Source organism: Hypanus sabinus, unplaced genomic scaffold, assembly GCF_030144855.1.
Source record: "Hypanus sabinus isolate sHypSab1 unplaced genomic scaffold, sHypSab1.hap1 scaffold_220, whole genome shotgun sequence".
In the NCBI taxonomy this organism is placed as follows: Eukaryota; Metazoa; Chordata; class Chondrichthyes; order Myliobatiformes; family Dasyatidae; genus Hypanus; species Hypanus sabinus.
Window position 1 is genome coordinate 453,876 of NW_026780309.1, and position 72,089 is coordinate 525,964.

The following is a 72,089-nucleotide window of genomic DNA, read 5'->3' on the forward strand; positions in this document are numbered from 1 at the left end:
CATGCTTGGTGAAAGGGTATTGTACTCGGTACTGGAAGAGGAGTAACGTTTGGGAAGGAACATTTTCAATTGATCGTCGAGGGCATTTGGAGAATTCAATTTAAATCTTCCAGCATTGGTTTGTTTGTTTTTTTTTCCCCCCATGTGTAGTCTGGGCACTTTAGCAACTTTCTTAGCGATGCTGACTGCCGCGTTCCCGTTACCAATCTTCTGGCACTATCCCCATACGGCGAAGCCCTGCTCCCTCCGGCTCTGCCCATTCACAGAACGGAAAGTTGAAGGCAAATTAATTGCCCCAGTTCGCATGTCTTTGTCTCCGCCTCGACTCCCGGCTTGTCCCGCGCCCACAGGAGACCCGTTTGCCTCGCTTATTTTAAATTCTGCAACTACTGGTGATCGGGGTTCTTTCACGGAATGTTTTCGTATCCGATCAGAAATTTCTAATTTTCACTTTTAATCGTTTTTCTGACCCGCTGAATGTTTCAGGAATCTTGTGCGTCCTTGCTTATTCCACCCAACGTCCAAAGAAAAGATAATGTAGGTACTTGTAAACATCTGATTTTTTAGCGTTTGCTGCAAATTACCGCAGCATTATTCCAAATGCTTCGACGTTCATGGACCCAGAGCGGCGTTTTGCATGAGCCTTACCCCGTCTGGCTCTAACGGGCACTGATGGGTTTCCTCCTAACCCATGGACGTACGTAGCAAGCTATCTAGCCTTCTGGTTGAGAGCACTACCTGAGAGAATTCCAGATCTAAACGAGACAGTTATTTCGATTCACTATAAAGAAGACTTTGGAGAGCATTACTGGGCCGAAAGGGGTGTTAATGTCAAAACGTTCTAATATTCTCTTCAATATCACTGACGAGTCGATTCCCGTCATGATTCCTCTTCAGATTTGCAGCAATATCTTAAAATCTGAATGTAAAGCCTGTCGCGTTATTGGTGCAACTCCAAGTAGCCCGTAAAGGTGACGAGTGCGCTGGATTATTGGCGTTTACTTCGACAAGCGACCGGGCATTGATAAATCACAAATGCCTGCCATGAGTCCATCTCCCCGATCTTCTACTCTTCATCACTTTCACCTGCCGGGATATTTTCAGCCAACTCGGTTTTGTCACGGTAAACATGTGGAAATCTGCAGCTGCGGAAAATTCAAGCAAGACACTCAAAATTCTGGTGGAGCGCAGAGGGCCAGGCAGCATCTATCGGAAGAAGCACTGCCGACGTTTCGGGCCGAGACCCTTCGTCAGTTATAGATGCTGCCCGCTGCATTCCACCGGCATTTTGTGTGTGTTGCTCCGTTTTATCACAATGTCGGCTCGTCTCTCACTGATGCAACCCCATCATAACACTGTTGGTAACTGAATGAATCCAAATACCGCTCACACAGAAAAGCAGTTGTTAGTTTGCCTCTGTTCGTACCAGGAAACCAATAATGGCAATGATCAAATAATATATCTTTCCCACAAGGTACAATGCTTCAAATATTCTGTGTGAGATCCAGCCTGTCTTCCGGCTACCTATAATCCAGACGAAGGAACTCTGATCTGATAAATCTCGACGGTCATTCATTTATACTTGACCCACCATGCTGAATATCTAATACTGCACAAGGCCTTTAAATAACTTTATATAAGAGATCTCTAATAAAGTTTGGAGCCAAATTTTTAAAGAATATTTAATCAAAGGGCATAAATTTAAATTAGCAACTTTAGCTAATTGTATAGGTAAAGCAGCTCCCAATAAAGAGGTTAAATAAAACTGTTTCACAACTTTCAATTCCAAATCTACCCAAATTGGCCATTTGTTCTTGTCAACCCCGTGTAACTAAAAGGACATATATTGGACATTAACAGCCCAGGAATACATTCTTAAGTTAGGCGAAGTAAGACCTCCATCATTTTCAATTTTTGTAAGTGACGTTTACTAATTCTTGGTCTTTTATCATTCCAAATAAAAGATGAGATAATAGAATCAATCAGATCAAAAAAAAAAAAAACTGGGATATTCTGAAATAAATATAACAATTTTGGTAAAATCATCATTTTGACTATATGGATGTGACCAACAAGTGAAGATGTAAGTGGGTTCCATCCACTAAATAAATACTTCATAGAATCTACTCAGGGAACAAAATTAGCTTTGTAAAGATCCTTCTTTTTTAAACAGATTATAACGCATAAATATCTAAAAGAATCCATAATGTTGAATGGAGTATTACATATATGGAAACAGATTAATTTAAAGGAAACAGTTAATTTTTATTAAAATTTATTTTATATCCTGAAAAATCTCCAAATTCATTAAATAATTTTAGAAAGGCAGGGAGATTCTTTGGGATTAGATATATAAACCAGAAAATCGTCAGCGTAGAGAAATCTCATTCACAAGAATCCCATGAATATCTTTAGCTTCACGAAGAGTGATACCAAGGGATTCTAGTTTTAAGTTAAATAACAAAGGACTTAATAGACAACCTTGTCTTGTCCTCCGTGAAAGCTGAAAAGAGATCTACAATTATTAGTAATAGCAGAGGCAATAGGAGTTTTATATATCATTCTAATCCAATTTTTTTACATTAACACCAAAACCAAATTTCTCCAAAACATTAAACAAATACTTCCACGCAAATTGATCAAATGCTTTTTCAGCATCGAGAGACGACACGTTGTGGGGTTTTAAAAGAAGACGGGTAAAAATTTTCCAACCACTTGGCCATTATCTTTGACAGGATCTTAGCATCATCATTCAGTAATGAAATATGTCTATATGAGGCACGATCAGAATGACTTTTATCCTTTTTAAGAATTAAAGCATTAGAAGCGTCATAAAAAGTAAAGTTTAAATTGCCTTTCACAAAAGAGTCCTTAAGCATTTCCTACATATACCAAGAGAGAAATTTTCCATTTTTTTTATATAATTCTACAGGGTAGCCATCAAGTCCAGGGGCCTTACCAGATGCCATTGAAACATTAGCTTTATGAATGTTGGCTTCAGTAATTTGGGCATCAAGAGTTTTTTGATCCTTAACTGAAATTCGAGGAAAAACAATCTTCCATAAGAAAAAAAAATCATTTTAAAAGAATCGACTGGAAATTTAGATTTATAAAGATCATTATAAAATCCTTGAAAAATCTTATCAATGTCTTCATATTCCCAAGCCAGGGTACCATCTTTCCTACAGATTTTTAAAATTTGCTCAGGCCGTTTTTTATTGAGATACAAGCAGTTTGTTGTTTTTATCTCAAAACATACAAAATTGATGTTTTAGCTGAAGCTAATAGCCTTCAATAGGATGAGTTAATAATAAATTATATTGTGATTGAAGTTCCATCCTTTGTTAAAATAAGTCAATATTAGGGGAAATAGCATAAATATTATCCAAGTCTTTAACTTGTTTTGAAATCTTATTAATTCTACTTTATCCTGGTTTTTCAGGTTAGCAGATTAAGAAATGATCTGACCACCTTAAAATGCTTTAAATATATCCCATATGATTAATTTAGATGTACCCCATATAACATTAAAAAGAAAAAAATATATTTTACCTGGTTTTCAATGAAGCTAACAAAGTCTGAATTCTGCAATGATGTCTGAGACAGGCGCCAAGGTGGGTGGGCAAGGATGGCATCATCGAATTCGAAAGACAAACTGAAAGCTGCATGAGCAGATAGAGCGATAGTGTCATATCCACAATTCTTAACACTAGGCAAGAAGCAAAGGTCAACTATAATAGAATCGATCCTTGAATAATTTTCTATAAACATGCGACAAAAAAAAAATCTCTATCATCGGGGTGTAAATATCTGCATAATTCAATCAATCCAAAAATCAGTCAAAAAGGAATTAATAAGTAATGCAGAGTGATTTGGAAATTACTGGTTGGTTGAGCTCATGTCAATCAAAGGATTTAAACAACAGTTAAAATCCCTGCCCATTATCTACATATATTCATTTAAATGAGACAGTAAAGTAAATACATTTTTTTAAAAAAATCATCTAAGTTAGGACCGGACAAATTGACCAAAACAGCTTTTCTGTTACAAATTACCCCATTAACAATTAAAAATCTAGTAAAGAATCTGACTTAATATCCTCTTGAATGAACAAAATACTGGATTTAATAAAAATAGACACTCCTTTAGTTTTACTAAGAGAAGTGAAGTGAAATTGCAAACTCTTCCACGATCCAAAAAACCTATTTTGATCTCCCGCCTTGATATGTGTCTCCTGGGCAAAAATTGTATCAGGTTGAAATTGATTGATGATTTTAAAAGTCTTTTTACATTTGATAGGATGATTCCAACCACGTACATTCTAACTTATTACATTAATCTGTTTAGATTCCATACTATAATTTTATTCTACTTTACACATGTGCCGAGCACAGACCAATACGGGATGATCAAAAATGGTGGCGATGGAGAATACAACCACACAGAAAACACACATGCTCCGGAACCAACCAATGGGAAAAAAAAAACCCTAATTCTAACCCCATCCCACTCCCCCCACAGCCCAGAAAAAGCAGGCATCCTATGATAGGAAACACAGCCAAGACTGCTCTGTCTGTCCAAAAGATTAAAAAAGTTTCTCTATCCCTCCCCGTTAAAAAATGGAACCCACTGACCTTGTAAGAGGAACGACAAAGTCTCAACAAAGGAAAATGTTTACATTCCAGCATCTACAAACTTTCCCATGTTTATATTTAATCTTTTTTTAAACAGAGGAAACCAAAAAATTGTTATCTCTTAGAAAGTGAAAAACAGTTCCATCTTAACATTAACATTAAATCCCCTAAAAAAGCTTTAAATTCAGTTATAAGATGCAATAATATTCATTATATAAAAAATACTAATATATTGAAAAGAATTTTAAAAATAAGCAGTTATTAAAATGTGAAACATATTACCTAGAGAAACCAAGCATAGTGTTTAATAACAGAATAACAGATCAACACAAACTTTAAAACTAAATATTATACAAATAATTGAAACCTCCACTAAGTATATATAAGAAAAGGAAACATCCCCATTAGTAGGAAAAACTACCAGTTAGTTAATTAAAAAAAAAACACAAAAAGTATCAAACCAGATATTAGGTTAAAGGACTAAGTCCTTTTATGTGCTTTTTCTTCGTCGAATGTCCAAATAACCATTTAAACAGTCATACTTGAACCATAAATCTTCTTACCGAAAAAAACAATGATCTGCAGTAATAAACAAGTCCCCTAATCTTCTTTTAATAATCTCTCAATGAAGTGTCCAAGTAGCCTTCATAAATCTTCTTTCCGAAATGCTATTATGCAGATAATGTGCCAGACAGTTCAATCGGCAGTCGCAGCAGGTATAGTTTAAACAAATGCCAGTGCAACTTTAGGATCACAAAATGTACGAGGAGGAGAATTAGGAGGAAGAACTTTAATCCTCATTGGGTTACGCAAGGAAGGAAACAATTTCTTATCATATCCCTGTTTCATTACCAGAGTAAATTTTAATCTTTGTTCCATTACCTCCTTAGAAAAATCTTCATAAAAACCGAGCTCAGATGTCTCAAATCTAAAAACTCTGTTTTCTTGCCTGTCACATTATTTGACCTTAAATCTTAAAATATTGAGAACAAACCAGAACAGCCCTTGGTTTATTTGGATCTTGAGATCTCGAAGTGTTCTGTGTGTTTTTTCTGTAGTTGGCGGCTGTGATAATATAGAAGGAAATAAGGTATGAAAAAGCTTACCAATGTAAGCAGTTAAATCTCCTTCTTGCAGCCCAGCAATTTGTATATTCCTTCAGCGAGACCTAGTTTCCAGGTCTATAATCTTATTTCGATATCTTTCCAAACGAGTTTTACTTTATTTTACTTCCAAGCAATTTTTGCTTAATTATCTTCAATTCCTCTTTGTGTGTAGTGACTTGTGCTTCCAGATCCTTAAGTTTTCCCAGAAATGACATCATTTCATTACTATTCTTTTCAAGTTTGTCTTTAAAAGAACTGTTTCCAAGCCATATCTTCAGCCCACAATGGCATTTCATCAGATCCTTCCTTTTGCATCTTTCCTTTCCCGTTGCCTTTATCACTAGGTTCAGACAAGTACTTCCCACTCCTCAAAGACATATTGTTCCCCTTCAAGAATCTGCAAATGAAGATATTAAATTCGGTTTAAACTAGGGGGAAAGGGACAAAAGTTGGAGCAGCTCAGAAACTGATGTTACTCCATTCACAGACAAGCGCAGCCTCCAGGAGCTATTCAAATCTTGATTGACTTGATTGCACAATCCATCTGCCAAAACTACTTGAGCCAAAGCTTCAAAGCTCCAGTTCTTCACTGGCCACACTCCACCCCAGTCAATATTAAACTCCAGTCCCATTGAAGGTGAATATGCAGTAGAAGAAACTCTTCCCATGCCCAGAACTGGATGCGGTGAGCAGCAGCAATAATTGTAGAGTTCAGCACTGATAGTCACTCTCAAAATAGCTTTAGCAACAGTGATGGACAAATATCCAGCATGCAGCTTATTGAAACTTTCTCCCCTGTGTGAACCCGGTAGTGTGTCACAAGTGTAAAATGCTGTGAGATTTCATTGCTAATGTAATGGTCTCTCTGTTATGTTTCACTGCAGAGCTAATGGTTTCTCTGCAGCAGCGATGTTTAGCTTATGACTAGAAATAACAGGGTTTTGGAGTGCCTAGCTATCCAATGAGAGAGATATTGTTCTTTCCTGTGAGTCTGGAAGGTAGATTTTCACGGTCTTTTGCCAGGGAGAGATGAGAAGACACGAATGGAGAGAAAGGGCAATTTTACTTTTATTGTTTCCTTTACTAATCCTATACTCAAAGTAAGAATTCAATAGCTCAATAGTTTAATCGCATATTGTGTAGCACTTGTTATTTTTGGGGTACTGATTTGTAACAGGGGACACATCATGCAGCATTCACACAAACAAGATTTCTTAGGTTTGGTCAAGCTCAGGGGCTATCACCCCCTATATTAAGTTGCTAGCTGAAGCAAGAGTTACATAAGGTTAAATGACCTGAGTGATTACATAATGCTCCCCACATTCACAGAAGGTGAATGGCCTCTCCCCACTGTGAACTCAATGATACACATTTGGTTGATTTTGCTGACAGAATTACTTCCCAAAGTCTCAGCAGCTGATCAGCCTCTCTCCTGTGTGAACTTGCCTGTGTGTCTGTAGATGAGATGACTGAGTCAATCCCTTTCCACACACTGAGCAGGTAAACGGCCTCTCCCAGTGTGAACTCGCTGATGTACCTTCAGTTTAGATGAGCAAGTGAATCCCTACCCACAGTCTGAGCAGGTAAATGGCCTCTCCCAGTGTGAACTCGCTGATGTACCTTCAGGTCGGATGAGCAAGTGAATCCCTTCCCACAGTCTGAGCAGGTGAACGGCCGCTCACCAGTATGAACTGACTGGTGTCTCAGTAGGTGAGATGATTTAATGAATCCCTTCCCACAGTCAGAGCAGGTGAACGGCCTCTCCCCATTGTGAACTCGCTGATGTACCCTCAGGTCGGATGAGCAAGTGAATCCCTTCCCACAGTCTGAGCAAGTGAACGGCCGCTCGCCAGTGTGAACTGACTGGTGGCTCAGTAGGTGAGATGATTTAGTGAATCCCTTCCCACACACTGAGCAGGTGAATGGCCTCTCTCCAGTGTGAACTCGCTGATGTACTTTCAGTTGAGATGACTGTGTGAATCCCTTCCCACAGTCCGAGCAGGTGAACGGCCTCTCCCCAGTGTGAACTCGCTGATGTACCTTCAGTTGGGATGAAGAAGTGAATCCCTTCCCACAGTCTGAGCAGGTGAACGGCTTCTCCCCAGTGTGAACTCTCTGATGTTCCTTCAATTTAGATGAGCAAGTGAATCCCTTCCCACAGTCTGAGCAGGTGAATGGCCTCTCTCCAGTGTGAACTCGCTGATGTACCTTCAGTTGGGATGACTGAGTGAATCCCTTCCCAGACACTGAGCAGGTGAATGTCCTCTCCTCAGTGTGAACTTGCTGATGTACCTTCAGTTGAGATGAGCAAGTGAATCCCCTCCCACAGTCTGAGCAGGTGAACGGCCGCTCGCCAGTATGAACTGACTGGTGTCTCAGTACGTGAGATGATTTAATGAATCTCTTCCCACAGTCTGAGCAGGTGAATGGCCTCTCCCCAGTGTGAACTCGCCGATGTACCTTCAGTTCAGATGACTGAGTGAACCCCTTCCCACACACTGAGCAGGTGAATGGCCTCTCCCCAGTGTGAACTCGCTGATGTATCTTCAGTTTAGATGAGCAAGTGAATCCCTTCCCACAGTCTGAGCAGGTGAACGGCCTCGCCCCGGTGTGAACAGACCTGTGCAACTGTAGGTGAGATGATTTAATGAATCCCTTCCCACATTCTGAGCAGGTGAATGGCCACTCCCCAGTGTGAACTCTCTGATGTTCCTTCAGTTTAGATGACTGAGTGAATCCCTTCCCACAGTCTGAGCAGGCGAACGGCCACTCGCCAGTGTGAACTGACTGGTGGCTAAGTAGGTGAGATGATTTAGTGAATCCCTTCCCACACACTGAGCAGGTGAATGGCCTCTGTCCAGTGTGAACACGCTGATGTATCTTCAGTTGGGACGAAGAAGTGAATCCCTTCCCACAGTCTGAGCAGGTGAATGGCCTCTCCCCAGTGTGAACTCGCTGGTGTTCCTTCAGTTTAGATGAGCAAGTGAATCCCTTCCCACAGTCTGAGCAGGTGAACGGCCGCTCCCCAGTGTGAACAGACCTGTGCAGCTGTAGGTGGGATGGTCGAGTGAATCCCTTCCCACAGTCCGAGCAGGTGAACGGCCTCTCCCCAGTGTGAACTCGCTGATGTCCCTTCAATTCAGATGAGCAAGTGAATCCCTTCCCACAGTCTAGGCAGGTGAACGGCCTCTCTCCAGTGTGAACTCTCTGATGTTCCTTTAGTTTAGATGAGCAAGTGAATCCCTTCCCACAGTCTGAGCAGGAGAATGGCCTCTCCCCGGTGTGAACTCGCTGATGTACCTTCAGTTGGGACAAAGAAGTGAATCCCTTCCCACAGTCTGAGCAGGTGAACGGCCTCTCTCCAGTGTGAACTCTCTGATGTTCCTTCAGGTTAGATGAGCAAGTGAATCCCTTCCCACAGTCTGAGCAGGTGAACGGCCATTCGCCAGTGTGAACTGACTGGTGTGCCATTCGGTTAGATGATCGAGTGATTCATTCCCCACAAACTCAGCAAATGACCAGCCTCTGCCCAGTGTGAACTGACTGGTGTGTCCACAAGTGGGATAACTGACTAGATCCCTTCTCACACTTACAACAGGTGAATGGCCTTGTCCGGTGTGAACTTGCTGATGTACCTTCAGTTGAAATGGCCGAGTGAATCCGTTCCCACTGTCTGAGCAGATGAATGCATTCCCCCCGTGTAAAATGACCGGCACGCCAGTTGTTCTGATGATCGAGTGAATCCCTTGCTCCTCTTCCTAAATATCTGGACAGAGACAGCAAAACTGGCGTGTTGTGTTCGAGATTCCCGTAGACAAATTCCTTGTCATATTTAACCTGTAAAAACATATACAAAATCGATCAATGGGTGTGGACCAACATCTCAGATGAGATCACTTGAGTTGGCAAGGTGTGAGCTGACATCACACTTTTACAGTAAAGTTCAATCCAAGTTGGAGAGAGAAATCATCTTCTAACTGGGCACAGTGCTGGTATCTGGAATGACCATCAAACTCTCTGATGCTCTTCCAGAATCTATAACATAGGGGCAGTTCTGTCATTTCCAACCTGTGATCTGGCTCAGTTGTCTCTCTCCATTGGTTTTATTCCCTGTTCCCAATGAGCCGCATCGGTGCTCATTGCCTGGTCCCACAGGAACTGAAACACTCTCTACGCACCCACCATTTTCTGTGTAAAAAAACTTACCCCTGACATCCCCTCGGTATCTACTTCAAAGCACCTTAAAACTATGCCCCCTTGTGTTAGTCATTTCAACCCTGGGAAAGAAACCTCTGACTATCCACACGATCAATGCCCCTCATCATCTTATCCACCTAAAAAAAGTCTCTAAACATAAACAAGGAAATTATACATTGCTTTGAGGATTTATTAGAAGTCTACAAAACTATGAGGAAAACGATAGGTTAAATGCCAGCAGCTCTTTCCACTGAGGTTGGGTGGGATGACAACCAGAGTTCATGGGTCAGTGGGGAAGGTGAAAATTTGACAGGAATATGTGGAAAAGCCCTTCACTGAAATGGTCGCGAGAGTGTGGAATGCGATGCCAGCACAAGTGATGAATGTGAGCTCGGTTTCACCATTTAAAAGAGGTTTGGATGGGAGCCTGGATGGTAGGGGTATGGAGGGCAATGGTCCCGGTGCAGGTAGATGTATTAGACAGCTTAAATGTTTTTTTGGCATTGACTATATGGGCCAAATAGCCTGTTTCTGTGCTGAACTTTTCCATGTTTCTGTGATGGAGAAGCAGGGCTAACTTGCTTCAAAGGGAAAACAAGTTGGAGTGACAATGGAACAGCAATGGCTGAAGTTTCTGGCAGCAACTCGGGAGTTGAATGATCGATACTTACGAAAGAAGTGGAAGCATTGGAAAGGCAGGAGGACACAACAATGGCTGAAATGAGAAGCCAACCAGAAGGCAAACAAAAGAGCAAAAACTATTGGGAAGCTTTTAGGAACCAACAGAAGACGACTAAAAAAAATGTCAGATGAGCTCAGGAATTGGAATGATGATTAATGAGTCATCGTTAATGAGTCTTGGCAGCACCCAACAGTCTGAGGCATTTAGAGGAACAAAATATCCGGGGCCTCAATATCTCTTGAGAACCAAGGTTCCCTGCACCAGTTACCTTTCAGCTTTTATTTTGACAGGCACATAAAAACCCCACACCCTTAAAATTTCACTTCTGAAGGCCTCCCACTTACAACTACTCCTTTGCCAGAACACAGGCTGTCCCAAACCACAGATCATTTCTGATACCATCAAAATTGACCTTTCCCCAGTTTAGATTCTCAACCCATGGTCCAGAACTCTTTTTCCATATTTACTTTCAATTTCATGGCATTATGATCACTAATTCCTGTTAACAGCCCTGGGTCATTTCCTAACAGCTTATTGCACAATTTACGTCAGGAATTCTACGTCCTGATTAAGGGCACATTTGACAAACTCTGCCCCTTCTAGTCCTTTCACAGTATGGGAATCCCAGTCAATATCTGGGAAGTTAAAATCACCAACTGAATCAACCTTTGTTTCTTGGCATGGTCTGTGATCTCTCTACAAATTTGTTGCTCCAAATCTCTCAGACTGTTGGGTGTAACCAAGTCCCAGTAATGGCTACAATATCATATTTCCCTGTCCTGAGCTCATCTGGCTTTCCTACGATGCTTCTTGCATTGTGATATACACAGCTCAGCACATTCATCGCACCATGCTCAACCATTTGATTGCTGACTCTGTCTTTGGTCTGAACAACATCTGACTGGTGTCAAGAAAACAACCTCTCAATCATTGTCACAAACCCAAAGGAGCTAATTGTGGATGACAAAAGGAATGGAGACAGGCTAACCCCTATTGGCATCAATGGATCTGGGGTTGAGAGGGTCACCAAGGATCTGACATGGTCTGTATATACTAGCTGTGTTGTGATAAAAATACAACAGTACCTCTTTCACCTCAGACGGTTGAAGTTTGGGATGGGGACCCAAATCCTAAGGAATTTCTACAAGAACACAAATGAGAGCATCCTGACTGGCTGAATGACTGCCTGGTCAACTGCACTTTCTTTAATTGCAAGAACCTACAGAGAGGGGTGCACATAGCCTAGCACATCTCTAGATGTGAACTTCCCACTATTCAGGACATTTGCAGAGTCAGGTGTGTTAAAAGGGCCTGAAGGATAATGAGGACCCAATTCACCACAACCACAAACTGATCCTGCTGCTACCATCCCGGAAACGGTACCACAATAAAAGGACCAACGGGCTCCGGGAGAACATCTTCCACCAGGACATCAGACTGATTAATTGATTTCTATGTCATATTGACTGCCCTATCTACATACTATTTGTTATATATTACTATAAATGACACATTTAGACAGAAACGTAAATTGAAGATTTTTACTACTCATGTAGATGCAGAATGTATGTAATAAATTCAATTCAATTAACCCTCTCCACTATCTGTTCTGTCATTCTGGTTACCGTTCCCCCGACAACTTACTTTAATCACATCACCCCTCCCCCCACACTATCATTAGAAAGCCTTACCACGAGGATATTCATTCCTTCCTGATCTGTTCCCCTAACTAACGAATCCCATATCACCCCTTTGACTTTCCTCTGCTAATAATCCCCAACAGTTTCTAAAGTGGTCCACCTGTTGTTGTGTGGGATGGTCACAGGAGTATTATGTGAGGGATGTTTAACCTCATCCCTTTCCTCACTTTCACCCAGTTTCTGGTGTCCTGTACCTTGGGTATAACTCACCTCACTTCATGTCATAGCTATCACCCCCTCTAACTCCTGGATGATCCACAATTCATCCATTTCAAGTTCCAACTCCTTAAAGTGCATGGTTACAAGCTGCAGCAGGATGCACATCTTGTAGGTGAGGGCATCAAGGACACTGGAGGACTCCCCACCTTCCCACCAATGTCCCCTCTAACTTGTAATGACCAGTGGACACATAAATCTCGTAATGTGCATTTTTTTAACCCAGTGACAACATGTGCACAGTGCATTTCATATAGAGAGGTATTCATTTTAACAGCTTGCAAAGCATTGTCCATAAACACTTTGATCTCTGAGTTAGATCAAGTTCATCTGCACTCTCACACAACCTATGTAGTAGACTTGTAACGGGTATTGAAAACTTTTCTCACCAGGGCTTTTGCACTTTGTCCATATGCGATTTGCTTGCTAAATTACACTTTAAAATGTCAGATTTCCAAATATCACTACACTTCTTCGCACTTGTAAATTCTCCAGCAACTACTGCATCGCCACAATAACTACAGGTAACATGGGTATTTCCCCTGAGCACTCCTGAGGAATTGAGGATATATAACAAAATCATTTTGATCCTTTGTAACCTCTGGCTAAAAGAATAATTGGGACTGAATAGGAATTTTTGAACTTAAGAGAACTCTGTCTTCAGCGGTTAACTAAGGCAGACACATTCCCATTTTCTCTCTGGCTTACAGAGAGACACACTGAGAGCTGATAACATTATACATTATACCCTCGTTAGTTGATAACATTATACATTGTACCCTTATTTGAGTAAAGGGAGGAGGACTCACTGAAAAGGACAGGAATGAACATCTGTCTGTAACTAAGTCAGGGCCTTGCAAAGGGAATAACTGATAAGGACAGAACAGCACGTGCATCTGCAATTAAAACCTTCATTTAATGAACTCTCTTATCTAAGTAATTAAGTTTTGCACCAACAGACTTGATGAGCATACCAGTTCAAATAACATCTTGCAAATAGTAATGTATGGGGCTTAGTATGTATAAATACACGACTGTAACCTGACTGCTTACGTGCCCTCCCTTTGACAACTGGGTCTCCAACTCCTACAGGAGAATGCGCAATAAACTGTGGTGATGATAGCTGGTCTCTCATGTTTTATTCAGATTCAACTTTAACATTTGGTGTCACGAACAGGATCCCAATATAGGGAGTGCCAAGCAGACGGGCTGAGTAAGTGGCTGGACCACTCTGGGGACTGCGGAGACTGACCGGGCGCCCAATAGGTATTTTGTCATTCTCCGTTAGTTCCTTTCGAGGTACGGTCCCTCGCCCAAGCTGATCGCATACCTTGACGGGATCGGGAAAGAATCTGTTGGGAGACTTGTATAAGGTGGGCAAAATTTTCCTGAGGAGGCAGATGGGCCGGGTAAATTTTAGTAAGTGGGCAGGAGGTGGTCCCAGGAAATTTATCAATTTAACAGGAGGTGCCAGCCATGTAAATTTATCTGCTTGTTAATTGAACAGAAGGCTTTGTGCTGGGTAAAGAACATGGGTCAATTGCAGTCGAGTGATATGGGTGGGACAACAGCAGCCCAACACAATATGTGTGAGAGTTTTCCAGACAAGGGAAAAGATTTGCGAATGTTGAGTGCAGCACTGAATAAGAAATTGGGGAACAAAATCTGGCCACTGGGGGGGAGCCTGGGATATTACCTCGTGAGAACAAGCAGTAAATTTGATATGGAAAAAGAACTGTGGAAAGAAGTGGAAATTACTGAAAAGGGAATGGAAGGATAAGGCAGATGAAAAGTGGAACAGTACATTATTAGCAAGTTTGAGGAATAATGCATGTGACAGAGGGATCGAGGTATGCACTGCAGAAGGAACACCAAAGGTTGGGAGAGGCTGAAAGCGGAGCATGAATGGGTGGATGGGCACCGAAAACGAGAGTAGGGAAAACAACGTAAGCAAATCAAGGCCGGCCTGGATAGGAACATCAGTATGAAGTTCTAACTGATAAGTGAAACAAGGGATACCAAACATATGACTGGCATACCGACCCTGTTTGAGGACAGTGACTTTGATGCTGAGTGCATAATGCGACTCCGCAAGATTTATTCGCTCTGCTGCATGATTCTCTCAGCTGATGAGGGGCGGAAACGGAAGGCAGAACTGAGATACCAAAGCTACCTGGAGTTACAGTTGGGAAACCATAATGAGAATGAACAGACAGACCAGATTATTCAACCCTTGGAAAGGGCTCTCCAGCAACCTGCATACATCACTAAAGTACATCAAAGCAAACCTAAGCCTGCAGAATCTATGACCCTCCAGGGTGCTCAACTGAGGAAAGCCAATATTATGCACCCCTCAAGGGACAGAAGTTCCCAGTCACGGTGATTGGAGAGGTTAAAGGAAAAGAGGTCAGCGCATTTCTCCCTATAGTTCTGGATTTCCTTTGGCGACAGACAGAACTGATGCTTCCCTATATCACTGTCTGGGTTTGCCCTGGGTGAAAGCCAAAGAGCCCAGAGTTCAATTCAGAAGCTTCAAAGAACATCTAAACAAGTCTGATGCATTTTGGAAACAAGTCCTGTGGACTGATGAAGTTAAAATAGAACTCTTTAATGGCAATGAGCAAAGATATCTTTGGGGAAAAAAGGGTGCAGAATTTCATGAGAAGAATACCTCTCCATCTGTTGAGCATGGGGGTGGATCGATCATGCTTTTAGCTTGTGTTGCAGCCAGTGACACAGGGAACATTTCCTGGTAGAGGAAAGAATTTATTCAATTAAATACCAGCAAATTCTGGAAGCAAACATCACACTGTCTGTAAAAAAGCCAAAGATGAAAAGAGGATGGCTTCTACAACAGGATAATGATCCTACACATAACTCAAAATCCACAATGGACGACCTCAAGAGGTGCAAGCTGAAGGTTTTGCCAAGGCCCTCACAGTTCCCCAACCTAAACATCATTGAGAATCGGGGGATAGACCTCAAAAGAGCAGTGCATGCAAGATGGCTCAAGAGTCTCACAGAACTAGAAGCTTTTTACAAGGAAGAATGGGCGAAACTCCCCCAAACAAGAATTGAAAGACCATTAGCTGGCTACAAAAAGCATTTACAAGCTGTGATACTTGCCAAAAGGGGGTGTTACTAGGTGTTGACCATGCAGGGTGCCCAAACTTTTGCTTCAGGCCCTTTGCCTTTTTTGTTATTTTGGAACTGTAAAAGATGGAAATTAAAAAAAAAAAAATTCCTTGCTTAAAATGTGTGATCTTTAACTTACGTCTTTTGGAAATCAGTTCAACTTTTACTCGTTTAACAGTAACAGAAATTTTGACCGGGGTAACCAAGCTTTTGCATGCCATTGTAATTGAGCAGGCCTCTTTTGAATCAGCTGTCTCTGCCCAGAAGGCTGAGCTGTTTGCTCTGACTCCTGCCTGTGTCCTAGCAACAGACTGAAGTGCGGACTTTTACATGGACTCCCGTTAGGAACTGACTACGGGGCTTTAGGGATTCCTGACATCCTCTGACCACCCCATTAGTAATGCTACCTTTGTAAACAACTACAGCTACCTCGAGTTTTCACTATTATTAAATGTGCAGCCCATACTGGGGAGTTTGATGAGATGTTCCAGGGTAATGTTCGGGCTGATGCAGCGGCCAAACATACAGCCTTGAATCTCACACTTTTAGTCCCCTGGGGAACCCAGCAAGCTCCTATTAGTCAAAATCTAAGCACGGGTATGCCAGACATGGGGGAAATACGTAACTAACAGGGGGACCCCCCTGAAGGAGAGCGCAAACTATGGTCCCAAATGGGTTTCCACCTGGAACCTCAGACCAATTTATGGGTGACCCCTGCGGGACAGCTCTGTGTTCCCTCTGTGTTCTTACCTATTTTGATAGATTATATACATAATTGTACACACTTGTGCAAGGAGGGAATGGTTAATACATTATTACAATCTTGACTTCCAGAGAGCAGCTGAAAAACCAGCCAAAGCATGCTTAAATTGTAAAAAAAAACAGATGCTGGGAAGGGGATGCCTTGTGGTTCGGGAACTACCCCTTGCCTGGTGGACCTTTTCCTTGCTTGTAACTTCAGTTTATAGAATCACCTGAGTACATTGTTATAGGTGTTGCTCAGTGATAGTAGATGCATTTAGCAGATGGATTGAAGCTGTTCCTACAACTAATGATACCACTATGACTGTTGTGAACATATTGCTAAAAGAAATAACTCCTCGCTATTGTTATATACTTGTGCCATGACAGTGGTACCCTTGTCACGTGACTGGGGTTGAAGCTATACTGGAGGTAATGGTCTTGTGACGGTGGAGTGATGTCATTTTCCCGCCAGTAGAGATCATGTGACAGGTTTTTTTTATTAACAGGTTATAAAAGGAAGACCCCACCCTGTGAGGAGGGGCAGTTCGTGGCTGGATTTGCCAAGTTGACTTCATGCCACTGCGTGATTTAATGTGATGACGCAGTTTAGTTGAAGGATGAAGTTTTTATCTAATGCCTAAAGTTTAAAAGGTCATTGCCAGCTGTTTCTTTACAATACTACTAGTTGAGAATCAGTGGAGAGTGAGGATCGGAGTTCGGGAGTTAAAGATCGAGGAGAATCTATTTCGACGGTGAAACAGGTTCGACCTTATTTAATCCTTATTTGGAAGGAATTCATTGACTGTTCTCATGTTAATCTCTGCGAGATAGCAGAAGATTGTGTTAAAGGAAAGGTCAGTGCCTTTAAGCCGTTTCATTTCGTAAACTCTTTGTGGGAAAAGTTTGACGTCGGGGATCGAAGCAGAACAACGTGAAAGAGAATTTAAATCGTCTTATAAAGTCTCTCCTTTTAATTGGACTGTGAGCATTTCTGAACTTTTGGCAATACTACTTTAAAGAACTGTTTTTGCAACATCGCTTTAAGAACTGTTTAAGCTGCCGCACAGCAGCTGTTTCCGGTTACGTTAGTGTTTGTTTACTTTTGGGGGGTTTGTTTACAGTGTTTAATAAAAGTGTTGTTTGTTATATAATCCGTTGCCTAACTCATATATTTATTGTTGCCTGAATACGTAACATAAATATGGGGGCTGCGTCCGAATTGGATCGTTCGAGTTTAGATTGTTGCTAACTTTTGAATCGGTGTTTTGGAAAAGGAGAATACTAGATTCTTTTGTTTGATTGGCTTGTGAGTGGTATTTGGCAACAATGAATATTGATGAGTTTCTGGTTTCGCCAGTCGCGGGGTTCTTAGTGAAGGCAAAAAAAACTGAGGTCTCTGAGATAGCTTGTAGATTGCAACTTAAAAGTATTTTGACGACTACATCTATGGCTGTCATACAGAGAAAAATCGCGTCACACTATGTGGATTCGGGTGTTTTTAATGTATCTATTTTAGAGTCGTTTCCAATAAGTGCTCTGGAGATGCAGTTACAAATCGAACAAATGATGTTAGAGCGTTGTAAATTAGAGGCTGAACAAAAGCAGAGAGCATTTGCATATGCAATGGAGGAATTAAGGTCTGGGAAACAGTCTTCTGCTTCTAGAAAACCATTTGTTGCTAGTCAAGAAATTAAATTGGTCCCTCCATTTAGTGAAACAGAAGTGGAAAGATATTTTCAACATTTTGAAACTATTGCTCGGATGTCAGAGTGGCCGAGAGATAAATGGTCAGTGTTGTTACAGAGTGTAATTAAAGGCAAAGCACAACAAGTTTACACAGCTTTAACTGCTGCACAAGAACTTGATTATGATATTGTGAAAATGCATATTCTAAAAGCATATGAATTAGTCCCAGAAGCTTATAGGGAAAGATTCAGAACTCTGAAAAAGTCTGGGGATAAAACCTATGTGGAATTTGCCTACGATAAAGCTATGTGTTTTGAGAGATGGGTTTCTTCTATAAATGTAAATGGGGACTATGATAAATTGAGAGAGCTGTTTTTAATGGAGGAATTTAAAAGAAGCATTCCCGTTGAAGTAAGGACCTACTTAAATGAGAGGGATACTGATAAATTGCAAGACTGTACTAGATTAGCTGATGAGTATGTTTTAATCCATACGAATAAATTTCCTCAGGGCTTAATTTTTAAGAGGAAAAATAACATGGAGACTCAAGGTAAATCAGAAATTAAATCAGAAGTTAATGAGAAAGGTAAGGAGGAAGGAAAACCAGTTTGTTTCTGGAACACCAGAAAGTCAGTTTGGTTTTAATTGTAACTAGTGTAAGAAGCCTGGCCATGTCATAGCTAACTGTTTCAGCTTGAAAAAGAAAGAGAAGGAAGCAGTTCCAGATGCTTGTGTGCAACATACTGAAGCACCTGTAAAGTTACAGGGTTTGATAAACACAAATGAGGTTTTGTTACAGGCTGACCAAGTTAGGAAGGGATATGATCATTTTATAACTGAAGCTTTTGTATCTTTGAAAGAAGGATCTACTCTGGTGCCAATAAGAATCCTTAGGGATACTGGAGCTTCTCAATCACTGATGTTAGACAGTGTGTTTAAGTTTAAAGAGTCTGATACTCGTGAGGTAAATTACATAAAGTAAATTTAAAGTCAGGGTTCGTTACAGGATTTGTTAAAGTACGATTACAGCATAGCTTACCTGTGAAGGGTATTTCTTTATTGTTAGGTAATGACTTGGCAGGTGGACAAGTTTTTCCTGAAGTGCATTTGACAATGGAGTCAGAGGAACCAGAGTTGAATTCCAACACAGATTCTTCCTGTATTGTGACTAGAGCTATGGCTAAAAAGATTGACGTGCAAAATGAGGTTGTTACTCAGGACTGTTCAACTTAGGATTCGAGTTTTGCGGATGTGTCAGAGACTTTCTTATCTTCGTTGATTGATCAAGATTCTTGGGGGAAATCTGACTATGAAGATTTATCTCTGTCTCGGAAGGAGATGATAGCAGAGCAGAATAGACACTCGGAGATTATAAAATTAAGAGAGCAAGCTTTACTAGGTAGTGAAATTGAGAAGGTGCCATTAGGATATTACTTGGAAAAAGGGGGGTTGATGAGGAAGTGGAGATCGCCTACAATTCCTGCAAGTGAGGATTGGAATGTTGTTTACCAGGTAGTTGTACCCAAAGATTATTGAAATGAGATTTTGACTTTAGCTCATAGTGTGCCTTTCGGTGGACATCAAGGGGTAAGGAAAACTGTGGACAACATTTTAAAACATTTTTACTGGCCTGGTCTAAGAAAAGATGTGGCGATGTTTTGCAAAATGTGCCATACTTGTCAAATTGTGGGTAAACCAAATCAGGTTACACCAGTAGCTCCATTACAACCTATTCCAGCACTTGGTGAACCATTTTCTTAAGTTATTATAGATTGTGTTGGTCCATTACCAAAGACAAAAACTGGTTATCAGTATTTGTTGACTATTATGTGTACTTTGTCTAGGTTTCCAGAGGCAGTACCACTTAGCCAATATAAGCCACTTAGCCAGTACCACTTAAGTTAGTACCACTTACCAATATAAAAGCTAAAACAATGACAAATTGAAAAATATAAATTATAAGAATTATAAAATTCTTCACTTATTTTGGATTACCTAAGGAGATACAAACTCATCAAGTTTGTTTACTTTTGGGGGGTTTGTTTTCAGTGTTTAATAAAAGTTTTGTTTGTTATATAATCCCTTGCTGCACTCACATATATATTGTTGCCTGAATACGTAACACTATGGACTTTCAGAAATGATAAGTTCGGACAATGGGCCAAAATAAATGAGGAAATCTGTAAAGAACTTGCTATAAAACAGCAGTTCCACTGCACCCATCATCTGAACGCAGCGACATTGGAACGAACCAATGGTACTTTGAAAGATAAGTTGGCAAAACTTACACAAGAAACTGGATTGACCTGATTGAAGGTTTTACCCTTAGTCCTATTCCAGATGAGAATCACGCCATCAAGTTAGACAGGGCTATCACTGGCAGAAATTATCTACAGGAAGCCCATGAGAACCCCATGGGGACCCCGACCTTGTCTGCCGCTCCTCCCTGAGCGCTTACCTGCAACATTGGATATTCATACCTTGGGGGAGGAGATGGGAAAATACTTATGGAAATTAACTAACACTCTCCAAAGCTTGCATTCACAGGTACGACAAGCCTATCGAGAGGATGAACCCCAAACTACAGGTGACTACTCCACCATCCAGCCTAGAGAATTGTCCTGCTCAAGAACTGGGATGATAAGAAGTTGGGACCGAGGAGGAGAGGACTGTACCAAGTGCTACTGACAACACCTCCTGCAGTGATGGTGGAAGGGCAGCTCCGGCGGATACATCGAACGGACTGTAAACAAGTTACTGGCAGAACTGATAAGACTGAATAATGTACTGGTTAATGCTGATTTTAATGACCCTAAGGGAACCTGCCCCTGTCTTGGGAGGCCCCCAGTTTAACAGTTTCCTGTCCCTCTACCACATCTATGCTAAGCAAGTTGAGCGGGGAGCATGTTGGGTATGTGCCAGAATTCTCCAACAGGGTAAGACTATGTCAGTGGTGCCCCTGAATACTAGCACAGTCAATTCAGTTCTGGTGTTTTCTGATAGCCGTAATGGTAGCATTGTCAATTGCACCATATCCAGGTCTGGAAGGCGAGACTGGGGATGGTGTTGCTTTGAGTGTTGGAGTCGTAGACCTCCTCCACAAGACCCCTCCAAGCTATGGCCGGGGGTAGGAGTTATGTCTCCAGCAGTGGCTAGTGTTAAGTGCTCGTGACACATGACAGTGGTACACTTGTCACATGACTGGGGTTGAAGCTATACTGGACTTGAGGTATGGTCTTGTGATGGTGGAATGACATAATTTTCCCGCCAGTAGAGATCATGTGACAGGTTTTTTTTTACAGGTTATAAAAGGAAGACCCCACCCTGTGAGGAGGGGCAGTTCGTGGCTGGATTTGCCAAGTTGACTTCATGCCACTGCGTGTTTTAGGTGATGACGCAGTTTAGTTGATGAAGCTTTTATCTAATGCCTAAAGTTTAAAAGGTCATTGCCAACAGGTTCTTTACGATTCTGCTAGAGACAGTGGAGAGTGAAGATCGAAGTTCGAGAGTTAAAGGTCGAGGAGAATCGCTTTCTACGGTGAAACGGGTTTCAACGTTTGTTTGATCCTTATACGGAAGGATTTTGTTGACTATCTTTGTGTTAATCCCTGGGTTTTACCAGAAAGGATTGAAGGTAGTGAAGAAGGAAAGGTCAGTGCCTTTAAGCCGTTTCGTTTCGTAAATTCTTCATGGGAAGTTCGACGTCGGGGATCGAAGCCAAGCGACGTGAAAGAGAATTTAAATCGTCTTATAAAGTCTCTCCTTTTAAATGGACTGTGAGCATATCGAACTTTTGGCAATACCACTTTAAAGAACTGTTTTTGCAATATCACTTTAAGAACTGTTTGGGCTGCCGCACAGCAGCTGTTTCCGGTTACGGTAGTGTTTGTTTACTTTTGGGGGGGTTTGTTTTCTGTGCTTAATAAACGAGTTGTTTGTTATAAGAAACCCTTGCCAAACTCATATATTTATTGTTGCCTGAATACGTAACACTAGTACAACTTGCTGGTGTAACCAGAATGAGAGTTCACCCTATCAAGTGGGAAGTAGTAACTGTACCAAGAGTCAAACTAATGATACCCCTGAACCACTAAATGGAGCTTATTGGCTTTGTGGGAATAGGGCCTACCCCTGGCTGCCGGGAGAAAGAACAGGGCAGCGGCATGGAACCACACCCAAATTCGCCAAACAGTGCGACAGAATCGGGTGGTCCATGACTTTATATTAGCAGAAAAAGGAGGGACCTGTGCTATCACAGGTAATGAATGCTGTACTTAAATCCATGATAGATCTTCCAATATTACTGACTTGTCTAAACACATAACCCAAGAGATTCAGAAAATTCAAGATGTTGGCAGTAAGCTACATAATTTTGGGACCAGTAAGGCAGGGGGGTGGCCCTGGCCCTTCAACATATTCGAGGGCTTCTGGAGGTTGTTTTTGCATTTCGGAAGTCTGATTGTATTAATTTTGATTATTGCCTGTGTCCTACAGTGCCTTTGGCCATGTTTTGTATCATGTTGTAGAAGCAGAACCCCATAACCATATGCCCTCTGCTTTGCTTTTACTTTGGCTTTGACTTCTCTTGTCAGCCACTGACGCATCCTTTTTCCATTCAAAAATGTCTTCTTCTTTGCAAAATATCTGTCTTGCACCTTCCTCACTTCTCGCATAAACTCCAACCACTGCTGCACTGCCGTCCTTCCCGCTAGTGTCTCTTTCCAGTCAACCTTGGCCTGTTCCTGTCCAATGCCACTGTAATTTCCCTTACTCCACTGAAATACCGACACATCGGATTTTGGCTTCTCCTTCTCAAATTTCACAGTGAACTCAATCATGTTGTTATCACTACCTTCACTTCCATCTCTCAAATCACCTCTGGTTCATTACACAATACCCAATCCGGTACAGCCGATTTCTGTTGTAATTTGCAGTCCACATCACTGCAGCTGTTTAGAGGCCTGTAGATAACTGCCATCATGGTCCTTTTACCCCTGCGATTTCTTAGCTCAACCCATAAAGATTTCAGAAATGTCACTCCACTCTTCAAGAAGGGAGAGAGGCAGAAGAAAGGAAACTATAGGCTACTTAGTCTGAGAGTGGTATGAAAGATGTTGGAGTCGATTGTTAAAGATGTGAGTTTGGGACACTTGGAGGCACAAGATAAAATAGGCTGGACTGAACATTGTTTCTGCAAGGGAAAATCTTGCCTGATGAATTTGTTGGAATGCTTTGAGAAATAATAAGCAGAGTAGACAAAGGAGAATTGGTTGATGTTGTGTACTTGGATTTTCAGACCTTTGACAAGGTGCCACACATGAGGCTCCTTAACAAGTTCTGAGCCTGGTTGGGCAGCGATGAGGAAGGATCTGATTTCAAGTTTGTATAAATCGAAAGGCGATTGCAGTGGGAAAGGGCCGGGACCCACCCAGACGGCTGGACAGTCTGGGCCAGGAATGTAGGATCAGTTAGTTCTGGTTCCCCAAGCAGTGAGAGTGGATGTCGGTAACGAGGATCTGTTTACGTGTATGGGTGTGGGGTAAATGGTGGGAAAGTTGTGGGGTAAATGGTGGGAAAGTTGTGGGGTTACTGGCAGGGTGGAGGGAGGTTGGGGATGTGGGTTATCGGACACAGTGTGACCCGGGAGGAAGAGTCCTAGGGCAGATCATGTTGTGAGCAAAGGAGGATCAGGTCCATTGCATCAGACAGCTTTCAGGAAGCAACAAATATCTCTTTATATTACTCACAGTCTAATCTTTCTACTAACATTGTGTTTGTCACAGAGCCCAGAGTCTGGGAACAGCTCGATGGTAGGAAGCAGATGGTGATGATGGGAGGCTATTTATTGGAGTCAAGGCCCGTGCCTCCTGGAGCTCCCCAGGGTGACACCCATTGCTACTTGTCATCTATGTCAATAATCTGGTTGAGAATGTACAGGGTATGGGTAGTGAGTCTGCAGCAGGTAATTGTAAACAATTACCTCCTTTTGCAGGATAGTAAATATAAACACCCCTCTTTCCCTCCCCACACTCAGAACCGACCAAAAGCTACTTCAGAAGATACAAGTTCTTCAAATGAGCAAACACTGAGGGAATGTGAGAGACTTTAAAGAGCTGGGATACTGACAGCACATTACCAGACCTGGAATGATTGCAACTGGTCTGATAGTATTTCTGGTCACATTCAGCTCACTCCAACTATTCCCTACCTTCCTTTTATAAGTATGTAATGTCTAAAGGACCAGTGTTTGAGTAAATGAGACTCACCAGACTTGCTCCTGACTGAATCAATGGAAATCCTGAGTCAGAAGGGTTTCTCTCCAGTCGGTGCTCTCAGTCCTCGGGCTGGTTCACTTGCTGCTGTTCCCTCGTCTTCAGTCGTGGTTTGCTTCAGTTGTGGGCTTTTCTTCAAATAAATCTCTCACCGCAGGTCTAACTTTAACATGAAAGATAATGAAGCATGTTAACAATACAAAGGACAACAAAATATTTCTGCTCACTGAAATCTAAATATTGAAGACAAATATAATGAACTCAGTGAACAAATCTGTAATTGTCCCTGACACGTCACAAAACCTGATGTGGGATAGGAAGGAGTCATCGTTCTGTCATGGTAAGATGTAAGATGCAGGAACAGAATTAGGTGATTCCATCCATCAAATCTGCTCCACCACTCAACCATGGCTGAGATTTATTCCAACACCATATCCCTGCCTTCCTGCTGTAACCCTGAAGCTACTTAGCAATCATGAGTATATTAATCTCTGCCATAAATATACCCAAATGGCAGCCTCAACCAACCTCTGCGGCAACAAATTCCACAGTTCACTCATCTTTTGGATGAAGAAATTTTTGTCAACTCAGTTTTAAAGGTAAGCATCTTTATTCTGAGCCTGTGCTGTCAGATCACAGTCTCTCCATCTTATGGAAACATCGTCTCCATGTCCACTGTATCCAGGCTTTCCAGCATTTGGTATGTTTACATAACCATACATCCCTCCACCAACCCCACTGTCCCTCTGAACCCCATTGAGCACAGGTCCAGAACCATCAAATGCTCCTCACACATAAAGCCCATCATCCCTGAGATTATTCAGGTGAAACTTGTTAGTAACAACTGCATTGAACACATTCCCAAGTATAACAGACCATCAGGAAATTTAAACCATTCCAGAGTGAATGGAATAAAAAGAAACTGGATTCACCAGAATCGTTCAAAAGGTAAGGAACTGCTGTGGGGAGAGCAACAAATTTAACGATTCAGGTTCACAATCTTTTGTCAGAATGGATTAAGAACTTTTTATTTTTAGTGCAGATTTCCAGCAACATGAGTTTCTGTTTGATTCCTACTGTCTGACAGGTAACAGCGAGGAGGAATTCCGAAACACAGTTCGAACACTGAACCCCCCAGGTCTATTTCTACTGGTTCAAACACAGATCAGCTCATTTACTCACAGCCTGTCCTTGTGAGGGATGGAATACAAACTCATTCTCTCCTCAGATTAGCAGCATTGCTTCCAAAGGAACTCCAGAAGCAAACATTTGATCCCAGACCAGAAATACTCGCTCAACACCTCATGAACCCGGGCAGCTTGATCTCTGGGTCCATTTTACTTGGGTCTAAACAGGGGTGCAGAGCACCTCCGGAGCTCACCGGAGCACCACTCCAGCACCTCTGTAAAAAACACTAGATCCCAGACCAGAAATACTCGCTCAACACCTCATAAACCGGGGCAGCTTGATCCCCGGGTCCAGTTTACTTGGATCTAAACAGGGGTGCAGAGCACCTCCGGACCTCACCGGAGCACCACTCCAGCACCTCTGTAAAAAACACTAGATCCCAGACCAGAAATACTCGCTCAACAGCTCATAAACCCGGGCAGCTTGATCCCCGGGTCCATGTTACTTGGATCTAAACAGGGGTGCAGAGCACCTCTGGACCTCACCGGAGCACCACTCCAGCACTTCCGTTAGAAAATAAGTAAAAAAATAAACAAGCAGGGAATTTAACAGCGGCCGCATATTAAATAGAGGGAATTTTAAGGAAACTGGGGTTAGGGAGAGGGGTTGGTGGCTGGTGAGGAAAATACTACCAATAACATTAAGATAAGATATTTGATAGCTTTTGGTGAACTCCTGGAGCTGTGACTGTGGTGGTCCGTGGATTACTCACTAATACAAAAGTAAATTTTTCTCACTAACAACCTTATGGCTTCTAAGCAAACAACCTTATTTCACTTGGTTGATCATTATATTTTATGATAATTAGTGAATGCAACTGTGCAATATTTGATTTATTATTAAATTAAGTGTTATATGCTTTATTGTACCAGTTACATACTGAAATGCAGTGATTGGTTATAAGCATGTTAATGTTTTATTTATCACTGTATTTCTGTGGAGCTCTGGAAATCATATATATTTCTTTCACCTTGGTTTAGTGTTTGACATTATAAAAAGCTCTATTCATATACACACACACACACACACAAGCACCCCCCCCCCCCCAATTTGTGTAACTGCTCATCACATGAATGGGACAGGGAAGTTGCCCAGTATATGAAATGAGCAGGTACACAAATTGGGTGTGACATAGAGGGGTGACTGACAGGTTCGTGGCCTAAGGTGGAACGAGTCGATTTTAGAAAACCTTGCAATTTTCAATTATCTGAAACAGAAATATGGCAAAAGTGATTAATTTCAAACTTTCATAATCACTCAAATAGTTGAACATCACATACATGTACCGAGATCTGTATAACTTTAGACCTCCTAACATAGGCCATAAACTTATCAATCACCCCTCGTACAGCTCCGGCAGCTTTCCACACGCACACACACACACATACACACATACATATACACACCCCCAATTTGGGTACCTGCTCATCAAATGAATGGGACAAGGAAGTTGCCCAGTACACGAAAGGAGCAGGTACACAAATTGGGTGTGACATACTAGGGGTGACTGATAAGTTCATGGCCTAAGATGAAAGGAGTCAATTTTACAAAACCTAGCAATTTTCAGTTATCTGCAACGGAAACAGCACAAAACTGATTAACTTCAAACTTTCTGCAAAATGACTCAAAGAGTGCAGGTACCAAGAGCTGTATAACATTAGGCCACGAACTTATCAATCACCCCTCGTACAGCTCTGGTAGCTAAAAGACTGGCACTGCACCCCTGCTCCAGCCGTCCAGCAGAGCTCGGGCCCGGCCCTTTCCCAATGCAACCGGCCCGGATTTACACAAACCCGCCGGGATCAAACTCCACTCACCCCCGCTCGAGTCGGTGAACCGCCAACGACAGCTGCTTTCGGCAGTGCGCATGCGTTTATCAGGATGTTCTCCGCAGCACCACCAGCGGTCGGAGGTACACATGACCACCAGTGGTCGGAGGTCCATACAGCGCCCCCAGTGCTCGGAGGCGTGTGGGACACGGAGAGGCAAATCACAAACGTGACAAAGTCTGCACATGCAGGAAATCCAGCTCAGCACAAACAAAAGGCTGGTGGAACTCAGCAGACCCGGCAGCATCGATCGAAAAGGGTCGACAGTCGACGTTTCCAGCTGAACCCTCCTTCAAGATTGAGATGGAATGGGGGAAATATCTAAATAAAATCGGGGCGGGCGAGAAAATGCCTGCCGGGATGGTGACAGGTTGAAGCCAGGTGGATGGGAAAGCTCAAGAGCTGAAGAAAATAGAATCCAGAGGGAAGTGATAAGCACGTGAGAGGACGTGAAAAATCAGAGAGGAAGAGGGGGAGTGTTCACTGGAAGGAGAAATTGATATTCATGCCATCAGGTTAGGGGGAGGAGCTACCCAGACGGAATATAAGGTGCAGATCCTGGACCCTGAGGGTGGCCTTAACTTGGCACAAGAGGAGGCAATGGGTTGACACGTCGGAACGGGAATGGGAATGGGAATCAGAATGAAAATGTTTGGACACTGGGAAGTCCCGCCGGGAGCGGATAGTTCAAAGGTCAGTTTATTATCAAAGCAGGTATCCATAAACAACTCTTGCGTTTTTTTTTTCTCCAGAGAACCACAAAACAAAGAAAGAGCATGAAAGTCTTTCAGAGAGAAAAATCAAACTCCCACCCCACCCCCCACATCAACAAGAACGGCATCCCGATCATCAACCCCCAAAACCCACCCCTCCTGCACAAAACGGAACAATAACATCGATCCGCCCCCCAAAAAAACAACCCTACCCCGCACAACTGCGGAGGAGCTGGTGTCACCAGTGTAGAGGCGGCCGCATCGGGAGCAGCGGACACAACGGGCGTCCCCGGAAGATTCACAGGTGAAGTGTCGCCTCACCTGGAAAGATGTTTGTACAACGGAGAGAGATCGGCCGTCCGGCCCTTTCACTGTGACACCCCGAACTCCACATCAAATCCGTCCAAACGAATCTGGGCGAACTTTAATGACCAATAAATATAATTCCTCCCAGCGATCAGCTCTCTGAATGATTCCCTGACTCTGAGAGGAAGGGGTGTCTATGGTCCACAGTGTCAGGGTGTTGAGTTTACCAGGAGACAAAGACTGCAGGGACGAGAGGTTTTCTGTTGACTAATACACTGTGTGTGGACCCCGCTGGCAATTCTGGTGTTGTGACCCGAATCGAGACAAACACCACGCTGCCCACTCCACCAACAACACGGCACAGCCGGACACATATCAGGGGACTTTATATCTCACAACACTGGATTCAGTGATGAAACCCGAGATTAATGTTGTTGTCCCACTGGAATGATCAGAAACGTCCATTCAGGTGTTTTAATTACAAGCGCTCCCACACAGGTGACGTCACACACGCGAATTCACGCGCCTGACGTCACACATGGGCTGCCCTCATGTGCGTGGTGTCTTACATCACCGACACGCTGGTGAGCTCGAGCTTTATCGGTTTAACGGCTGAGCCACCAATCGCGTGACCGTCCCCACCTCGACCGCTGTAAACCAAAGCTTCAGGGGCTGCGCTACTCCCATTGATGCGAAGCAATGTCAATCACTGGTTACAACCAGTAATGGAGGCAGACAAGCCAAGTGGACATTGCCTCGCGGAAACTTTCCCACTAAAGTGTCAATCTCCCGTCAGGGCGGAACAAATCCCAAAGTAAATGTCCGCTTTCTGATTTATTTCCATTTCCGTCCAAGGGAAGTTGCGGAGTTTGTGAAGCATCTCCTGAGGCCGGAGTCTGATGTATCACTGAGAGGTAGGAGGAGACCGCTCGGCCCATCGGCGATTCCGGGAGAGAGGAGGATGATTTTACTGAAAGGATGAAGATGGTGTGAGGGGGGCGGACAGGATGTTTGTCCCGGTGGGGACAGGAGGGGCTCATCTCTGGAAATGACTGAAACCCATGGTGGTGGCGAGCAGAGGGATTCACCACATTGGGGGGCAAACACCGGCACACTGTTACCCTGCAATTGGAGCCAATGGTCCGCGCAAAGTGACAATTATTTGGGTTTTGTTGACACTGTACCTAGAATATGGTGTAAAATCCCGCTCCCCATACTAACACGGGTTATACAGACGAAAGAACAAACTGCCGGAGGAACTCAGTGGGTCAGGCAGCATCTGTGGAGGGAAATGGACCCTTTTGGGCTGAGACCCTCCCTCTGGACTGAGAGTGGACGGGAAATAGTCAGAGAAAGGAGGTGAGGGGTGGGGATGGGGCAAGAGCTGGGGAGTGAGAGGTGGATCCAGGTGAGGGGCGAGGTGGGAAGGTGGAAATAGTGACGGGGGTGGGAGATGAGTGGTTGGGGCAACACGGGGCTGCAGAAGATGGAAATTAATTCCGTAGAGGATTAACAAAGAGGTTAGAGAGTATTTGTGATAGAGAGTGCAATGAAGATTCACCAGACTGATCCCTGGAGTGGTGGGGTCATCATATGGAGAAAGATCAAATGCGATAACCCTTTCACTTAAGACTGAGAGGTGAACATATTGATATGCACAACATCATTACCAGTTGAACCAGGGATCCCAGTCTCTGAAAAAGGGGATGGACTGTCCCGGACTGAGATGAGGGGAAATGTCTCCACTCTGAGGGTGGGGAATGTCCCTAAAAACACACGACAGAGGGCAGTGAAGACTCGGTGATCGTCCTCACATAAAACAGAGGCCGGCAGAAATGTGCAGACCAAAGGGATCGAGGAAATGAGCATTGTGCAGAAACAGGTGAGATGAGAGAGCAGCCGCCATTTTGTTGATGGTTAGAGGGGCTGAATGGCCTCCTCTTGCTGTCTCTCACTTGTTGTTTCAGTGTTCCTGTCCAGTGAGGCCGGAGGAATATGAATAGAAATTAGTGTTTATAAACATGGACTGATTTAAATGAATCCTCCACATTTCTGGTTTGGTTATTGTTATGAGTTAGGTTCTACCGCTGCCGCAGAGACAACAAATTTCATGACATATGCTGGTGCAATTAAACTTGATTCTGATATTGATATGGGAGACCCATCACCGGTCACCTGATCCCAGTTACCGTAATGTGAGATTGAAGCATTTTCTATTTATTGGTATTCCTCAGAAAAGGCAACAGTTAAGTTTCCTTCTGTGGTTCCAAAGCAGAAGCTCTGTCTGTCTAATATTTCCACACAATTAAAATGGGGATATTGTTTATTATCATCGTGTACTGAGCTACAGTGAAAATCTTGCCTGATGTACCATCCACACAGATCAATACATTACGACAGTACATTGAGTTGATATACGACAAGACAATAACTGTAACAAAGCATTATGGCTGCAGAGAAAGTGCAGTGCAGATAGACATCTGGTGCAGGGTCACGTCGAGTTACATTGTGAGGCCGAGTCCATTTTATCATTCATTTGGCTTATAACCGCAGACAGGAAGCCGACCTTGAGCCAGGTGGTACGCGCGTTAAGGCTTTTGTATCGCTTACTTGAAGGGAGAGCGGTTTTGCAGCAAGAATGTCCAGGTTGTGAGGAGCTTTGAGTACATTGCCTGCTTTTCCGAGGCAGGGGAAGTGTAGGAAGAGTCCATGGAGGGGAGGCTTGTTTCTCTGATGTTCTCGGCTCTCCTAAGTTCTCTGCAGTTCCTTGCGGTCATGGGCAGAGCAGTTGCCATACGAAGGCGTGACGTATCGACAAGAAGCTCACAGACCTCGGCCTTCACCCTGTCTTGTGCAGCTGGATCCTGGACTTCCTGTCAGATCGCGAGAATGGGCTCCCTCACCTCTGTCTCTCTGACCGTCAGCACGCATACCCCACAGGGGTGTCTCCTTGCCCCCTCCTTTACTCTCTGTGCACCCACGACTTGTGTCGCCACTCACAGCTCAAATCTGTGAATTCAATTTGTTGACGACATTACATTGATTGGCCTAATCTCAAATAATAATTTTCAATCAATCTCCTGACAAGACTTGGTCCAAACAAACTTGTCACCCTTCTTCAGGAGATTAGTCAGCGGAAGAGCGATGCCAGCAAAGCTTTTACAAAGTTCTTACGATAATATCCAACCATTCCCAGAAACCTTCCAAGAGCCTTGTTACCAGTCGGAATAGAAACTTCAGAAAATTACCTGGACTTTTGCCTGAACAGAAGCCAACTTGACTTGACCTACAACATAGCCATCATAGGTCACAGTGGCATGGCCAAGTTCACTCTTAGCTAAGTTAACTGTAATGCTGGCCTGGGAAAGCCTGTCAAACAGCTTTTCTACTGCAGAGATATGCTCTTCCCAAGTGTCACTCCCAGTGACTACGTCAGTAGAACAGGTATCTGTGTGTTCCAACTCTCGAATTACAGAATCAATCATTCTCTGGAATGTTCCTGGGGCATTTTTCATTCCAAACAGCAAAACATTGTTTTCGTACAACCCAGATGGTGTCACAAACACAGAAATTTCTCTACCTCCGTCCGTCAACGGAACACATCGATAATCTCTCAACAGATCAATCTTTGTTAGAAATATAGCTTTTCCAACCTTACGATGCAATCATTCAACTGAGGGATAGGATAGACATCTGTTATTGTTACTGCATTTACCTTTCCATAATCAGTGCAAAATCTAGCAGTGTTATGCATATATAGTTTTAAATATATATGTCCCAAACTTAGGCGGTAAATGATACAGTCTTACGCTGGTGTGGTAAGGATATTCAGTTCAGTTCACAGGATTGAAGTGAGTGAGAAATTTGGCATTCAAGTAAACAGGTGTCGATGTTCTCCGAATCTTCCAATTTAGTCAAATGCAACCAACTAAAGAGCTTCATCTTCAAGTGAAATCTACCAACCCAGGCAAGGGTTTTCAGCAGATTTCACAGGGTTGCTCTCACATGCACTAATAGTCACAGACCGATTCATCATAACCGATCCTCAACCCCACACGCGAGGGCATTTAAAACTTCAGTGACAACTCTTCCCACTAGCCTTTGTGTGTCTGCCTGTCCTATGAAACAAACAGCAACGCTCCTTTAAATACCATTGTGCTGAACACCAGCTGTCCATCATGCAGGCCCTCCGCTCTATCTGTCTCTGTAACAAGCTGCTTGTGCTCGTCTCTCTCTCTCTCTCTCTTTTACAGACATGGTTCTTAGAGGCACAGTCCATAATCACAGGCCTAATAATACCATTGTTCAGCATATGTTCAATTTCTTGCTCAGCCAATTTACACTTTTCTACATTCATGCAATATGTGTGTTGTTTAATTGGGTTGGATTGACCAATATCTACGTCATATACTGTGACCGTAGTTTGCTTGGGAACGATAGGAAATAAATCTTTATACTTCAGAATTAATTCCTTCAGCAGTTGTTGTTGCTTTGGCTGCAGATGAGCCAATTTGTTATCAATGATTTCTTGAACAACCGAGTTCATTAGCTTAACTGGGACAGTGTTTGGCTTGTGAAAAGTCTCGGACGAGTCAACTGTTTCATTCTCAGGGTTGCCAGGTTCATATGTTTTGACAACACTCACAGATGGTGCCTGCTTGTCAACATAAGGGTTTATCTTATTGATGTGTACTACCTGTGTTAATTTACGTTGGTCTGGTCTTTTAATAACATAATTCACATAGTTAACGAGAGATTATTTCTTGCGGTCCATTGAGTTTCGCCTTAAGTGGATTCACCCACATTGGAAATAAAGCAAGCACCTTATCCCCCACCTGGTATTTTCTTTCACAAGCCCGCTAATCAAACCAAAACTTCATTGTGTTTTGAGAAATCTTTAAATTTTGTCTTGCTAGACTACAGGACTGGTGTAGTTTGATTTTGAATTTCAAAACATAGTCTGACAGGTTAACATGTACATCTCCATCAATCCACTGTTCCTGTAACAAGGTCAAAGGTCCCTCACTCTCTGACCAAATACAAGTTCAAATAGACTAAAGCCCAGTGATTCCTGTACTAACTCTCTTTCTGCAAACAAAAGCAAATGTATTCCTTCATCGCAGTCTTTTCCATTTTCAACACAGTATGTCTTAATCATTGTTTTGAGGGTAGAATGAAATCCTTCTAAACCCCTTGTGATTCTGGATGGTACACAGACGATGTAATTCGTTTAGCTCCCAGTTCACAAACTACCTGCTGGAATAATCCAGATGTAAAATTACTTCCTTGATCAGATTGGATTTCTTTGGGCAAACCAAATAAAGTAAAAAACTTGGTAAGAGCCTTTGTCACAGTTTGAGCTTTAATATTCCTGAGAGGTAGTGCCTCTGGGAATCTGGAAGAGGTACTCATAATAGTTAGCAAATACCGATGGCTTCCTTTAGTCTTTGGCAATAGGCCAAAACAACCCACTATAACTTTGGAAAAGGGTTCACCGAATGCAGGTATAGGCTGGAGTGGGCCCATTGGTATGACCTGATCAGGTTTACCCACAACTTGACAAGTGTGACAGGTTCTGCAAAAGATCACAACATCTTTCCTCAAATTAGGCCAGTAAAATTCCTTCATAATCCTTTTTACAGTATAATTCACTCCAAAATGGCCACCAAAGTACATACTGTGGGCCAAAGTTAAATTTTCAGTCCTGTAAACTTTAGGAACTAAAACTTGGTGAACAATTGGCCATTCCTCACTTGCAGGTATAGCAGGCGGCATCCACTTCCTCATTAACAGTCCATCCTTGAGATAATACCCTACTGGCACTTTCTTAATCTCATCATCAGAAAGAGCTGTTTCTTTTAAAGATTCAATCTCAGGGTCCCGGTTCTGTTCTGCTATAAACTCCTTCCTAGACAGGGATAAATCTTTCTCATCAGACTATCTACATGAATACTGTTTAAACACTGAAGGCAGAAAAGTCCCTGACAAGTCAGCATAATCTGAATCCCGATTTTGGCTATCATGGGTATCAGAATCATGCTGCACAGAACTGTCTGCGTCGGCAGACTTTTTAGCCATACTGTGAGTTACTGCGCAGGAAGGATAAATGTTAAAATCCATCTGTGGGTCGACAGAGGTTGGCTTAGTTGTCAACTGCACTGTAGGAACAACTTTACCATCTGCCAGGTCATTCTCTAACAGCAAAGTAACATCTTCCACTAGTAAACTGGAGCATAATCTGATCTTAGCAGGTCCCGAAATCAACCCTGACTGTAAAGGTCCCTTGTGCAATGGCACAGAAACCACGCCGCCCCCAATGCCTTTAATAAGATTTACCTCACCAGTGTCAGTCTCATCACCAAACTTTAGAACGCTGTCTCATATAAGTGACGGAGAAGCCACAGCATCTTGAAGAATTTTCACTGGTACCTTCGCAGACCCTTCCTTTACTAATACAAACCCATCAGATATATAATAATCAAATCCCTTCTTAACTCAGTCAGACCTCTCAGTCCTTAACTGAGTCTCAACAGAATGTTCAGAACCCTGTGGGGTTATCGGTGCTTCAACATACTGAACACAGGCATTCGGGACTGGTTCCTTTTTCTTTTTCTTCTTCAGATGTCTTGCTAGACTACAGGACTGCTGTAGTTTGTTTTTGAACTTCAAAACATAGTCTCACAAGTTAACATGTACATCCCCATCAATCCACTGTTCCTGTAACAAGGTCAAAGCTCCCTCACTCTCTGACCAAATGCAAGTTCAAATTGAACAATTGGTCATCATATGAGCAGCTTTCTTACAATAGTAACAAGTAAGACCAGAATATTTCTCCTTCAGCTGCTTCCCTTCATCCTTACTCGTGTCACTAGTCCCAGCTTTAATTTCTGGTTTACCCTGGTGATCCCTGCTACTCTTTTGGAAACTCGTATTCTGGGTAACTTTAACATTATGAGTTAAAGCAAACTCATCTGCTGATCTAGCAGACTCCTGCAAAGTGGCAGCATCCTTTTCATCTAAATATGCCTTTATGTCATCAGAGACGCATCTTTCAAATTGTTCAATTAAAACCAACTCTTTCAAGCTGTTAAGATCATCACTTATATTCTTATATGTGCACCAGTGGTCAAAACACACATACTTCTCATAAGCAAATTCCATATAAGTCTGCCTCACAGATTTCAAAATGTCTAAACTTTTGCCTGTATGCTTCAGGGACCAACCCATAAGCTTAGAGCCCACCCTGTTTCACTATGTCAAAATCAGCTGCTTCATCAACTGTCAAAACAGAATATGCTTGCTGAGCCTTCCCCTTAATTACACTTTGTAAGAGAATATGCCAGTCCTCTTTTGGCCACTTTAAACTCTGAGCAACCTTCTCAAACAGCTGAAAGTATTCATCAAACTCTGCCTCGTAAAAAGGAGGTTCCAATTTAACTAACACACACAAAATGCTGGAGGAACACAGCAGTCCAGGCAGCATCTATAGGGAGAACCACAGTCGAACCACTTTCCTCATGTTTGTTCTACCAATTTAACTTACTGACTGGCCTCAAACTTATCACCAGAGTCTAATGCCAGACCCCTTTGCTGCAATCTCTCTATATTTTCCAGCTCTAACACCCTCTGTCTTTCTGCTTCCTCCCTCTGTTTTTCTGCCTCTCTAGCCTCAAACTGCCTCTGCCTTTCTGCAGCCTCCATCTTTAATTTTTCTATCTTGTACTGGACCTCCAGCTCGCTAAGATTGCTTTCAGAAAACACCTCCAACTCCTCCACTTTAAACACACCCTCAGATAAATAATGTTCTGCTATTATCCTCTTCATATGTGCTCTCTTCATTGTCAATTTCACCTTTTACCAATACTCAACAACTCAATCCTACTGGCATCCTCTAATGCCTCAGAGGTTGAGGCTTCCGGAAATCTATCAACATCTATTGATGCTGATATTCCACACACAAATAAATCAAAAGGGATTTCCCCAATGAAATCAATAATTAATCAATCAATATGCTCCCAAATCTGTTCATATCCAGGACACACCCCCAATTTTGTTATGAATCGTAACGCTTTAGAAACAAACCAGCAGCAATAGACGACACCTGAAGACTGTTTTTGATGATAAAAGGATCTTTATTAGAATCTAGTTATAATACAGTAACTTAAGCAAGAAAATCAGAAGTTATGTGTATATATGTGTGTAAATATAACTTCCAAACTATTAAGCTTGGGGGAAACAAGGCTTCAAGTCTTGATGTGTTAGAGTATGAAAGTTCAGTATAACCACAGAATAGGTGATGAGAGAGATATTTGTAATCCAGGGTAAATGGCGAGAGAAGGCAATTATGTCGAATTCCACAGGCTCCACTGTGGTAAAACGAGACAACAGTCGCTGTAGATTTTATGCTTCATCGTTCCAAATCCACATACAAATTATCACTGAAAGTGACTTGTCACAAGGGGTATCATCTTCAAGTGAATTATCACATCAAACCCAGACAAGGGTTAACACATAAGTGGTCTTCACAGGATACGCCAAATCCGATCCACACCTATGGATCAAACGAGGTGATAACCACACATTCGATATATGGTGAATCGATAATTAACCCACCCTTGTGGTCACAGGAAAGTTCCAAACAGTGACCCTCAGCCACTAGTTCCCCGGTTCCGATCCTTCCACTTATCCTCCTTCCTCTCCGTCTGAGTGTCTCTGTCCTCAGTTAAAACTAAACAAGCTGTGAGCAAATTAAACAACCTGCAAGTCAGACTGACTCACCATCCTAATTTCTGTCTCTCTCTCTTAAAATGACAGTCCACAGCAAGCAAAACCTAGGGATTCATAATAACGACCACTCCCCATTGTGAACTGACTGGTGTGCCAGTAGTTGGGATGACTGAGTGAATCCTTTCCCAAATTATGAACAGATGAACGGCTTCTCTCCGGTGTGAACTTGCTGATGTCTCTGTAGGGTGGAAGAGCGAGTGAATCTCTTCCCGCATTCTGAGCAGGTAAACGGCTTCTCCCCAGTGTGAACTCGCTGATGAGTCTGTAGGTTGGATGACTGAGTGAATCTCTTCCCACAGACTGAGCAGGTGAACGGCCTCTCTCCAGTGTGAACTCGCTGGTGACTCTGTAGTGTGGATGACTTAGTGAATCCCTTCCCACAGAATGAACAAGTGAACGGCTTCTCCCTAATGTGAACTCGTTGGTGACTCTGTAGTTCGGATGACCGAGTGAATCTCTTCCCACAGACTGAGCAGATGAACGGCCTCTCCCCAGTGTGAACTCGCTGATGACTCAGTACGGTGGATGAATGAGTGAATCTCTTCCCACAGTCTGAGCAGGCGAATGGCCTCTCTCCAGTGTGAACTCGCTGATGACTCAGTAGGTTGGATAACTGAGTGAATCCCTTCCCACATTCTGAGCAGGTGAATGGCCTCTCCCCAGTGTGAACTCGCTGATGTCTCTGTAGGCTGGATGAATCAATGAATCCCTTCCCACATTCTGAGCAGGTGATTGGCCTCTCCCCAGTGTGAACTCGCTGGTGACTCAGTAGGGTGGATGAATGAGTGAATCTCTTCCCACAGTCTGAGCAGGTGAATGGCCTCTCCCCAGTGTGAACTCGCTGATGTCTCTGTAGGCTGGATGAATGAATGAATCTCTTCCCACAATCTGAGCAGGTGAACGGCTTATCCCCAGTGTGAACTCGCTGATGAGCCATTAGGTTAGATGACTGAGTGGATCCTTTCCCAGAAGTTCAGCAGATGACCAGCCTCTGCCTGGTGTGTTATGAACTGACTGGTGTGTGCACAGGTGGGAAGACTGACTGAATCCCTTCCCACACACGGAACAGGTGAATGGCCTTACCCAGTGTGAACTTGCTGATGTACCTTCAATCGAGATAACCGAGTCAATCCGTTCCCACTGTCTGAGCAGGTGAACAGCCTTTCCCCTGCGTAAAATGACAGACATGCCAGTTGGCCAAAGGACCGAGTGAATCCCTCCCCACAGTCTGTGAAGGACAGATGGTCTATTGAATCTCTTGCTCCACTTCTTAAGTATCTAGTCAGAGACAGCAAAACTGGTGTGCCGTGTTTGAGAGTCTTGGAGATAAATTCCTTCTCATTCTCAACCTGTAACAAGATTTACAAAATCCATCAATGGGTGTAGGACAACATTTCAGATGAGATCACTTGAGTTGCCAAGGTTTGAACTGGTATCACACTGTTACAGTGAGGTTCAACCCAAGTTGGAGAGAGAAATTATCTCCTGACTGGGCACAGTGCTGGTATCTGGAATGACCATCAATTTCCTCATGCTCTTGTGTCTCTATAGGAATGGGCATTTCTGCCATCTCCAATTTGTACCTTGGCTCAGTTTGACTCTATGCATTGGTATTATTCCCGGTTCCTGCTGAGCAGCATTGGTGCCTGGCCCCACAGTAACTGAAACAGTTTCATGCAAATAGTCTTTCTTGATGTGCAACTGGGATTTTCCTTAACTTAACGTGCCACAGTTTTAATGCCATATATAAAAAAAAAATTCCTGCTGAGATGAATGGTTGGTCTTCACAGCTGTTAAAAGGATTTAGAATGAATTTTTGTATTATTTCAGGTTCTTGTTACAGTAATAGAAAATTACAACACAGAAACAGGCCCTTTTGGCCATCTAGTTAGTGCTGAACTACTTCAACTGCACACTCCCATACCCTTACCATTTAGGTACCTATACAAAGATCTTAAAAGCTGAAATTGCACCACTTGTGCTGGCTGCTCATTCCACACCCAGATGACCGTCTGTGTGAAGAAGTTTCCCCTCATGTTTCCCTTAACGTTTCACCTTTCACCCTTAACCCATGGTCGCTGGTTGTAGTCCCACCCCATCTCAGTGGTAAAAGCCAGCTTGCATTTACCCGAGCTATGCCCCTCTATCACAATCAAATCTCCCCTCAGTCTTTTATGTTCCAAGGAATAAAATCCTGACCTGTACAATCTTCCCTTATAACCCAAGTGCTCCAGACCTGGCAACATCCTTGTGAATTTTCAATGAACTCTTTCAACCTCTTTTACATCTTTCATGTAGGTAGGTGACCAAAACTGCACACAATACTCCAAATTAGGCCTCACCAATGTCTTGTACAAAGTCAACATAACATCCATCTCCTGTACTCAGTACTTTGGTTTATTAAGGCCAATGTGACGAAATCTTTCTTTCCGTCCCTATCAAACTGTGACACCACTTGCAGTGAATTCCCAGTGAATCTGTATTCCCAGATCCCTTTCTTCAACAGTGTTCCTCAGTGCCCTCCCATTCACTGTGTAAGACCTAGGTCCTACCAAAATGCAACTTGTCTCAATTAAATTCCATTTTGCATTACATAACCCATTTTTCCAGCGGGTCCAGATCACACTGCAAGCCGTGATAGTCTTCCTTGCTGTTCACTACACCCCAATCTTGGTTTCATCCACTGAGTTGCTGATCCAGCGAACCATGTTAACATCCAGATTACTGATATAGATGACAAACACCAACAGATCCAGCAGTGATCCCTGTGGCACACCACTAGGCGCAGGCCTCCGGTCAGAGAGGCAACCATCTGCTACCACACTCTGGCTTTTCCCAATTTACTATCTCATCCTGAATGCTGAGTGACTGAACCTTCTTGACCAACATCCCATATGAGACTTCGTCAAGTGCCTTGCTGAAGTCCACGTAGATATCCTCTGCCTTATCTTCATCCACTTTCCTGATAACTTCTTCGAGAGACTCTGTAAGATCGGTTAGACAGGACCAAGCCATGCTGCCTATCCTGAATCAGTCCACATTGATCCAAATACTTGTATATCCAGCTCCTATATGTTTTGGTCATGTTCTGTACTGAAACATTTTTGGAAGTTTATTTTCTCTACAATTTCTAAAGTTTTAAAAATTAATTTACAACCTAATAAATTGACTGTTTTATTTGGCATAATCCCTCAATATTTTCATGGTATTTCTCCATCAGACCAACATGTAATTGCATTCGTCACATTATCGGCCAGAAGGGCTATTTTGTTGAAATGGAAAGATGCTTCTGCTCCTACGTTGATACAATGGTTTTCTCAGGTGATGTTATGTCTTAGTTTGGCGAAAATCAGAAGTCAAACTTTTGATTCTCAATTTGATTTTGAGAAAAGGTGGAGTTCATTTGCCCACCTCTATCATCTGATTTGAGTTAATTAATATGGTTTCATTCTGATTTTTCTTTAAATGGATTTGAGTTAGTGGATTGATGTTTATTTTTTATGCAAGCGTGTATGATGTATAGCTCCGGGGTTCTGCTGCTTTTTTTTGTTTTTTTCTTTCAGGGTTTTTTTTAGTTAACAGGGTATTTTTTTGCTTCTTTTTCTTTCAAAAAATATTCTTATAAATTTATTTTTTCTTATTATTACTGATATATTGCTTAGCTTTGTTAATCAGTTATTTGCTAATTTAATTTTTTATTGTACATAATGACATATCGACTTAATGTATCTTTTTTGTTAATCATCAATAATAATTTATTTAAAAAAAGATTTTAAAATGAAATATCTGCAACCTGCACACACTTTCCAATAACTTTCCCACTAGTGATATCAGGCTCACCAATGTATAATTTCCTAGTTTATTTTTAGAGTCTTTCTTGAACAGTGGAACAACACTGGCTGTCCTCCAATCCTCCAGTTCCTCACCTGTCACTAACGGGGATTTAAATATCTGTGCTTTGACCCCAACAATTTCTGCACTTGTCGTCCACAGGGTCCAAGGGAACAACTTGACAGGCCCTGGGAACTTATCCATGGTAATTTCCCTTAAGACAGCAAACACCTCCACCTCTGTAATCTGTACAGGGTCCATGGAGTTGATGCTGCTTTACCTCACTTCTATATACTGTGTCCATCTTCTGTGTAAATACGGAAGCAGAAAAATATCTCCCCCATCTATTTTGTCTCCTCATATTCTGATCTTTCAGATGATTTTTTTTTTTTCGCTTGCAATCTTTTTGCTCTCAACGCATCTGCAGAATCTCTGAGGATTTCCCTTCACCTTGTCTGCTGGGACAATCTCATGCCTTCTTTTATTTCTTTCATAAGTATTCACTTGAATTTCTTGAACCCCATTTCTTCCTATTTACCTGTAGCTGGTATGCACCTCCTTTTTATAGATCTGGGAGAGGAAAGCCAAAGGGCTGATAGACCTGCATAGTGGGAGGTGGGGGTAAGGGGGGGGGGGGTTAATCTAAAGTTGCAGGGGGAATGGGAGCCTGAATAACAGAACAGATATTGGAGGGGTGGTGGAGACAGATGTTGTTCTGTCCTCAAAGTCAGGAATGAAAAAGTTGAGCATTGTGCTGTGAATATGCTGAGCCCGGTATATTTCAATACAAGTAACAGTGTAGGACAGGTGGATGTGTTAAGGGCGTGGATCAACACCTGGAATTAAGATATCACTGTCATATTAAGAAGTTAGCATCTCGTTGGCCACTTGTGACCCTGGCTATTTTTTTTAAAGGTCATAGCATCCATGAGCTTGAGAATAAGAGTATAAAGGCACAATTGCTTTCCCATGAGATAAGCTGAGCGGGTGAGCAGCCTTGGTGTGAGAAGCACATTGTGCCTTATGTTTCTCATGGCTCCTGCAAGATAAGCAATTAGAGCGAGTGACTATTTACAAGGGCAGCAGACTTTGGGTGGTGGGCCTGTGTCTGTCTGCATCCAGACATAGTAGCAAATAAAACTGTTATACAAACAATTTATGACTGATAAAGTTAACAATACCCATCTGTAGAGAAACTAAGGGGGGTGAACCCGCAGGTATCTGTGTACATGACTGCATGATATAAAGAGAACTGTATTTGCTTCAGGAGAGAGAGACCCTCGAAGCAGCCTCCAAGAGAGAGTGCAACCCACGTGTGGAACCAAAGCAGATGGCCGAGATCTTAAATAATTTTTCATCTCTATTTACTCAGGAGATGGACAAAGGACCTACGGGAGTGTGGGAAAGTGGCATTAAAATCCTAGACATGTACAGTTTAAAGAAGAGAAGTTACTTTGCTGTTCAACTTCAAACATAGAAGTCTACAGCATATTCCAGATTTTTCAGCCTAAAATGTGCCAACCATGTAACTTACTCTGGTAACTGCCCAGAATTTCCCCAGCGCATAGCCCTCTATTTTCCTAAGCTCCATGTACCTATCTAAGAGGCTGTTAAAAGACCCTACTGTACCTGCCTCGACCACCGCTACCGTCACCCACAACTCTCTGTGTATAAAAAACTTATGCCTGACATCCCCATGGTAGCTATTTCCAAGCACCTTGAAACTATGCCCCCTCAAGTTAGCCATTTCAACCCTGAGAAAAAAACCTCTGGCTATCCACACGATCAATACCCCTCATCATTTTATACACCTAAAAAAGGCTCTAAATATAAACAAGGAAATTAAACCTTGCTTTGAGGATTTGTGAGAAGTATAGAAAATTATGAGGGTATGGATCAGGTAAATGCAGACAGCTTTTTCCACTGAGGTTGGGTGGGATGATAACCAGAGGTCATGGGTAAGTGGAAGGTGACCATTTAATGGGATAGTGTGGAAAAGCTCTTTACTGAAATGGTTGGGAGAGTGTGGAATGAGATGCCAGCGCAAGTGGTGAATATGACCTCAAATTCACGATTAAGAGAAGTTTGATAGGTACCTGGATTGTAGGGTTATGGAGGGTGATGATCCCGGAGCAGGTAGTTGTATTAGACAGCTTAAATGTTTTTTTCAGCATTGACTAGATGGGCCAAATAGCCTGTTTCTGTACAGAACTTCTCCATATTTCTATGGCAGAGAAGTTGTCCAAACTTGTTTGGAAGGGAAAAGGTAGGAGGGACAATGGAGCTGCAATGGCTAGAGTTTCTGGGAACAATTCGGGAGCCGAGTGATTGATACATCCCAAAGAAGTGGAAGTATTGGAAAGGCAGGAGGACACAACGTTGGCTGAAATGAGAAGCCAAAGCCAACATAAAAGCCAAAGTGAGGGCAAACAAAAGAGCAAAAACTATTGGGAAGCTTTTGGAAACTAACAGATAATGAGTAAAAAAAAAGTCAGATGAGCTCAAGGCTTGGAATTATGATTTGTAGTCATTAATGAGTCTTGGTAGCACCCAACAGACTGAGGCATTCAGAGGAACAAAATGATCCGGGCCTCAATATCTCCTGAAAAGCACGGCTCCCCACACCAGGTACCTTTCAGCTTTTGTTTCGGCAGGCACATTCAAACTCCACACGCTCAAAATTTCATTTCTGAAGGCCTCCCACTTACCATTGCCAGAAAACAGCCTTTCGCAAACCACACGTCAGATCCTTTCTGATACCATCCAAATTGACCTTTCTCCAATTTCGAATCTCAACCCGTGGTCCAGACCTCTCTTTTTCCATATTTACTTTGAATCTCATGGCATTATGATCACTAATGTCTGTCACCAGCCCTGGATCATTTCCTAACAGCTTATTGCATACTTCTGCATCGGGAATTCTACGTACTGAACAAGGGCACATTTGACAAATTCTACCCCATCTAGTCCTTTTACATTATGGGAGTCCTAGTCAAAATATGGAAAGTTAAAATCACTTATTGAATCAACCTTTGTTTCTTGGCATGGTCTGTGATACCCAAGGACATAGGGTGACAGAGGAAATGAAACACATTAACATTAGGAAGGAAATGGTGTTGAGAAGACTGATGGGACTGAATGCTGACAAATCCCCAGGTCCAGATGGTCTGCATCCTAGGGTATTAAAGGAGGTGGCCCTGGAAATTGCGGATGCATTGGTAATCATTCTCCAATGTTCCTTAGATTCAGGATCAGTTCCTGAGGATTGGAGAATGGCTAATGTTATCTTTCTTTTTAAGAAAGTAGGGAGGGAGAAAACAGAGAACTATCGACCTGTCAGCCTGACATCGGTGGTGGGGAAGATGCTAGAGTCCATTATTAAGGATGAAATAGTGGCATATCTAGATAGCAGTGATAGGATTGGGCTGAGCCAGCATGGATTTATCAAGGTTAAATCATGCTTGACTAATCTGTTGGAGTTTTTCGAGGATGTAACCAGGAAGTTAGACGGGGGAGATCTAGTGGATATAGTGTACCTCGATTTTCAGAAGGCATTTGATAAGGTCCCACATAGGAGATTGGTGGGTAAAATCAAAGCTCATGGCATCGAGGGGAAGGCATTGACATGGATAGAAAACTGGCTGGCAGATAGAAAGTAAAGGGTAGTGGTGAATGGGTGTTTCTCAGAATGGTAGGTGGTGACTAGTGGGGTGCCACAGGGCTCGGTATTGGGACCACAGCTGTTTACAATTTATGTCAACGATTTGGATGAAGGCATTGAAAATAACATCAGCAAATTTGCTGATGATACTAAGTTGGGTGATATGTTGGGTGACATGTGATGAGGATGTTAGGAGAATTCAGGGTGACCTGGATAGGCTGGGTGAGTGGGCAGATACTTGGCAGATGACGTTTAATGTGAATAAGTGTAAGGTTATCCACTTTGGGAGTAAGAACAGGAAGGCAGACTATTATCTGAATGGTGTAGAGTTAGGTAAGAGATCTAGGAGTCCTGTTCATCAGTCACTGAATGTGAATGAGCAAATGCAGCAGGCAGTGAAGAAGGCTAATGGAATATTGGCATTTATTACAAAGGGAATTTCAGTACAAGCGCAAGGAAATCCTCTTGCATTTGTACAGAGCCCTAGTGAGACTACACCTGGAGTATTGTGTACAGTTTTGGTCTCCAGGGTTAAGGAAGGACATCCTGGCTGTAGAGGAAGTGCAGCGTAGATTCACGAGGTTAATTCCTGGGATGTCTGGACTGTCTTACGCAGAGAGGTTATAGAGACTGGGCTTTTACACGCTGGAATTAAGGAGATTGAGAGGGGATCTGATTGAAACATGTAAGATCATTAAGGGATTGGACAAGATAAAGGCAGGAAATATGTTCCAGAGTCCAGTACCAGAGGGTATGGTTTGAGAATAAGGGGTTGGTCATTTTGGACAGAGTTAAGGAAAAACTAAGGAGTTAAGGAGAGTTGTGGGGGCCTGGAATGCACTGTCTTGGAAGGTTGTGGAGGCCAATTCTCTAGATGCTTTCAAGAAGGAGCGAGATAAGTATCTTATGGATAGGGGAATCAAGGGATATGGGGACAAGGCAGGAACCGGGTATTGATAGTAGTTGATCAGCCATGATCTCAGAATGGTGGTGCAGGCTTGAGGGGTCGAATGGTCTACTTCTGCACCTATTGTCTATTGTGATCTCCCGACAAATCTGTTCCTCCAAACACCACAGACTGTTGCGTGGAAACAAGTCCTAGTAATTGATTCAATATCATATTTCCCTGTCCTGAGCTCATCTGGCTTTCCTACGATGCTTCTTGCATTGTGATATACATAGCTCAGCACATTCATCGCACCATGCTCAACCATTTGATTGCTGACTCTGTCTGAGGTCTGAACAACATCTAACTGGTGTCAGAAAACAAACTCTCCCTCATTATCACAAAAACAAAGGAGCTGATTGTAGACGACAGGAGGAATGGAGACAGACTAACCTACATTGACACCAATGGATCTGGGGTTCAGAGGGTGAACAGCTTTAAGTTCTTTGGTATAAAAATCACCAAGATTTCACTTTGTCTGCACATACTGGCTATGTTGTGAGAAAAGCAAAACAGCACCTCTTTCACTTCAGACGGCTGAAGAAGTTTGCGATGGGGCCCCAAATCCTAATAACTTTCTGCAGGGACACAATTGAAAGCATCCTGACCAGCTGCATCACTGCCTGTTATGGGAACTGTACTTCCTTTAATCGCAGGAACCTGCAGAGAGTGGTGTGAACAGCCCGGCATATCTGCAGATGTGAACTTCCCACTATTCAGGACATTTACAAAGCCAGCTGTGCAAAAGGGGCCCAAAGGATTTTGGGGACCCAATTCACCACAAACACCAACTGTTCCTGCTGCTACCATCCAGGAAACAGTACCAAAGCAAAAGGAGCAACAGGCTCCGGTCATCATCTTCCACCAGGTCATCAGACTGATTAATTCATGCTGATACAATTGCACTTTCATGTTGTATTGACAGTCCTATTTATTATTAATTACTATAAATTACACATTGCACATTTAGATGGAGATGTAATATAAAGGTTTCTACTGTTCATGTATATGAAGGATGCGCATAATAAAGTCAATTCAATTCAATCTCTCCACTATCTGTTCTGTCATTCTGCCTCCTATTCCCCTTACAATTTACATCACCCTCCCCCGCACTAGCTCTAGCAAGCCTCACTGCTAGAATATTAGACCCCTTCCTGTTCTGCTCCCCTAACTCACCAATCCCCTCTCACCCCTTTGACTTTCCTCTGCCAGGCAACTCCCCTCAACAGTTTCTAAAGTGGTCCACCTGTTGTTATGGGGGATGGCCGCAAGAGTACTCTGCGATGGCTATTTAACCTCATTTCCCTTCCTGACTCTCACCCAATTTCCTGTGTCCTGCACCTTGTGTGTAACTCACCTTTCTTCATGTAATATCTATTACGCCCTCCAACTGTTGGATGATCCAGAATTCATCCATTTCAAGTTCCAACTCCTTCAAGTGCAGGGTTACAAGCTGCAGCTGGATGCACATCTTGTAGGTGAGGGCCTCAAGGACACTGGAGGTCTCCTCACCTACCCACCAATGTCCCCCCTAATTTGTAATGACCAGTGTGCACATAAATCTTGTACTGTGCATTTTTAGCCAGTGACAAGATGTGCACAGTGAATTTTATATGGAGAGGCATTCATTTTAATAGCTAGCAAATCACTGTCGATAGGAACTTTGATCTCGTCTGGGTTCAATCGAGTTCATCTGCACTCTCACGCAACTGGTTTAACAGGCCTGGAACAGGTTGTTACGAAGGATGAACAGCTCTGATGGGCAGAAGGGTGCAGGGTTGCCCATGTCCCCCTCCCCTGGGAGAATTACAAACCGTTACTGTTGCCAGCCTGTTAATGAGAGAGAAAGAGATGGAGCAAAACATATTGGAATGGAACATTTGCTTCAGACAGGGGCTAGATAACACCGGGGGAGAGAGACCATATTATGACTCCTGTAAGACTCACGGCTCCGGAGAGGGCTGTTTACTTGGTACTATTCTGTTCATTAAAATTCCTCAGTGGACAGCCGGAGTGGGCTGGTTTGATGGGCTCAGCCATTCAAAACTGATTGACACCTGAGAGCCTGTGAGTAGGGATAAAAGTGAGGTCTGGGGATACACCTCTCAGACGCACCAAGAGACACACTAGTGAGCACTGTTTAAGTGTTGGAACCCACGAGAAAAGTTGGTGACATCAGAGACCGAATGAAGAATTTTAACTCACAGTGTTTATAGCGAGGCCGGTGGGGGCTTGTGGGTGAGTCCACCCTTGCCTGGGTGACGAGTCCACCATAGAAGAACGGTCTAGCTAAAGGTGAGAGGGGTCATACCTGAATGGCCACAACAACACATCAATAGATCAAGATCGTAAAGGAAGGTTTGCAAGACAATAGCTGTTACTGTTTGCTCACTCTCTCTCTCTCCAACAATTACAACACATCAACCAACAACTACCTCAGCCTGTATGAACTGAACTTTATACTCACATATGACAATTCATTATCCCCTAGACAATGATAGCTTGTTTATTATTGATTATTATTATACCCACACTTTTAAGTTTAGTATTGCTAACGTGTATTATCTGCATTGTTGATATTGATTTGTATATTTTACTAATAAACACTGTTTTGAAAATAAACGGATACTTCTATTTTTGCTGGTAAGACACCCAGTTACGGGGTACATAACAGGGTAATGAAGGATTTTCTCACCAGAGCTTTTGCACTTTGTTCATATGTGGTTTGCTTGCTAAATTACAATTTAAAAAGTCAGATTTCCAAATATCACTCCACTTCTTCCCACTTGCAAATTCTCCAGCAACTTTTGCATCACCACAATCCACACAGGTAACAACAGTTTCTATATTGGACATAAATATTTCCCCTGAACCCACCCCCAAATGACTGACAGTGGTGAAATCAGTGATGGCAATGCCAATGAATATGAAGGGAAGGGCAGTAGTCTGTCTCATTGTAGTCTGGCACATCTGTGATGTGAATGCTACTTGTTGCCAGACAGAATGAGATAAAACATGTTCTCACTGGTAGAAAAGTCCAGAGCAAGAGGAGTTAGAACAAGCAACACACACAAAAGGCAGGAGGAACTCAGCAAGCCAGGCAGAATCTATGGAAAAAAGTACTAATGTTGAATTCCGCCGGCATTTTGTGTGCGTTGCTTACATTTCCAGCATCTGCAGATTTTCTCTTGCTTGCGACTGGAGGTAGACCAAAGGTGATTTTCTCAACTGGTGATGTAAAAGATTTTGTGCCCTTTCTCTGAGTTCCCAAGCTGGAGCTCAGCTCTGTCTGAGAACCATCAGTTCCCATTCCCTGGGGCCCGTGTACGGATCGGGGGCTGAGAGAGAGGGAAGAGAGCAGGACTCTCCTGGGGTTGCGGGTCACAGGAATTGCCCCGAAATCGGTGTTTAAGGTAAAGAGACAGAAAATCGCTCTTACCTGCACACGATATTTCAAAGGCCTTCTGAGTACTGTGCGCATGCGTCATACTCAGAGACGCCGCAACCCTGACGCCTGCGCATTTCAACTGTGCTTCAATGCCGGCCAAAAACTATAACGCAGGGGCCTATGGGTATTCACGGTGCCATTAAACATTTCTGCAAGCACTGGTTTAATGTCCGTACCTCATTTTTTTTTCGTGTGTATAGAAAAATCTGCAGCTGTTTTAACGCAGAAAGCGGCACCGATAAACAATATACTCAGTATCAACGTGTATCTCATGCCAAAGTAAAATGCAGATCTGAAACGCAGGAGATTCTGCATTTTGGAAATACAGAGACGCACACACACAAAATGCAGAAGGAACTCTGCAATTCAGGGAGCAACTAATTAGCGGAATACACAATCGAGCTGAAGGGGCTCCGCCTAAACGTTGTCTATTTATTCCTCTCCACATTTATTGCCTGATCTGTTAATTTCCACTACTATTTTCCAGAAATTAACCACCTTTTTTTTCGGGCAACCTGTTTCCAAATGTTTCCGATCTTTCTTTTGTAGCCACAGCCTGCTGGTTTGATTCCACCTCCTCCTCGTGAACTCCAGGCCCCATCTCTCTCTGGAGCCCCAAAGCCCTGACTAAGGCTGGCAACTCTTTGGTTTCCGACTGCACCATGGAAGATTCACTAGCTAGTCTACTATCAGACTTTAGAGATGCATTGTGTTGCGAGACCGCAGGTTCGTTTACTGTGAGTGTCGCTTTAAATGTCTGAGTGAGGCGGGACTGTGACGTCAGACACAAGCTGCGGCAGAGAGAGAGGGAGAGAGAGAGAGAGAGAGAGGGGGAAGTTGTTGGAACTTCCGCTTGTCACTGCTATGGGTTGCAATGCCCAGAAAATCGGGTTCATGATCGGCACGCCGTGCACAACGGATGTGTGACTGTCACTTCGTATAATCCATATTTGTGAATTTGCTGGAGTATACTGTGGTATCACTTTTGTTGGCCCTTACCTGGTATCGGGGTGTTCTACGGTAACCACTTGAAGACGGTATTCCTGACACTGTCACCTGGTGATATTTTGAAGTGGATTTTGGAACGGATACGATCTTTGGCGACTGTTATTTCGTTTACCCAGCGTGGAATGTGTGTGGAATTCTTCGTAATTGCCCTCTCTCTACATGTTCGGGTGGATTTATAAATCTCTCCCCTCTCTCACGTATTCCGTGGATTACTGAACTTTTCTACCTTACCATTTTAGGACTTTAAGCATTGTTTCCCAAGCTTGATAGTTTGGAAGCTCTACATACATATATATATATATATATATATACGATAACGCTGTTAACTTCTGTTTGTTTCGTTTAATCTTTTATATTTGGAGTAGATACTGATAAAGATAGTGGATTTAACATCGAAACCAGACTCCATTAGTGATCTATTGCTGCTGGTACGTAACAATTCCAACAACCCAGCTGTCTGAGGCACAGTCCTTTAAAATTGGTGAAAATGACCCAAAACGTTGAAAAGAGCGGGGAAGAAGGAGTTTAACCAACTTCGTCCGGAACCCTGAAGAACGTCACAACCACATTGAGCTCATCGTCTTGTTCAGCCCGGAGAAAATCATGCAGGAGATTCATGCAGGTGTATGAGATGATGAGAGGCATTGGTCGTGTGGATAGCCAGAGGCTTTTTCCCAGGGCTGAAACGGCTAACACGAGGGGTAATAGGTTTAAGCTGCTTGGAAGTACCTACAGAGGAGATGCCAGAGCTAAGTTTTTTTAAACAAAGAGTGGTGCCTGTGTGGAATGCACTGCCAGCGCCGGTGGTAGAGGCGGATACAATAGGGTATTTTAAGAGACTCTTAGAGAGGTAAATGGAACTCAGGAAAATAGCTGTCTATGCGGTAGGGAAATTCTAGACAGTTACCAGAGTAATTTACATGGTCGGCACAGCTGTAATATGCTGTAGACTTCTATGATTCTATGAAATTCAACGGAAATCTCCTATCCCACTGTGTGTGACTAGTTGAAACCTGTCATCTCATGGAGAGTGATAGGGGAATGGCACGGATAGGTTTTGATGTACTGATATGGAACAGAAACATGGGCAGGGGTAAGATAGGCCGAGTGGCCTTTCTAGCGTACATTGTGAGTGTGGTAAAGACAGTAACTACCTGAGACAGTGGAGTGAATACAGAACTGATTTATCTTTCACGGATCCACAATATTAAACACCAGTCTAGTTCAAGGCTAACATCAGCAGAACAGAAACCTCCAATGCTCAGTGACCAGGGTTCAATCCTGGGTGCGATGAGCAGTCGCAAGAACTGCAGAATCTGACAGTAACAGTCCCTCATGAACCTGCAGCTGCCTTCTGTCACCGTGATGGTTAAACATTTAACACGGAGCTGATTTGAACTTCCTCCCTGATGTGAAGTTGTTGGCGTTGCAGCAGCCGGGATGATTGAGTAAAACTCTTTGCTCACTCCGGACAGAAATGTGGCTTCTATTTATTGTGAACTCACCGGAGCATGACAAGGTGGGTTAACTGAATGAGTCTCTTCACACAAACGGAGCAGGTGAACGGCCGCTTCCCAGTGCGAAGCTGCTGGTGTATCTGCGATGGCCGACTGAATCCCTTCCAAAATGAGAGCCAGTGAATGACATCAACAGGTACAAACAAGCTGGATGAACTCAGCAGGTCGGGCAGCATCCGTTGAAACGAGCAGTCAACGTTCGGGCCGAGACCTTTCGTCAGTGAATGACGTCACACTGCTATCAAGTCATGGCAATGTATCAAATCAGATCGCGGACATGGACACGTGTTCGGGCTCTCCTTGCAGCGAGTGGGGCGCTGTCTTCCCCAACATCTCTGCCTCCACATTCAAGGATCGGTGGCATTCAAGTACTGGCGAACTGACAGATACAGCGGAACTAACGTGCTGTTGTGTTTGAGATTCCCATACACAAATCCTTTGACTTCTCTACACTGTTTACAAAGCACGTCAGTGGGTGAAGGACATTTCAACTCAGATAATTTTAGTCTCCATGGTGTCTTCTGATAAAAAAAAACTCTGTCACAGCTCAAAACAATTTGGAGGAACAAGATTTCATCTTCTAACTGGCTACAGTTCCGGCATCAGGAACAATATCAAACTCTCCGCTTCCCTCTGTATCAAAATGGATCATTCCTCCCCTTCATCAATCTGTGACTTTGCTCAGGTTGTCTATCTCCTTCACATTCTTAGAAGGATGAGAAGGGATCTGATTGGAACAGATAAAATTATTTACGGATTGGACACACTGGAGGCAGGAAACATGTTCCCAATGTTGGGGGAGTCCGGAACCAAAGGCCACAGTTTAAGAATAAGGGGTAGGCCATTTAGAATGGAGTTCAGGAAATTTTCACCCACAGGGATAAGAATCTATGGAATACTCTGCTGCAGAAGGCAGTGAAGGCCAATTCCCTGGATGTCTTCAAGAAAGAGTTAAGTAGAGCTTTTAAAGATAGCGGAGTCAAGGGATACGGGGATAAGGTATGAACGGGGTACTGATTGTGGATAATCAGCCATGGTCACATTGACTGGCGGTGCAGGCTCGAAGGGCCGAATGGCCTACTCCGGCACCGATTGTGTATTGTCATGCACCACACACCTACTGATATCACATTTTATTTATACGGCTGCGACTAGGGACTTTCTGATTATTATGTCCCCCCGGCATCTGTCGGTGGTAAACTGATCACCGGTCACCTGATCCCAGTTACCGCAGATCGTAATGCGAGATTGAAGCCTTTTCTATTTATTTGCATTCCAAAGAAATGACAACAGTTCAGTTAAGTTTCCTCCTGAGGTTCCAAAGCAGACGCTCAGTCTGTCTAATATTTCCACACAATTAAAATGGGGAATTCGTTTTTTTCTTATCACGTACTGAGCTACTGTGAAAATCTTGCCTGCCGTACCATCCACACAGATCAATATATTACGACAGTACATTGAGCTGATATACGACAAAACAATAACTGTAACAAAGCATTATGGCTGCAGAGAAAGTGCAGTGTAGATAGACATCTGGTGCAGGGTCACGTCGAGTTACATTGTGAGGTTAAGTCCATTTTATCGGACTGAAGACCATTCATTTGGATTATAACCACAGACAGGAAGCCGACATTGAGCCTGGTGGAACGCGCTTTAAGGCTTTTGTATCTCTTCCCCGATGGGGGAGCGGGTTTGCAGCAAGAATGTCCAGGTTATGAGGTTATTTGAGTACATGGCCTGCTTTTCCGAGGCAGGGGAAGTGTAGGAAGAGTCCATTGAGGGGAGGCTTGTTTCTCTGATGTTCTCTGCGCACCAAAGTTCTCTGCAGTTCCTTGCGGTCATGGGCAGAGCAGTAGCCATACGAAGGCGTGACGTATCGACAAGAAGCTCAGAGACCTCGGCCTTCACCCTGTCTTGTGCAGCTGGATCCTGGACTTCCTGTCAGATCGCGAGAATGGGCTCCCTCACCTCTGTCTCTCTGACCCTCAGCACACATACCCCACAGGGGTGTCTCCTTGCCCCCTCCTTTACTCTCTGTATATCCTTGACTTGTGTCGCCACCCACAGCTCCAATCAGTTTATTAAATATGTGAGGACACTGCACTGACTGGCCTAATCTCAAATAATAACGAGACAGCCCACAGAGAAGAAGTCATCACCCCGACACAGTGGTGTCAAGATAACAATCTCTCCCTCATTGTGACAGAAACAAAGGAGCTGGTGGTGGATTACAGGAGGAATGGAAACAGGGACCAAATTCAACATTTCCAAGTCCGTTATTGCACATTTTAATATTGAATATGACAGAACGTATTGTATTTAAAATACGGATAATGACATATTTATAGATAATAGATTGTTACTGACAGAGAATCGTATCATTGTTTGTTCCGTGTGTTATCTGAATGTACTTGCCTGTGATGCTGCCACAAGACAGTGATTCTCTGTACCTGTACCTTCCCGTACTTGTGCACTTGGCAATAAATTCAACAGGACCTGAGAAATCTCAGTGAGATTTGATTAGTGATGATAATCTCGGCAGCTCGGTAGGTGGAATGTATGAGACAATGAGTACACTGTTAAATGAAAAATCCTGAACTCTGTTGATGATCAGAGGGATCTCAGACTCCAAGTTCAACGCTCCCTGAAAGAGACTGCACAGATTGATCGGGTGGTTCAGAAGGCAAATGGCGTGGTTGTCTTTATTAGTTGAAGCATTGAGTTCAAAAGTCGGGAAGTTGTGTTGCAGCCGTTACGAGCCTGCGGTCGTTCTGTGACTGCTTCTTTAAGAGCGCCGGCGTGAGGAGGCGGGACTATGACGTCAGTCACAGGCTGACAGCGCTGACTGTGGATTAACCATGAGAGAGAGAGAGAGATCTGCAGACAGGCAGTCGGCCAGTCTAAAGAGAGAAGGAGAGACTGGAAAAGCTGATAGCTTCAGTTTGTTGCAGCTGTGGCTTGGAACTCTCCTATGCCCAGAAGAGTGGGTTGATCATTGGTGCACAGAACCACAACGAACGTGTATGGTTGTCCCTTGTGTTAACCCTTGCCTGGGTATGTTGTAAGGTAACCCCTGGTAGACGGTATTGCTGTGACAGGTCACTTTCGCTGATAACTCGTATATGGACAGATTCAACGGATAAAATTATCGACGACGGTTATGTCGAAGTAACGGCCTTTCTCTACGTTTCACCGTGGAACACAAATATCTCTCTGCCATCATTTATTCCGGGGATGACTGAACTTTCCTACTTTACCATCTCAAGACTCTGAGCTTTGTTCCCTCAGGCTCGATAGTTTAGGAGTTATAGTTACACATATACACACATAACACTGTTACCTTTCCTTTATTTCGTTGTTACTATAAGTAGATACTAATAAAGAGAGTGGTTTTAACATCAAAACCAGACTCCAGTGTGAACTCTATTGCTGCTGGTTCGTCTCTAAAACGTAACAGTTCGTAACACAGTTTTAAGACCACATCTGAAGTATTTCATACAGTTCTGGTCGCCCCCATTCTCACAAGGATATCTGGGCTTTGGAGAGGGCGCAGAATCGGGTTGCCAGGATATTGCCTGGATTAGAGGGCATGAGCTGTAACGAGAGGTTGCACAAACTTGTGTTGTTTACTCCAGAGCGGCGCAGACTGCGGTGAGACTGGATGGACATTTATAAGATTACGAGAGGAATAAATAGAGTGGACAGACGATATATTTTTCCTGGGGGTGATATGTCTAATACATTTAGGGTGAGAGGAGATGTGAGTGGCATGTTTGCTTCTTTCCAAAGAGTAATGGACAGCTGGAGTCACTGCCCCGGGAAGGGTGGGTGGGTGGGTGGGTGGGTGGGTGGAGAGAGAGAGAGAGAGAGAGAGAGAGAGAGAGAGAGAGAGAGAGAGAGAGAGAGAGAGAGAGAGAGAGAGAGAGAGAGAGAGAGAGAGAGAGAGAGAGAGAGAGAGAGAGAGAGAGAGAGAGAGAGAGAGAGAGAAGTCACGTGATCCGATTTGCCCCTCCCATTTAACCACAGATGAGCTGCCTCGCTTCCGAGGCCCCGCCCTCCGGATGATGCGCCTATCTCCAGTCTCCAGCTGGGTTGCGTTCTGCGGATTTGGGATCACTGTCTGGGGGCAGAAGAATCGGTGAGTATTGAGACCGATCCCGGGCGGGGAGATCCGATGTTGGCCTTGAGCCCCGAAATGAGGGCCTATTACTCATTTAGTACCCAGTTATCTGGGCTCGTCAGAAATGTATCGGCTTCACGGAATTAAGCGATCCAAACCAGGAGCCCAGGCTGTCTATTTTCTCAGCACTGAAAGGGGAGTCCCGCCAACAGGTCACGTGAGACTGTGCGCCGCAGATCGGCCCCGCCCTCCGCTTTGTGACGCACGATCACGTGGTGTGTTGCGAACAAGGTTTACAAGAATAATCTCAGCAATGATCGGCTTTATGTATGAGGAGCATTTGATGGTTGTGGACCTGTGCTCAATGGAGTTCAGAGGGACAGTGGGGTTGGTGGAGGGATGTATGGTTAAGTAAACCTACCGAATGCTGGAAAGCCTGGATACAGTGGACATGGAGAGGATGTTTCCATTAGACGGAGAGTCTGTGATCTGACAGCATAGGCTCAGAATAAAGACGCTTCCCTTTAAAATTGAGGTGAGAAAATTTCTTCAGCCAAAGGATGTCTGATCTGTGGAATTTGTTGCCGCAGAGGGTAGTTGAGGCTGCCATTTGGTTATGTTTATGACAGAGATTAATATATTGATGATTGCTAAGTAGCTTCAGGGTTACAGGAGGAAGGCAGGAATATGGTGTTGGAATGAAAATCAGCCATGGTTGAATGGTGGGCAAACCAGATTGATCGAATCAACTAATTTTGTTCCTGTGTCTTGTGTCTTACCATGACTGAATGATGGCTCCTTCTTCTCCCATATCTTTTTGTGAAGTGTGAGGGACAATAAAAGATTGTTCACTGAGATCATTATATTCAACATTTAAATTTCAATGAGTTTTGCTCTTAGTAGCATTAAGCAGAAATGTTTGGTTCTCCTTACTATTGTCAATGTGCTTCATTATTTTTCATGTTAAAGTTAGACCTGCGGTGAGAGATTTATTGGAATAAAAAAACCCAACTGGAAGCAAACCACGACTGAAGATGAGGGAACATCAACAAGTGAACCAGCCCGAGGATTGAGAGCATCAACTGAAGAGAATCCATCTGACTCGGAGATTCCAGTGATTCAGTCAGGAGAAAGTTTGGTGAGACTCATTTACTCAAACACTGGTCCTTTAGACATTACATACCTGTACAAAGGAAGGTGAGAAATAGTTGGAGGGAGACTGAATGTGCCCAGAAGAACCGGTTATGCCTCTGTCAGATCCAGTTGCAATCACTCCAGGTCTGGTAATGTGCTTCCAGCAGCCCAGCCCTTTAAAACCACTGCCATTCTGTGGAAGTCGAATCTGGAAAAAGTCACTCAAAGACCATATAAATACAAACTCTTTACTCCAAGCACCTGGGACTTACTCAGTTAGTCGCTCAAACAGGAACAGTCTATGACTGTTCCCGCCCAATCCACTAACTGACTAACAATTCCCCTTACACCACAGGTACCCAGATACCCACCACAGAAGGCAGGCTGGTTATTTACTATATTACAGCCCCTTAAGATAAATTACAAAATAGTCATAACGGCTTACACACACAGGACAGATTGAAGCTGCCCTATCTCTACGCATGAGTGCACAATTCAGATAAACATCCAGAAACCCTAGCTAGCTACCCTCAAGAAGAAATATGGCTCAGCATGGCTTGGTACATTGGCTGATAATCAGCAATTTCTTTCAGAAGAACAGGCGGCTATTGTTTAAGGAAGTGTTAACCCTTTTACATAGTTCACCACTCCCTCCTTTTGATCATTACATGATCAAGCAGTAATTTTTTCACAGAGAAAGCAACCGTGTACAACATTGACTTATCAATGGATAAAAACAGTACACAACATTAAATATAACAATGATGTGCACAACTATTAAGCCATAATGCAATATCATGCCTCACATATTACCAAACAGGCCTTCAAATACTAACATTTCGACCCTTCGGTGAACCTGTGTAAATCCTGCCCTACTTTCTTGATGCTATCAATCTCCCTGGCAGTGTGCTCGGAAAGGGATGTAATGTTGGTAGACTCATCAGGGATATAGGTGCAGCATTCTATGTCACTAATAGCACAGGTTCCCCCTTTCTCAGTGAGGATAAAATCTAAAGCCAAATGATTCTGTACGACTGTTTGCTGGATTGCACTCGTTTCAGTGGAATTGTCTGTTTTCTTGGGCCTGTGTTTCTGTCAGAGCCCCTGCAGTATTGTGGCCAGCTCCTCAAGTGCTGTAGCCAAATTGATTATCTTTGGTGGATTCCTGGCTACTCCATAGGAGAGAAAAGGGATCATCCAAAATCACTCAGTCTCAGTTGTTCCACTCCGCTGCTGGGCACCTGCAAGTATGGTCAGGATGCATGTTTCCCAGTCTAGGAAGTTGTGTTTGGTGGGAGCCTGAGATACCATCCCTCAGAATACTGACAGCCACAGTCATCTCTGACTGGACCCCAGTTCCTCATCTCTCTTCCCCTGGTGTTATTTGTGAAAGCCCAGGCTGAGAGTTCCTCACTCTGGTTGAGCAGGATTACTGACATTGGAGTCATAGTTTTACTATGCTGCAGAATTTCGGCACAAACCCAGCAGGCCCCTAGTACTACCTGTTCGGCATCGGTGTGACAGAGATACAGAAATGTGTTAACATGGGGACCCTGGATGCTGGGGTGATCCCTCTCAAAGACATAAACACGAATACCAGTGTTACATACCTGTAACAATTTAATTGAACCAGCAGCTATAGACCAGACATGGAGTCTGGTTTTGATATTAACACCACTATCTTTATTTGTATCTACTTATACTATAACAATTTAATCAAAACAATCAAAAGGGACCTTTGGGTTCAAATCCATACATCCCTCAAGGTTGCTGCACAGGTTGATACGGTGGTTAAGAAGACCTATGGTATGCTAGGCTTCATTAACAGGGGGATTGAGTTCAAGAGTAGAGAGGTCATGTTGCAACTCTACAAATCTCTGGTGAGACTGCACTTTAAGAGTATTACGTTCAGTTCTGGTCACCTCATTATAGGAAGGAAGTGGACGCTATGGAGAGGGTGCAGAGGAGATTTACCAGGATGTTGCCTGGTTTGGAGAACAAGTCATATGAATCAAGGTTAGCAGAGCTGGGACTTTTCACTTTGGAGAGTAGAAGAATGAGAGGGGACTTGATAGAGGTCTACAAGATTATGAGAAGCATAGACAGGGTGGATAGTCAGTCTCTGTTTCCCAGGGCAGCAATAGCAAACACCAGAGGGCATATGTACAAAATTAAGGGAGGGAAGTCTAGGGGAGACATCAGTGGTAAGTTTTTTTTACACAGAGGTTTGTGGGTACCTGGAATGACTTGCCAGGGATGGTGTTGGAGGCTATAACATTAGGGCTATTTAAGAGCCTCTTGGACAGGCACATGGATGAAAGAAAAATAGAGGGTTATGTGGTAGTGTGGATTTAGTATATTTTTTAAGGGTTATATGGGTCGGCACAACATGAAGGGCTGAAGGGCCTGTACTGTGCTGTAGTGTTCTATGGTTAACAGTGTTATGTGTATACATATGTGTAAATATAACTCCCAAACCATTGAGCTCAGGGAATACCAAGCTTAGAGTCTGAAGATGGTAAAGTGTGAAAGTTCAGCTCATCCCCCGAATAAATGATGAGCGAGAGATATTTGTAATCCAAGGTGAATGTCGAGAGTAGGCAATTGCTTCCAATTCCACAAGTTCCACGGTGATAAAACAGGATAACAGTCGCCGAAGATCTTATCCGTCTTCGTTCCAAATCCACATTTGAATTATCACCAAAACTAGCTGATAACAGGGGTACCGTCTTCAAAGGGAACTACCACCCAGGCTAGGGTTAACACACAGGTAGATTCCACAAGGTACTCTCAATCCAGATCCAACACACAAAGTATTACCGACAGTGATTTCCACAGAATAACTTTCTCACAAGTGGTCCCCAGATAACGCACCCAAATCCAGTTAAGGTTTAACAAAAGTTGTAGCCACGGGATACTCCATCAAAATCCCCATATGGATTATAGGAATTATCACCAACAGTGATTTGTCACGGGGTACCCTGTACCAGTGAGTTACCACCCCCAGGCAAGGGTTGGCACAAGTGGTCTTCACAGGACACTGCCAAACATAAAGATCCACTCCAGTGGATCAAACAAAGTGACAATCACACATTCAGTATTGTTCTGTGGGCACAGGAGGGTTCAAACAGCGAACTTCGGCCACTAGGTCCTTTGTTTCGAACCTTCCATCCTCTTTCTTTCTCTCCGTCTGACTGTCCGTCTCTGACTGTCCTTGCTTAAATAAAGCAAACTGCAAGCTATGTAAACACAAGCTGTGAGCAAGTGTAAACACGCTGCAGAGTCAAATAGTTCCACCCCTCCCTCTCCCTCAGTAAGAATAAAACAGCAGCCGAGAAAGCTGGCGGATGACGTCACTCAGGCACTCTCTCTTAAAATGACAGTCCATGGCAAGAAACCTCGAGGTTCGACACACCACTATCAACCAATACATTTCCCTTTATTCCGAGAGAGCCCTTCTACTCAGTTCCTTCAGTAACACGTTTGTAGTCTGTTCGATATATCCACCGAGATTGCCCCTTCAGTCTCAGAGCCGTGGAGTGGTCAGTAACACCTAATATGCTCCTCTCCACCGAGTTCTGAGTTTCCCTCAATCCCAGTTCTTGGTCAGGTCAAAATTCCCAGGTTCTTGGGTGGGATAGTCACTCCTCTCTGCGTGGTAGTTCTCTTCCTTGTAAGCCAATCGTACCTGTGAATGTAATGCTTGGAAAAGTTTGTTTAGTTGGCATATGCATTTCCCCATCTCTTCCCCTAGGGTATGCATATCCAATTTACCTGGTAGACTTTCTGAGAACAATGGTGCACAAGGTCTTGGTCCACAGGGTGTCCTCATGGGCCATCCATAAATGATTTCAGCTGGTGACAACACTGATTTCCCCTGTGGGGTGACCCTCATGTGGAATAGGTCTAACAGTAGGACCTTCAACCAAGTGAGTCCAGTCTCCGCTGTTAGTTTGGCCAACTTACTCTTCAGAGCGCCATTGACACTTTACAATAAGCCAGCGGCCCGTGGGTGGTGTACAGAGTGGAATTGTTGCTTGATAGCTAATTTGTTACACACCCCTTCGCTTGCTTTCGCCACGAAGTGTGGGCCATTGTCAGAGCTCAGCATCTCTGGCAGGCCGTACCTGGGAATTATATCCCGTAATAATACCTTCACAGCAGTCATAACAGTATTATTGGTAGTTGGAATAGCTTCAATCCATCTATGAAATGCATCTATAATAACTAAGCAGTATCTATAGCAATGTATTCTAGGCAATTCAGTAACATCAACTTGGCACTGCATGCACATTTTGGCCCATTCACTGACCTTGCGGAGTCCGTGCCAAACAAACCTGTCAAAATGGTCAAGGGAGTCGTACCCGGTGTGCAGGGTGCAGGTTAGCAACCAATCCCTCCTTTTCCAGGTGTGTACATAATTGACCAATATAGGTAAAAACTGTGTAGGAACACAAACCTGTCCCACTGTGGTGATCCAAAAACCTGGGTCGGGGTCTTTCTGGCACCCCATCTGGGACCACAGCTTGCACTCCTCCTCACAGGTGTCCCCCTGAGAAGTACGTAACTCTCGCATGTCTGGCAAACTTGTTCTGCCTGAGTCATGGAGGATTGCTTGATGGGAACCCGAGGAGACTACAACTATCGAGGATTGTGCAGCACTTTTCGCTGTGTAATCTGCTAAAGCATTGGGTTTAGTGACCTGTTTGGACATGCGGGTGTGGGCCGCACATTAATAATGGCCAGAACTCAAGGTAGCTGCGGAGCAGTGAGTAAGTTGTTTACAAAGGTGGCATTACTAATGGGGTGGCCAGAGCAAGTCAGGAATCCATCCCCATGTTCCCAGAGAGCCCGGTAGTCATGTACATCTCCAAATGCATAACGGGAGTCCGTGTAATTGTTCTCACTTTTATCTGTTGTTCGGATACAGGCACAAGTCAGAGCAAACAGCTCAGGCTTCTGGATGAGACGGCTGTTTCAAAAGAATCCCGCTCAATTACTTCACTGTCAGTTACTATCGCATCACCAGAATATTGTTTCCCTGCTTGATCCACAAAAGGGCTTCCATTCTCATAAAACATTGCCTCGGGCTTGAGGGGATATAGCAGAATGGATGGGAATCTCTGTCCTCTTTTCATGGTGATCCAGATGGGGGGCAGTTTTAGAAATTAACAAGCAAGGCCAATTTCATGGCCTGAAATTGTGCAAAGATGGGGTACAGCCTCTTGGGTTCAGTCAATATTAAAAGAGTGTCTTACCAGATGTCCTGTCTTCACCTGAGTCCTTCCAGTATCAGAGTTGGCATGCGGCCAAGTCTGGCCAGCCTCCCTCGGTGCTGGAGGCTTGTTTCATCAGGGTGTAGGCAAGGAACCCTAGGCTCTTTGGCTTGAACCCAAGGCAAACCCTCACGGTGTATGGGGAACCACCTGTCCTGTTTGTCACCAAAGGAAATCCGGAACTTCGGCCAGTAGTACAATGTTCTCTCTTCCTTTAACTGCTCTAACGTGACTGGGAACTTTGTCCCTAGAGGGGCAAATAATACTGGCTTTACTCAATCCCCCTGGAATTCCACCTGCAGTGGCTGTGTATGTGAATACGTGCGTTCCGTGCGTTCGAACCCAGACAGAGTGATTGTAGTGTTTGATAGCTGGAATCCATTTTCCGATATTACTTCCTGATTGAGAGTGGCTGTGGTTGCCGGCATATCAATCATAAACGGAATTGGAATTCCAGCAACTTGCAATGTTCCGTTGGGCTCTTCCTGAGGGATGGTACTCACGGCAGGAAGCATCCTAGCTTGTTAATTTGAAAACGGGTTGTTGTCCCCACCTGTCTCTTGGTAGGTTTTTCTTCCCATTTCTGATCCCCAGATATTGCCCTCTTGTGTCCTTCTTCCCACTGAACATCTTCACCTTTAATATTAGTTCCCTTCAGGGTTGTTTGGGATTTGAAAGTCAGGTCCCAACAATATGTTAAAGCTCGTCACATTCTATTTTGGTCATTGTCAGGCCATCCATGTTATTTGTTTTAATCATGTTGGCTAACTTAGTTGGTAAGTATTGGAGCAGTAGGGAGTTAAACTAGGGGGACAGATTCCCGCCTTTAAAGGCTTGGTCAGATGTTGTTCAGTCCTCAGATGGAATCAGCAATCAAATGGCTGAGCATGGTGCGATGAATGTGCTGAGCTGTGTATATCATAAAGCAAGAAGCATCGTAGGAAAGCCAGATGAGCTCAGGGCAGGGAATTATGATATTGTAGCCATGATTGGGACTTTGGGATTTAGAGGAACAAGTTTTTAGAGAGATTGCAGACCATGCCAAGAAACAAAGGTTGATGCAGTAAGTGATTTTAACTTTCCATATATTGACTAGGACTCCCATAATGTAAAAGGACTAGATGGGGTAAAGTTTGTCAAATGTGCCCTTAATCAGTGCGTAGGATTCCCAACGTAGAAGTGTGCAATAAGCTGTTAGGAAATGATCCAGGGCTGATGACAGAAATTAGTGATCGTAATGCCATGAGAATCAAAAGTAAATATGGAAAAAGAGAGGTCTGGACCATGGATTGATGTTCTAAATTGGAGAAAGGTCAATTTTGATGGTATCAGAAAGGATCTGATAAGTGTGGTTTGTTACTGGCTGTTTTCTGGCAAAGGAGTACTTGGTAAGTGTGAGGCCTTCAGAAGTGAAATTTTGAGGGTGTTGAGTTTGTATGTGTCTGTCAAAATAAAAGTTGAAAGGTAACTGATGCAGGGAACCTTGGTTTTCAAGAGATATTGAGGCCCCGGATATTTTATTCTTCTGAATGCCTCAGACTGTTGAGTGCTACCAAGACTCATTAATGACTACAAATCATAAATCCATGCGAGCTCATCTAACTTTTTTTTTTGTCATCTTCTGTTGGTTTCTAAAAGCTTCCCAATAGTTTTTGCTCTTGGTTGTTTGCTCTCTCTTTGGTTTTTATGTTGCTTTGGCTTCTCATTTTAGCCATGGTTGTGTTCTCCTGCCTTTCCTATGCTTCCACTTCATTGGGCTGCACTGATCACTCAGCTGCCGAATTGCTCCCAGAAACTCCAGCCATTGCTGCTCTGTTGTCACTGCTACCTTTCCCCTTACAAGTTTGGCCAGCTTCTCTGTCATAGAAACATGGAGAAGTTCAGTAGAGAAACAGGCTATTTGGCCCACCTAGTCAATGCCGAGAACACATTTAAGCTGTCTAATTCAACTACCTACACTGGGACAATCACCCTTCATGCCCCTACCATCCAAGTACCTATCAAACTTCTCTTATTGTTGAAACCGGGCTTATATTCACCACTTTTGCTGGCATCTCATTCTACACTCTCATGACCATTTCATTAGAGAGCTTTCCCAAATGGTACCGTTAAATTTTCACCTTCCCCACTTACCCATGACCTCTGGTTGTCATCCTACCCAACCTCAGCGGAAAAAGCTGTTTGCATTTACCCTATCTATACCCTCATAATTCTAACAGATCCTCAAAGCAAACTTACTTTCTAATGCTCAGAGACTTTTTTAGGTTTATAAAGTGATGAAGGGCATTGATCGTGTGGATAGTCAGAGGTTTTTGCCCCAGGGTTGAAATGGCTAACACGAGAGGGCATAGCTTTAAGGTGCTTGGAAATAGCTACCGAGGGGATGGCAAGGGTAAATTTTTTACCTAGAAAATAGTGCGTGCGTGTAATCCACTGCCAGCAGCGGTGGTTGAGGCAGATACAATAGGGTGTTTTAACAGCCTCTTAGATAGGCACATGGAGCTTAGAAAAATAGAGGGCTATTTGCTAGGGAAATTCTAGGCAGTTTCTAGAGTAAGTTACGTGGTTGGCACAATGTTGTAGGCTGAATGGCCTGGAATATGATGTAGATTTCAATGCTCAATGTTCTATGTTGAACAGTGAAATAACATCTCTTCTTTAATCTGTACAGTGTCCATGATTTTAATGTGGCTTTTTCACACTCCAATAGAACCTTTGTCTATCTCCTGAGTAAATAGAGATGAAAACATATTTAAGATCTCCCCCATCTGCTTTGGTTCCATACGTGGATTGCCATTCTGGTCTTACAGTGAACCAACTTTGTGCCTTACAATCCTTTTGCTCTTAATCTATCCCTGGAGTCCTTGATGATTAATCTTTTCTGCAAGGGCAACCTCATGTCTTCTCTTAGCCATCCTGATTTATCTCTTATGTGTTCTCTTGTATTTTTTACACTTCAAAAGAACCTGCCTGCCGATCCCTGTTATGCAACTCCATTTTGTGCTTCACCAGTGTCTCAATATATCTTGAAATCCAAGGTTCCCTGCAGTTTCTATCTTTACCTTTTATTCTGACAAACACATACCAACTTTGTACTTTCAAAATTTCACTTTGAAGGCCTCCCACTGACCAAGCACACCTTTGCCATAAAGCAGCCTGTCCCAGTCCACAGTTGCCAGATCCTAGTGTCTTAATTCCAGGTGTTGATCCATTCCCTGAACACATCCACCTTTCCTATCATGCACCTTGCATTGAGATATACAGGGCTCAGCATATTCACTGCATCATGCTCAATGTTTTTCATTCCTGACTTTGTCTGAGTTCTGAACAACACCTGTCTTCAAAACCCCTCCACTATCTGTTCTGTTATTCAGGCATCCATTCCCCCTGCAAATTTAGTTTAACCCCACTTACCCCCACCCCCCAACATGCAGCTGTATCATCCCTTTGTTTTGATAGTGTTTTGATCACTCCCAGATCAATAAAAAGGAGGTGCATACAGGCAGATAGGAACAAATGGGCTACTTATGAGATACAGGAAATTCAAGTGAACACTGATGAAAGAAGGCATGGATTCTGCAGATATGTTAAGTGCAAAAAATTGCACGGGAAAAAATTAATCCTTTGCAAGATCAGAATGGTAATCCATATGAGGAGACAAAATAGATTGGGGAGATTTTTTCTGCATTCGTATTTACTCAGGAGATTGACACAGAGTCTGTAGATGTGAGGCAAAGTAGCATCAGCTTCATGGACACTGTACAGATTACAGAGGTAATCTTGTTGCCGTATGAAGGAAAATTACCAGGAATATATCCCCAGTGCCTGACAAATTGTTCCCTCGGACCCTGTGGAAGACAAGTGCAGAAGTTGTAGGGGCCCAAGCACAGATATTTAAATCATCCTTAGTGACAGGTGAGGTACTGGAAGATTGGAGGACAGCCAATGTTGTTCTGCTGTTCAAGAAAGGCTCTAAAAATAAACTAAGAAATTGTACCTTGGTAAGCTTGACATCAGTAGGGGGAAAGTTATTCTAACATATGTGCAGGAACTGGATATATAAGTATTTGGATCTATGTGGACTGATTAAGGATGGATAGCATAGCTTTGTGCATGGTAGGTCATGTCTAACCAATCTTATAGAGTCTCGAGGAAGTTATCAGGGAAGTGGATGAAGGCAAGGCAGTGGATGTTGTCTACATGGACTTCGGCAAGGCACTTGACAAAGTCTTATATGGGAGGTTGGTCAAGAAGGTTCAGTCACTCAACATTCAAGATGAGATAGTAAATCGGACGAGACACTGTCTTTGGGAGAAGCCAGAGTATGGTAGCCTCTCTGACTGGAACCCTTTGACCAGTGGTGTGTCATAGGGATCAGTGCTGGATCTGATGTTGTTTGTCATCTATATCAGTAATCTGGATTACTGTGGTTAACTGCATCAGTAAATTTGTTGATGACAACAAGATTGGGGTGTAGTGGACAGCAAGGAAGATGATCATGGCTTATAGTGCGACCTGGACCAGCTGGAAAAATGGTTTGCGAAATGGAAAATGAAATTCAATGCAGACAAGAGTGAGGTGTTGTATTTGACTGGTTGGGCACTGAGGAGTGTTGTAGAAGAAAGGGACCTGGGAATACAAGTCCGTAATTCACTGAAAGTGGTGCCACAGTTAGATAGAGATGGAAAGAAAGATTTCGGCCCATCGGCCTTCATGAACCAAAGCACTATCAACAGTAGGTAGATGTTATGTTGACTTGTAGAAGGTATTGGTGAGGCCTAATTTGGAATATTTTGTGCAGTGTTGGTCACCTACCTACATGAAAGTTGTAAAAGAGGTTCTGAGAGTTCAGAGAAAATTCACAAGGATGTTGCCAGGTCTGGGCGACTTTGGTAACAAGGAAAGATTGAACAGGATAGGATTTTATTCCTTGGAATGTAGAAGATTGAGGGGAGATTTGATTGTGATAGAGGGGCATAGATAGACTAAATGCAAGCTGGCTTTTACCACGGAGATGGTGTGCGACTACAACCAGAAGCCATGGGTTAAGGGTGAAAGGTGAAATGTTAAGGGGAAATGTGAGGGGAAACTTCTTCACACAGATGGTTATCTGGGTGTGGAATGAGCAGCCAACACAAGTGGAGAATTCGAGCTGAATTTAAGGAGGTTTGTGTAGGTACCTGAATGGTAGGGTTGTGGGAGTGGGCAGTTTAAATAGTTTAGCACAAACTAGATTGTCCAAAGGGCCTGTTTCTGTGTTGGTACTTTTCTGCAAGGGCCTGAAATAATTCAAAGATTCACTCTGTGTCCATTGAACAGCTGTGTGGACCAACTATTCTTCTCAGCAGGAAATTTTTATAAGGCATTAAAACTGTGGCACTTTAAGTTAATAATACATATGGGAAAATTCCAGCTGCCCATTAAGAAAGACTATTTGTGTGAGAATGTTTCAGTTACTGTGTGGCCAGGCACCCATGCAGCTCAGCAGGAACAGGGAATAATACCAATGGAGAGAGCCAAACTGAGCCAGGTCACAGATTTGAGATGGCAGAAATGCCCCATTCCTATAGAAACAAGAAGAGCATCAGGGAATTGATGGTTATTCCAGATACCAGCACTGTGCCCAGTTAGAAGTTGATTTCTCTGTCCAACTTGGGTGGAACCTCACTATAACAGTGTGATGCTGGATCAAACCTTGGCAACTCAAGTAATCTCATCTGAAGTGTTGTCCTACTCCCGTTGATGCATTTTGTAAATCTTTTTACAGGTTAAAAACGAGAAGGAATTTGTCTCCCAGAAGCTCAAACATGGCACACCAGTTTTGCTGTCTCTGTCTAGATATTTAAGAGGTGAAGCAAGGGATTCAATCAACCTTCCTATCTGATCAGACTACGGGGCAGGATTCACTCAGTCATTTGACCAACTGGCACCTCCATTATTTTACACAGGGGAGAGCCCATTCTTCTGCTCAGGCTGTGGGAATGGATTCAGTCAGTCATCTCAACTGAAGGTACATCAGTAAGTTCACATTGGGCAAGGTCATTCACCTGTTCTGTGTGTAAAAAAAATATTTAGTCTGTCATCCCACCTGTGGACCCACCAGTCAGAAGCTGGTCATCTGCTAAATTTCTGGGGAAGGATTCACTCGGTCATCTGACCTAATGGCTCACCAGTCAGTTCACACAAGGGAGAAGCCATTCACCTGCTCAGACTGCGGTAAGGGATTTACTCGGTCATCTGACCTAAAGGTACATCAGCGAGTTCACACTGGGGAGAAGCCATTCACCTGCTCAGTCTGTGGGAAGGGATTCACTCGGTCATCCTACCTGCAGAATCATAAGCAAGTTCACACTGGGGAGAAGCCATTCATCTGCCTAGAATGCGGGAAGAAATTCACTTCGTCATCCAGCCTGCGGAGTCATCAGCGAGTTCACACTGGGGAGAAGCCATTCATCTGCTTAGAATGTGGGAAGAAATTCATTTCGTCATCCAGCCTGCTGAGTCATCAGCGAGTTCACACTGGAGAGAAACCGTTCACCTGCTCAGAATGTGGGAAGGGATGCACTCATTCATCCAGCCTACAGAGACACCAGCAATCTCACACTGGGGAGAAGCCATTCACCTGCACAATCTGTGGGAAGGAATTCACTCAGTTATCCAACCTGCAGAGTCATCAGCGAGTTCACACTGGAGAGAAGCCATTCACCTGCTCAGAATGCGGGAAGGGATTCACTTTCTCATCGACACTTAAGGTACACCAGCGAGTTCACACCAGGGTGAAACCGTTCACCTGCTCAGACTGTGGGAAGAGATTCACTTTCTCATCTAACCTGAAGGTACATCAGGTGGTTCACACTGGGGAGTGGCCGTTCACCTGTTCAGTCTGTGGGAAGGGATTCATTAACTCAACTGAACTGATAGTTCATCAGCGAGTTCACACTGGAGAGAGGCCATTCACCTGCTCAGACTGTGGGAAGGGATTCATTAAGTCAGCTGAACTGAAGGTTCATCAGCGAGTTCACACTGGGGAGAGGCCGTTTACCTGCTCAGACTGTGGGAAGGGATTCACTTCCTCATCTAACCTGATGACACACCAGCGAGTTCACACCGGGGAGCGGCCGTTCACTTGCTCGAACTGTGGGATGAGATTCGCACGGTTATTCACCCTACAGTGTCACCAGCGAGTTCACACTGGGGAGAAGCCATTCACCTGCTCAGACTGTGGGAAGAGATACACTCAGTCATCTGACCTAAAGGCTCACCAGCGATTTCACACCAAGGAGTGTCCATTCACCTGCTCGGACTGTGGGAAGGGATTCACTTTGGAATCGACTCTAGTGAAACACCAGCGAGTTCACACTGGGAAGAAGCCGTTCACTTGCTCAGTCTGTGGGAAGGGATTCGCTCAGTCAAGTAACCTGCGGAGTCATCAGCAACTTCACACTGGGAAGAAGCCATTCACTTGCTCAGAATGTGGTAAGGGATTCACTATGTCATCTCACCTACTGATACACCAGCGAGTTCACACTGGGGAGAAACCGTTCACCTGCTCAGACTGTGGGAAGAGATTCACTTTCTCATCTAACCTGAAGGTACATCAGGTGGTTCACACTGGGGAGTGGCCGTTCACCTGTTCAGTCTGTGGGAAGGGATTCATTAACTCAACTGAACTGATAGTTCATCAGCGAGTTCACACTGGAGAGAGGCCATTCACCTGCTCAGACTGTGGGAAGGGATTCATTAAGTCAGCTGAACTGAAGGTTCATCAGCGAGTTCACACTGGGGAGAGGCCGTTTACCTGCTCAGACTGTGGGAAGGGATTCACTTCCTCATCTAACCTGATGACACACCAGCGAGTTCACACCGGGGAGCGGCCGTTCACTTGCTCGAACTGTGGGATGAGATTCGCACGGTTATTCACCCTACAGTGTCACCAGCGAGTTCACACTGGGGAGAAGCCATTCACCTGCTCAGACTGTGGGAAGAGATTCACTCAGTCATCTGACCTAAAGGCTCACCAGCGATTTCACACCAAGGAGTGTCCATTCACCTGCTCGGACTGTGGGAAGGGATTCACTTTGGAATCGACTCTAGTGAAACACCAGCGAGTTCACACTGGGAAGAAGCCGTTCACTTGCTCAGTCTGTGGGAAGGGATTCGCTCAGTCAAGTAACCTGCGGAGTCATCAGCAACTTCACACTGGGAAGAAGCCATTCACTTGCTCAGAATGTGGTAAGGGATTCACTATGTCATCTCACCTACTGATACACCAGCGAGTTCACACTGGGGAGAAGCCGTTCATCTGCTCAGACTGTGGGAAGGGATTCACTTGCTCATCCCAACTGAAGGTACATCAGCGAGTTCACACTGGGGAGAAGCCATTCACCTGCTCAGAATGTGGGAAGGGATTCAGTCGGTCATCCAGCCTACAGAGTCATCAGCGAGTTCACACTGGGGAGAAGCCATTCACCTGCTCAGAATGTGGGAAGAGATTCACTCGGTCATCCCACCTACTGAAACATCAGCGAGTTCACACTAGGGAGAAGCCGTTCACCTGCTCAGACTGTGGGCAGGGATTCACACTGTCATCCCACCTACTGAGACATCAGCGAGTTCACACTGGGGAGAAGTCGTTCACCTGCTTAGACTGCGGGAAGGGTTTCACTCGGATATCCAACCTGCAGAGTCATCAGCGAGTTCACACTGGGGTGAAGCCATTCACCTGCTCAGAATGCGGGAAGGCATTCACTCGGTCATCGCACCTACTGAGACATCAGCGAGTTCACACTAGGGAGAAGCCATTCATCTGCTCAGAATGAGGGAAGAGATTCACTGATTCATCCACCCTACAGAGACACCAGAAAGTTCACACTGGGAAGAAGCCATTCACCTGCTCAGTCTGTGGGAAGGGATTCACTCAGTCCTCCACCCTACAGAAACACCAGTCAGTTCACACATTCTGAGCTATTCACCTGCTCAGAATGTTGGAAAGGATTCATTCAGTCATCCCAACTACTGGCACACCAGTCAGTTCTCATTGTTATTAATCCCTTGCTTTTGCTTGCTGAGGACATTCATTTTAAGAGAGAGAGTGATTAAGAAGGCAAATCAGTCTGGCTTGCAGCTTGTTTACATCACTCACAGCTTGTTTAGTTTTAACCGAGGAATCAGACACTCAGAGTCAGACGGAGATAAAGGAGGAAAAATGGAAGTATCGAAACCAGGGAACTAGTGGCCAAGAGTCACTGTTTAGAGCTTTCCTATGCCCACAAGTGTGGGTTAAGTATTGATTCACCATGCATCGAATGTGTGGTTGTCACCTTGTTTGATCCATAGGTGTGGATCAGATTTAAGGTATCCTGTGAAGACTACTTTTGTGTTAACGCTTGGCGGGGTGTGGTGTGATAATACACTTGAAGATGATACCCCTTGTGACAAGTCACTTTCGGTGATAATTCGTATGTGGATTTGGAACGATGAAGCATAAAATCTACAGCAACTGTTCTCTCATTTTACTACAATGGAACCTTTGGAATTCGACGTAATTGCCTTCTCTCGACATTTACCCTGGATTACAAATATCTCTCTCTCGTTACCTATTCCGTGGATGAACTGAACTTCCATACTTTACCATCTCAAGACTCTCAAGCCTTGTTTCCCCCAAGCTCAATAGTTTGGGAGTTATATTTTGTTACGCCCCAACCTCTGAGGGGCCGAAGGGTACAACGTAGCCCCCTCCTTTTTGAGAATCGCAAGATCGCTATGAATTCAGGTCAGGAGACCCAGGAAATGAGAGAAAGACACGCAGAATCCACATGGGGTTTTTAATGTCCCAGCCCCTCAGCGATACAAAGCCACGGGAAATGGTCATTGTCACTTGGAGATGGAATAGTGTATTGAGTTCCGTACTATTTAGTTGAAGCCCTCAGGGAATGAGCCGAGGGGGCTGGCTG

The 72,089-nt window shown here is 43.6% G+C and overlaps 3 protein-coding genes across 9 annotated transcripts in view; 1 reads left to right on the top strand and 2 right to left on the bottom strand.

The window, feature by feature from the left end:
• Positions 1–2,330: 2,330 nt before the first annotated feature.
• On the bottom strand, positions 2,331–24,901 carry LOC132387777 (gastrula zinc finger protein XlCGF57.1-like). Of its 5 annotated transcripts, XR_009510011.1 has the most exons (5): positions 24,367–24,901; positions 9,334–9,577; positions 5,198–6,137; positions 3,553–3,662; positions 2,331–2,503 (listed from the first exon to the last, which is right to left on the bottom strand). XR_009510011.1 is itself a non-coding variant. In XM_059960142.1 (2 exons), the coding sequence occupies exon 2, from the start codon at positions 9,209–9,211 to the stop codon at positions 7,280–7,282; it is 1,932 nt and encodes a 643-aa protein (XP_059816125.1). In that variant the 5' UTR covers positions 9,212–9,577; positions 24,367–24,901; the 3' UTR covers positions 6,418–7,279. The 5 variants fall into 5 exon arrangements, 1 of the variants encoding a protein (XP_059816125.1); XR_009510010.1 differs by having other exon boundaries at positions 2,331–3,662; positions 5,741–6,137; XR_009510009.1 differs by having other exon boundaries at positions 2,331–3,662.
• An 11,599-nt stretch (positions 24,902–36,500) lies between these two features.
• Positions 36,501–49,117, bottom strand: LOC132387779 (oocyte zinc finger protein XlCOF6-like). 3 transcript variants are annotated; one of them, XM_059960149.1, is made up of 2 exons: positions 49,073–49,117; positions 36,501–38,544 (listed from the first exon to the last, which is right to left on the bottom strand). In XM_059960149.1, exon 2 carries the CDS (start codon positions 38,130–38,132, stop codon positions 37,326–37,328), a length of 807 nt encoding a protein of 268 aa, XP_059816132.1. In that variant the 5' UTR covers positions 38,133–38,544; positions 49,073–49,117; the 3' UTR covers positions 36,501–37,325. The 3 variants fall into 3 exon arrangements, with proteins under 3 accessions (XP_059816132.1, XP_059816130.1, XP_059816133.1); XM_059960147.1 differs by having other exon boundaries at positions 36,501–38,985; positions 49,073–49,113; XM_059960150.1 differs by lacking the exon at positions 49,073–49,117 and adding an exon at positions 47,839–48,115.
• Positions 49,118–55,922: 6,805 nt separating this feature from the next.
• The window catches only part of LOC132387776 (zinc finger protein 850-like), a 16,543-nt gene continuing 376 nt past the window's right edge, over positions 55,923–72,089 (top strand). Inside the window, exons 1-3 of the mRNA XM_059960141.1 lie at positions 55,923–56,261; positions 56,696–56,864; positions 67,904–72,089. The exon at positions 67,904–72,089 is cut by the window's right edge and continues 376 nt beyond it. Of these exons, the coding sequence (XP_059816124.1) occupies positions 68,298–70,955 (2,658 nt within the window). The 5' untranslated portion in view covers positions 55,923–56,261; positions 56,696–56,864; positions 67,904–68,297 and the 3' untranslated portion in view covers positions 70,956–72,089. The remainder of the gene's footprint in view (positions 56,262–56,695; positions 56,865–67,903) is intronic.

Bases quoted from the DNA above. Each gene is read 5' to 3' on its own strand.
- LOC132387779 (XM_059960149.1), bottom strand. From the start codon at position 38,132: ATGGCTCATCAGCGAGTTCACACTGGGGATAAGCCGTTCACCTGCTCA.
- LOC132387777 (XM_059960142.1), bottom strand. From the start codon at position 9,211: ATGGCACACCAGTCAGTTCACACTGGCGAATGGCCGTTCACCTGCTCA.